This window comes from Acinonyx jubatus, chromosome D2, assembly GCF_027475565.1.
Source record: "Acinonyx jubatus isolate Ajub_Pintada_27869175 chromosome D2, VMU_Ajub_asm_v1.0, whole genome shotgun sequence".
Classification (NCBI taxonomy): Eukaryota; Metazoa; Chordata; class Mammalia; order Carnivora; family Felidae; genus Acinonyx; species Acinonyx jubatus.
The window spans coordinates 29,490,152-29,560,443 of record NC_069393.1 but is presented as its reverse complement, the minus strand read 5'-3'; the positions used below and the strand labels follow the sequence as shown (position 1 = coordinate 29,560,443).

The following is a 70,292-nucleotide window of genomic DNA, read 5'->3' as shown; positions in this document are numbered from 1 at the left end:
GAGACAGCGATTTCCTGGAAACCAAGAAGACAGTATAAAAAGGCAGGGCTTTCCACGGGATCAAATGCCACAAGATGATGAATAGGGACTAGAAATGGATAGATGGCAAAGAAATACAGGGCAAGCTCTGCCCTGACTAGCTGGTATTCTGGAGCCAGCCCCCTGGCCTCAACTACCTCCTACAGCAGGTAAATGAGCTGAGCCCTCGGAAATGCCTGGTACGTGCTGAGGAAATGCCGGTGCCTGCCTTATTGGTTATGGTTGTTCTCTTTTCACCTTCCCTGAGTTTCCTTGACTGCTTCAGCCTGTGCAAACCACCCCCATCTTGGACCTCCCTCCCTCCCTCCCTCTCCAAGCATCCCACGTGACTGGAGATCTCCTTGAAGACTTCGGGGGTGCCCCTGGGTCTCTCATTCAGACCTTATCTCCCCAGTCTCCACTCTGCCTATCATTCTGAAGGTAGAGATGGCCTAGAGGAGCAGATGGGAATAGGAAGTCGCCAAAGCCCAGAGTGCTCCCTGATTGGTCAGTGGCCAGTGGGCAGGGCCGTTGTCTAAGCCACGCCCTTAGCATGAGCTGCCCCTCCCCCAGCCTTCCCAGTTTGCCGGATTTTCCCCAGGGTCCTTGTGTTCTGAGCTCTTCTGGAGCTCTTCTGGAGCCAAAACTTTTCAAAATGCCCCCATGGATTAGGAGACGCAAACAGTGTTTCCTGTTTGGAGCAGGCATTGGCAAGGACACGTCTAAAATCCTGAATCCTGCACACTTCCGAGTCTCCGTGCCTCAGGAGACTCCGATCCACGTGTCCTGGGCAAAAGAGTTCAATTAGCCGGGAATGGGGGGAAAGTGGACAGGGGGAGAGCCACAAAGGGGCGCACTGTGTGGACTGGAGGTTGGCTGGCGTCTGCAAGCTGATTTCCTCTGGCTGGGCTAGAGGAACCAAATGCTAATGTCTTCCAGAAGAGGGTCTGCTTTCCTTTCTCCCTAGTCCAAAGGGGAGGGAGACGGGGAGGATTGTCTCCGGGAGAACTTTCTCGCTGCCCTGGGACCAACATCATCCTCCGCAACCCCAGGCTCCTCACACATTCTGAGACCCCAGTGAGCACCGAAAGCAGTTCTATCTCGTATGTAGTAGCCCCGCTTTGCCCCTATTTCCAGCTCAGCAGTTGGGCAAAGGAAGGTTCAGGGCAGCCAGGCTGAAGCCACCACAGCCTAGCCACTGGGGAGAGAGGAGTTCTTTTTCAGTCCTTTTGACCCTCCTGGATTAGGCCCAGGAGAAGTCTGGGATTGTTGCAAACACTCGCTCACACCCGCCCCAAGAGAGCCTGGGGGTTTCTAGCTCCAAAGCCCTGGGCTGCCCTAGCTGAGGTGCTAACAACATCGGGATATTTGAATGCCGTTTCTTCTTAGAATTAACTTCTTTCTCTGTTTGCAGTTAGGATATAAACTTTTCCTTTTATGTGCTTTAAGTAACATTAAAGAGAAAGGATTAAAAGTTCAGGTGGACGCGGTGAAGGCAAAAAGTGTGCAGTGGGTCCATGATAACTCCATTCGGGGAGCCCCCGGAGTGAGGGGCGGAGAATGGGGTTCAGAGAGGCTGGGGCTTCCCCGGAAGGAGCTGGGGGGGGGGGTGGTTTGCACCACCCACGCAGCTACAAAATGGAGGCCTAGCTGCGCAGTGACTCCAGGGACCTGAAGCTTCCGAGGCAGATCCCCTGGCGGATCGGAATCAATTAAAAGCCCCCAGTTCCACTTTCCTGCCTGCTCGGCCCCTATACCCCATGCCTCCTAGGGCTGAGGGCTTTGTTTCTTCCTGGCTTGGATGGGGGCCTCCCTACACACACACACACACACACACACACACACCCTCTCCCCATCTTCCCCTCCCCTTCTCTCCCTAGGCTGTGAGGCCCCTCCGGGAGCCCCTTTGTAAGGTAATTGGATTTCTCCCCTTGTTAGTTTGCAATGAAAATGTCATCTATTCCAGGCCACCGCCGCCGAGGAGGGGCCAAGCCACCATTCAGCTAGCCTGGCTGAGCTGTGAAGCTATTCAGGAACTCCCTGCCTCCCAGTCGGGCAGCTGGCTGCTTCCCTGACAATGCCCCCCTTCCCCTCCACCCCTACCAGTGTACCCAGCCCACCAGGGAGTGGCCTTGACAGGGCCAGGGCTTGGGACGCTACAGTCTGAGGTTCCTAGGTCACCACCACCCACTTCCAGCAATTAGGCGCTGGAGGAATTTGATTTTAAGAGTATTCCCCACCCTTAAGTGTGGGCACTTGGGAGGGGGCAAGAGAGAGGGAAGGGGCTAGGGGGAAAATTCCAGAAGTTCGACAGACCAGGCCAGAGCCGACCAATCCAAAGGCCACCGTGGAGCTACCTGACCTCAACTGGAAGTTCCTCGGACACAGTTCTCACTCCTCGCCCTCAGGCTTCCTAGTTGGAAACATAAGCAGGGGAAATGGCTCACACCCCATCCAGGCACCTGCCAGTCCTTCCCCCAGAGCTTGCGGACAAAGTGAAAAACCAGACAGAAATGAGATGCAAAGGCAGTCATATGAATCTGTAACCTGTTCCCCCAAAGGAAGAGAGATAAATCCCCCACCCTCACCGTCACTGCTAAGTGTGGAAACCGAGGTCCATACTGCCTGAGTAACGTGCTCAAAAGGGCACAGACGACAAATGGCAGAGAGGGGTTCAAACCTGCATCTGTCCCATTTTTAAGCCTACTGTTTAAAAAGCAAACCCAATTTTGGATGGCATTGACCTTCCCTTCCCCATCCCAGGAGCCACACTGCCCCTTTCATCAGGTCATGCCGGGACTATTGTTGGGGGGGAGGGGTGGCAACAATAGAGACCTGACTGGTCACCCTCCTGCTTCAAAAGCCATCAGTGGTTCCCATCACCCTCCGGTGCAAATTCCGAGGAGTGACCTAGCCCTGCGTCCTGCTCCAGCCTGTCCACTGTCGCCCCTTCCTTCCATCCTGTGCCTCAACCACCCACAAACTCTGAATATGTTCTAGTATTTCTTTTTTTTTTAATTTTTTTTAATGTTTATTTATTTTTGAGAGAGAGAAAGACAGAGTGCGAAAATGGGGGAGGGGCAGAGAGACAGGGAGACACAGAATCCGAAGCAGGCTCCAGGCTCCAAGCTGTTAGCACAGAGCCTGACGCGGGGCTTGAACCCACAAACCATGAGATCATGACCTGAGCTGAAGTCGGAAGCTCACCGACTGAGCCACCCAGACTCCCCTGTCCTGGCATTTCTCACTGTTTGCTGTGCTGGAGTGTTCCTTCTCTGCCCAGCCCACTCGTTCTCCTGAAAGATGCCTGCTCAGTGGTCTAGTGAAACTCTCCCAGACTCCCTTCTCTGTCTGAGCAGTGACCTTGGAAGTTATCTGCAGCTCTGACACTTGCTAACTGTGGCTCGGGCAGTTTATTTTCCCTTTCTCTATGTCTCAGTCTCCTCATCTGTAAAGTGGGGCTAACAATAGCTGTTACCTCAAAGGGATTGTTGGAGGATCCAATGAGTTGAAGGTAGCTGGTCTCCCAAGATAGCTGCCGATGATCCATGTTCTAGGCAGTCTCCCCCAACATTGAACCTGGGCTGGCCTGGGACTAACAGAACATGGAAGGAGTGTTTCTGTGCCAGTTCTGAGCCTAGTCTTCAAGGTAACTAGCAGCCCCTGCTTTTTCCTTCTTGCAAGGCGTGGCTGTGAGCTGCCACGGAAGAGGTCTAGATGTCCTGATGGAGCAGAGGCCACCTGACCAGGTCGTTGAGAAGAAGTCCTAAGACTTCATGGAGAAGGAGTGAGGACCAGCCATGCCAACATTCAAGAGCTGCACTCCAAATGACCTCAGGTCCAACTGTCACTTGATAGCACCTGCATGAGACACTCCAAGGAAGACCAGAAGGAGAACTGTCCAGCTGAGCCCGCTCATCCCATGGAACTGTGAAGGATCATTAAGCCACTAAATTCTCAGATGGTTTGTCACACAGCTGAAAAGAACCAAAGCAGAGTTAAGCAAGCAGTGTGCTGAGAACGGCATCTGGCCCACAGTAAGCACCGAACGTGTTGGTTCATTGCCACTTATCCTAGAATCCTCATGGCTGTCATCTACACCATGTGTGCTCTTGGGGACAGGTGCAAGAAGCCAAAAGAAGAGAAATGTGGAATCGGAAAATGTACCCCGATGAAGGTGGTTCTCTTGATATGGGTTTGGCTGGAGAGTGGATGCCTTGATGCTAGATGCCAAACAGCTGGAGTTATCTTCTTCCAAAGTGGAAGCTGGTTTCAAGGTCATTCCCACCCTCACTGGCTACCATGATGCCCTGAGCTTCCCATAATTTCCCTTACTGAGCCCAGTCCACCATACTCACGTAAGCTCAAGACTTTCTCCTCTGGGGACCATGTGCTGGGTATCTCTAGGCCTGTGGATCCTGTGGGACATGTGCCATGCCAGGCTCATGGGGAAAATAGAAGCCCTTACATCATACCAGATATTCTGTTTTATCGGCTGGAGTAAGTTTAGAAAGCAGTAGTTCCTTTCATTTATTATTTGGTTACTCCATGGTAGTATTCGTATAAGAAAATGCTATAAATGCTTGATTGTTTCCATTGATTGATCAGGCTTTAAGACAGTGAATTGCTTTTCTGTCATCCTTCAAAAGAAACCAATTAAGTGTGTGGGCTTTGTTGTTGTTGTTGTTGTTGTTCAGTATCATTATGAACTCATGGGTCAAACATCCAATAGATCACAACCCATTATCATTATCAACTTCATTGAAACTCAGATTGTCCCATTTTGGCCAGTGGAGGCCTCTCTCAGCTGACTCTTGGGTCCCTTTGACATAACCTTAGCAGCTTGATAAATTTCTCTCTATCTAATATAGCAAGATGTTCCAGACTCATCTGAGCCGCTTCCTGTCCCAAACTAGGAATCTTCTATTTCTCCAAAACCCTGGTTTCTTTTCACGGGAAGTAGGAAAGATAGTGTAATCTGGGCCCTAGGAATAGTCATTGCTGCTGGTTAGCCATTGTTCCCAGACGTTTTCAGTGGACAGAGATAGAAAATGTAAATGAGAAATACGTAAATACTTTAAGATCAAATACTGCAACCGTTTCGTACTGGGTCTTCCAAATCCAAATCCAATATTACAGAGCTGTTATTTTAGCCTCTACTGTATTACACCTGTGTCTCCTTTTTCCATATCAAGATTCCTAGTTCCCAGTACTTGGGAGACGAAGAATTAGAATATCCCATAAACATTTGCTTTACCACACTCTCATATACAACAGTATCAGAATAGTGATACTTATGTTACCACCACCCATATGATTATTGAAAGTGGTTTAAAATATCTCTGCATACATGCTCATATTTCTCCTCTTGCCCCATAATCTGTGGTGGACGGTGGAGACACAGGATGGAAGGGACATGCAACTTCAAGTTCCAGTGGGAGGCAGCCACCCACCAATGAGGGGCGTCTGTTGGGGTCTCTATGTGAGTAAAACATAGACTCCTATTGCGTTCAGCCCCTGGGATTTAAGGAGGGAGGTTACAACAGGTAGTATTGCTTTTAATCTTGTAATTAACAGTCAAATTATCTTTTTGTAAGTTTTACCTTTTGAAATTTATTTTTAGAGAGAGAGAGCACAAGCGAGGGAGGGGCAGAGAGAGGGGGAGAGAGAGAATCCCAAGCAGGCTGACAGTGTGGAGCCCCATGTGGTGCCCGAAGTCACGGACTGTGAGATCATGACCTGAGCCGAAATCAAGAGTTGGACACTTAATCGACTGAGCCACCCAGGAGCCCCAACGGTAAAATTATCTTGATCTGATGCATTTCTAATCATACATCTTTTAATAGCTTTTTTTAAAGTTTTTATTTTTAAGCAATCTCTACACCCAATGTGGGGCTCGAACTCACAACCCCAAAATCAAGAGTTTCATGCTCCTCCGATTGAGCCAGGCAGGTGCCCCTAAGAGCTTTATTGAGATGTAATTCACACACTATACAAATCACTCGTTTAAAGTGCACGGTTCAGTTGTTTTCTGTACAGTCACAGGGGCAACCATTATCTCAGTCAATTTAGAACATGTTTCTCACCTCATAAAGAAACCTCCTACCCCTTAGCTATCACGCCCCTAATTCCTCTGCCCTCACCCCTAATTCTCAGCAACGATTAATCTACTTTCTGTCTGTATAGATTTTCCTATTCTGGACATTCCATATTAATCAAATCACATAATTATGTGGTCTTCTGGGACCGGCTTCTTTCATTTATTTATTTATTTTTAATGTTTACTTATTTATTTTTGAGGAGGAGGAGGGGCAGAGAGCGAGGGAGAGAGAATCCCAAGCAGGCTTCGTGCTGTCAGCGCAGAGCCCGACGCAAGGCTTAAACTCACCAATCGGGAGATCGTGACCTGAGCCAAAATCAGGAGTCCGATGCTCAACCGACGGAGCCACTCAGGTGCCCCTGGCTTCTTTCATTTAATGTGATGCTTTAAAGGTTTATCCATACTGTAGCCTGCGCCAGAATTTCATTATGTTTTGTGGCCAAATAACATTCTATCGCATGGCTGTAACACATTTTATTCATCCATTCATCCACTGATGGGCATTTGGGGTGTTTCCACCTGTTGGCCATTAGGAATAGCGCTGCCGTAAATATTCGTGTACAAGTTTTTGCGTAGACATATGTTTTCATTTCTCTTGGGTTCATGCGCGGAGTAGCATTGCTGGGTCATATGGTAACTCTGTGTTTAATCATGCGAGGGGAACTGCCACACTATTTTCCAAAGTGGCCGAAGCATTTTACACCCCCACCAGGAGTGCGTACATGTTCTAGTTTCTCCATATCCTCGCCAACACTGAGCCACCCAGGTGTCCCTTGGCCATTTTTAAATTAGATGATTTATCTTTTTATTATTGAGTTGTGCTAAGTCATAGATCTTCATTACTTTTTAATCTTGCGTATTGTTATGGGTCTATTTAATTTGGGGGAGGGGATGAGTTGGGTGATTTATCTTCTAAAAAACTATGCGTTTCTCTAGTTCTTTAAATTTATTGCCATACAGTTGTGGATCATATTCATTTGTAATTCTTTTCGTCTCTTTCATGTGTGTGGTTCTATCACCTTTCTTGCTCCTAATATGCGTTTGAGCTTCTCCCCCAATCTGAGTCAGGCTTGGTAGAGGTTAGCTTTTTTATCTTTGTTAAAAGCTAAAGTTTTGTTTCATTAATTGTTTACTGTTTTTCTTCTTACTGATTTATTCCCTCTTGACTTTGTAGATATCCCCAATCCTGCCTTTCTGTTTTAGTTCTTTTATGGTTATGTATCTTGTTTTAAGTCTTTTATTCTGAAAAACAAAAATGTGAAGGCTATGCATTTTCTCTTGTGAAGAGTCTTGAATGTGTCTGGTAAGTGTTACATAATTTGTTAATAATTTAAATTTTGAGTTTTGATTTCGTCTTTGACACAGTGTTTATTTTAAAAGTGATTGGGAGCATCTAGGTGGCTTGGTCAGTTGGGCCTCTGACTCCTGATTTCAGCTCAGGTCGTGATCCCAGGGTCGTGAGACTGAGCCCCACGTCAGGGTCTGTGCTGAGCATAAAGCCTGTTTAAGATTCTCTCTCTCTCTCCCTCTCTCTCTCCCTCCCTCCCTTTCTTTCTCCCTCGCCTTCTCTCTGGGGGCGCCTGGGTGGTTCAGTCAGTTGAGCGTCTGACTTCAGCTCAGGTCATGATCTCACAGTTGGTGAGTTCGAACCCCGGATTGGGCTCGTTGCTGTCAGGCACAGCCCGCTTCGGATCCTCTGTGCCCCTCTCTCTACCCCCTGTACCCGCTCATGCTTTCTCAAAAATGAATAAACATTAAAAAAATTACAATAATCTTTCCGTTTTTGAGACACCTGGCTGACTCAGTGGAGCATATGACTCTTGATCTCAGGGTTGCGAGTTCAAGTCCCACATTGGATGTGAAAATTACTTCTTAAAAATTCTTAAAAACATTTTTTTTAATAAAAATAATCTTTTCATCGTTTAATTATCATCCAAACGAATTTAGATCACGTGAATTTGGCCTATAAAATCTCTACTTTTGGAAATTCATTGTGCATCTTTGTGACCAAGTAAGGAATACATTTTTGTTAGTGTTTCGTATAGTTTTACGCGAGGCACAATAATGCGAGATGCATATATATGTACATATAAGGTGCACTTATATATGATCTTGGTGTTTTAATTATTCAGACCCTCCACTTCCTTGCCTAGTTGTGTCTACTGAATTGTCCAATTCCAAAAGCTTTGTATTTGGATCACCAGCGTGACTGTGGGGCCTTGTCAGTTCCTTATTTTTCAGTTGTGTTTGTATCTCTAGAAGTTTTTGCTGTGCTTATTTAACTGCTTTGTGGTTCAGCCCACGAAGGTTTCCAACTGTTTTACGTTCTTCATGAGAAAGGAATTTCTCTTTTAGAAGTGCGTGTTGAATTTGATCTGCTGACACGTGGGAACAGAATCTCCTAACACCGGACCATCAAGTGAAGCCATCTTGAACCCTGATACATGAGCTTTGGTTCCTTCCTGTTGAGTGCCCTGTGGTACATATCCCACAGCAGGAAGACATCATCAGGTGTCCTCTCCCTGTCTCGTGGTGGACACCTAGGAGTTTTCCCATTTTCACTATTACAAACCGTGCTGCAAGGAATATCCTTGTAACCACTCGCAGAGCACCTATGTGAGTGTCTCCAGGGCTCGCCCGCGTGTTGTGAGCAGACCACTGGCCTTTGAGATTCTGGTGCCCGAAGCCCAGCACCTGGGTGTCCTTACTCTTTACACAGGAAACTCATAAATATTATCACTATTAATATTGAAGAAGAAACACTGAAGAGAACTGGGAAGAATTGTCATAAGGCTTACACATTTGTTTTAACTATTTATTTTCAAGAGAGAGAGAGAGAGAGAGAGAGAGCACCAGTGGGAGAAGGGCAGAGAGACGGGAAGAGAGGGGGGACAGAGAATCCCAAGCAGGCTCCGCACTGTCAGCATGGATCCTGATGAGGGGCACAAGCTCACAAACCGTGAGATGGTGACCTGAGCCGAAGTCTGGCGCTTAACTTACTGAGCCACCGAGGTGCCCCAAGGCTTACACATTTTTAACTCTATTGGATTTTTTCTTTTTTCAATCAAGAGTTTACTTCTTTCATAACTTTACTGCCTATCTCCTTTTCCCAACTGTGTGTGCGCACATGCATGTGTTATGTGTATGTGTGCGTGTGTGCATCTGGTGGAAGGCAGGGAATGCCTGTCGCACGGGTGGGCCTTCTGTGGCCCTCAGCTTGTCTGTTCTCAGTGAAGCTGCTGCCCTTACGCTTTTCCTTTGCATCCTGGAAATGTTTCTCCATTTGTATCTTTCAGTGGAAATTTACACTTTCCGTTCAACTCTCTATTGCCTCCGAGGGGAAGGTACATCAGCCACTGTATTTTTTGTTCATCGCTGTCTCTTACCATGAATTGCCCTTCTTTCATAGAAGCAATGTGTAGTAGGAACCTACTATGTGTTTGTGAGGTGCTACAGCGATGGTGATCATGAGACGCGGCCCTCGCCCTCGTGTCCTCCTTCCCCCTTTGCTGCACTGTTCCCCACTGGCCCATACTTTTCTCCCGAGGACCCCTCCTCTCATGAAGAGTTCCTTCTCTGGCCCTTTGATGCACGGATTGCCACAGCGTCCGCATAGAACCCTCAGCTCCGATGGAATCTTCCTCACGGACCTAAGGTGGAAGAAGTTGGGGTATGTGGTACTCGGCCAGGCCCTGGCCAGTATTCTTCACATGCTGGCTCCCCTTCCGGGTGTGAGACCCTGTGCTAATCCTCCAGGCAGATACTGTTCTTATTTGCGGCAAACCCAGGTTTTTCATGAGATATGGGGAAGGGGAGAGGCAGCCATGACACGTTTACTTTAGAGACGGAGGAAGGGATACAGGAGCGGGGAGGGTCTGGGGACAGCGCGGCCATTGGCAGGGTGACCGGTGGTGTTAAAGAGCATGCTTACATCTGGCATGGCTGCTCCCCGAGCCACCACATGTGGAAACCCTTAGGATGTTCCCTCTGGAGAGGAGAGAGAAGCCCTAAGGGGGACATGGCTTTGACCAAGCTGACAGCCCTTGGCCCTTTGGGGCTCGCGGGTGGAGTGCCATGCGCCCACTGAGTCCCAGGGGAGCTCCTGGCCATTTCCATCCCCTCAGTCAGCACCTCCTAAGGAGCACCCACCAGGACCAGGCACCATTAGCTTAGCACTGGGGGCGACAGAAGCGCATGAAGCCAAGTCAGACGAGGAGACTGAAAACACTCAGATCCGTAAAAGAGGCAATACGCTCAGTGACCGCTATGCTCCGATCGTTGCTTGTTAGCATGGCCTGCTAGGTGCAAGGGGCAGGGGGTGGGGTGGGATGGGGTGGCGTGTGGAGCCCTCACAGGACCATGGCTCTACACAGTGGTCTCAGTCACCCCCCCCCCCAACCCAGTGACCTGGCCAGCTGAGGGTGCTTGTCCTTTTTTCACAGACCAAGAAACTGCCCTCCAGAGCCCAGGTGCCAGCACAGTCTCATTCTGACAGGTAAGTCCCCGCCACCCTCCCCTGGCACATTCCAGGCCCCTCCGTGGCCGTGGAAAGGTGGAGGCTTTGCAGTTGCTGGATGCCGTGGGTGCTAAGACCGCGCCGCCCGAGCGGGGGAGGGGCTCTTCACCCGGGGTCCTGTTTGGGGTGGGGGAGGGGAGGCACCGGAACTAACTGGCGACCCTGTTCAGATGCAGGCCGCTCCAAGCCCCGGTACTTCCCTTCATTCCTCTAACTGGCCTCTCCAAGCCCCGGGGTCCTCACCTGCAAAACGCGCATAAGGGAGCACCTGCCTCATTGCTCAAGCGACAGCTAAACAGGATGGAGAAGAAAATACACTAAGCACGGTGGATAGCAATAGTGTTGGCATCTGGCCTCAGCTTCCTAGTCTATAAAGTCGGGTCGGAAAGTCTCGTCTACGCCAGCTTCATAGAATGATCACTGGTTTAACGACCATTTATTGAGCGCCTACATATGCAGGCATTTATGGTGTTTTGGGCTCCCTCACCCTGTGTCTCACTCCTAGGGGGTAGGGGATGGGAAGCTCACTGCAACTGCAGCCCCAGCACCCCAGACGCGGGGGGGGGGGGGGGGGGGCAGGCTCGGAGAGGGTGGAGGTGGCGTGCTGGACTCCAATCAGCGGTCCACAGCGTCACCTAGTGGCGACATGCAGCCATGCCAGAAGACTTGTGCCTTCTGTCTTTCCGGGCTCTCAAAGACGACAACCAGGCTCCTTTCAAGGGCTCACAGGCTGTGGGGAGCCAGGACTTGGTGCCAGAGCCAGCGACCCCATAATATTTCTGGGCGCTTCCCAGGCTCCAGGAGGGTGGCAGGCAGAGCAGGGGCTTGGAAGGAGCCAGGCTCTGGGGTTGCTGGCAGGGCTTCTTGGCATACAACTTACTAACTAGTCTGGTCTTGGTTTCCTTCCTCTGCGAAATGCGTGATAGTAAAATACGTCCCTCCACACCCAGAATGGAAGCGAGGCCAGGAGGAGATGGGAAAGGGAAACGTGGAAGAGTTGGCTACATCTTTCTCATGAGATGATGGGTAGTACCGTGTGAGCTAGGAATGAACTGGGTAAGTCCAGGGACCTACTGACTGAGCCAGGGTCCAGGGGTGAGGTTGGAGCCGTCGATAGGCCTTCCAGGGCCAGGCTGGCACAATGTGTGGGAGCAGGGGCTGCTTGGGGCTGATTTCCCCACAGAGCGTATCTCCCCAGCTCATCCTTTCTTGCCCTTCATTCAACCAGTCTGAGCTGCTCCTGTGTGTCAGGCACTGGGCTGGGTGCTGGGAACACAGAGGGGACCAGACACCTCTATGCTGCATTCTGTCCAGGACTGCCTTACCTCCAGCCTGCCCTGGGCTCCTCTGAGGCCGAGGGTCTGAAATGCCTGTTTTTGAAACAGCCATAAAAAGCAGTGGTGGGGGGGGGGGGCACCTGTCTGGCTCATTCAGTAGAGCGTTGCAACTCTTGATTTAGAGTTGTGAGTTTGAGCCCCACATTGGGTGGGGTTTTTTATTAAAAAAATAAAATAAAAACTTTAGAAAAGGGGGCATGCATCTGGGTGGCTCAGTCGGTTAAGCGTTCAACTTTTGATTTGGGTTCAGGTCAGGATCTCATGGTTGGGATCTCAATGTGGGATTGAGCCCCACATTGGGCTTCTCGCCGAGTGTGGAGCCTGCTTGAGATTCTCTCTCTCCTTCCTTCTCTCTCCTCCTCCCCCGCTCATAATAATGTCTCTCAATAAATAGATAAACATTTTTTAAAAAGACACAGAGAACAGATTGGTGGTTGGCCAAGAGGAAGGTGGGAGTGGGCAAAATGAGTGCAGAGGATCAAAAGGTATAAACTCCAGTTAAAACGAGTAAGTCCTAGGGACGTCCTGTAGAGCACAGTGACGACAGTTAGCGGTACTGTATTGTATATTTGAAAGTTGCTAAAAGAGTAGATCTTAAAAGTTCTCATTACAAGAAAAAAAAATGTAACTACGTGTTGTGATGGATGTTAACTGGACTTACTGAGGTGATCATTTTGAGATATGTACAAATAGCGAATCGTCTTGTACCTCTGAAAATAATGTTGTGTACTGCTATTTGTATACATGGAATAAATGTTATGTGCCAATTATATCTCATTTTCGAAAAAGATAAGTAAGTGGTGATGGACGTGTTAATGAACTCAACGGTGGGGATCCTTTCAGTGTGTATCATCACATTGTACACTTCAAACACATAATTTTGTCAGTAAAGTTGGGAAGTGAAGTTATTAATAGAATGAAAAAATAATTAAGTGAATCTGAAAAGAAAGAGTGAATCAGAGGAGAGGAATCAGAGACAGAGTATGGACACTCTTTCAAAATGGTTGCAGTGGAAGGAAGGCAAGATATCGGGTGGGGGGCAGGAGGCTATGGAGAAAGTAGGATCAAGAGAGGAGCGCTTGTTTGTTTCCAGATAGGAATAGCAAAGCTTGTTTGTATCCTCATGAGAATGACCCAGCTGGTTCTTTGAAGGGATCAATACAATTGCTAACCCCCTGGCCAGACTCAGTAGCAAAAGTAGAGAAAAGTCAAATTACCAATATCAGGAATAAGAAAAATGTGATCAGTACACATTCTGCAGATATTAAAAGGATTATAAGAGAAAGTTCTGAGCAATTTTGTGCCCATAAATTTGACATCTTACATGAAATGGGCAAATGCCTTGTAGGATTAAGCTGCCAAGCTCTCAAGAAGAAAGAGCCTGATTAGCCTAATATTCAGTAAAGAAATTGGACTTATTGTGCAAAATCTTCCTACAAAGAAACCTCCAAGTCCAAGTAGCTCCACTGGTGAATCCTATCAAACTTTTAGGGAAGAAATTACAACTCCACACAAACTCTCCCAGAAAATTGAAAAGGAAGGAATACTTCCCAATGAATTCTATGAAGCCATTACAAGAAAACTACAGCCCCAAATCCCTCCTGAACATTAGTGCAAACATTCTAAACAAAATTCTAGCAAATCAAACCCAACAAATTATTGTTAAAAAAAAAAAAAGTGAGGGGCACCTGGATGGCTCTGTCAGTTGAATGTCCGACTCTTGATTTCAGCTCAGGTCATGGTCCCAGGGCTGTGAGGTGGAGCCCCATGTCAGGCACCATGTCAGGCTTGAGATTCTCCCTCCCTCTCCTCCCGTCCCTCTGCCCCTCTCCCCTGCTACACGCATGCTCTCTCTCTCTCAAAAATAAAAACAAAATGAGTGGAGCTTACTTGAGGAACGTGAGGTTGACTTAACACTTGAAAATCAATCAATGTAATTAGCCATGTTTAGAAATTTTAAAAGATGTAGAGAAAGCATTTAACAAAACCCAACATCCATTCTTGATAAAATTCTCAGTTAAGTAGAAACACAACAGAACTTCCTCAAACTGATAAAGGACATCAATGAAAAATGCACATCTAACATTATATTTAAGGATGAAAGACTGAATGCTTTCCACACGAGATCAGAAGTAAGCTAAGGACAAGGTGCCTGGGTGGCTCAGTCAGTTAGGCATCCAACTTCAGCTCAGGTCATGATCTCGCGGTTTGTGAGTTCGAGCCCCACATCGGGCTCTGTGCTGACAGCCCAGAGTCTGGAGCCTACTTTGGAATCTGTGTCTCCCTCTCTCTGTCTGCCCCTCCCCTGCTCATGCTCTGTCTCTCTCTTTCTCTCAATAATAAATAAATGTTAAAAAAATTTTTTTAAAAAGAAGTAAGCCAAAGACATCTATTCTCACACTTTCTGTTCAACATTGAATGAAACAGAATAGAAAATCCAGAATAAACTCACACGTATGTGAACTGATTTTCAGCAAAGGCACAAAGGCAAGTTGGTGGAGAAAGAGCTGTCTCTCAACAAATGACGCAAGTGCAACCGGATATTCATTTACAAAATAACCGAATTTCGATCCCTACCTCACACCATACAAAAAAAAATTAACTCAAAATGGGCCATTGCCCTAAATGGAAAAGCCTTACATCATTATAAAGCTTCAAAAAGAAAATAAAAGAGAAAACCTTGCAGCCCAAGGGTTTCTTAAATGGGATACCAAAAACACAACGCACAAAAGAAAAAAAGTGATAAACCGGCTTTTGAGTTAAAATCTTCTGCTTTGTGAAAAACACCAGTGAGAGAATGGAAAGACAAGCCATAGATGGGGAGAAAAGACTTGGAAATCCGATATGTGATAAAGGACGTATATCTAGACTATGGGAAGAATTCTCAAGCCTCAGTAAGAAAATGAGCAAGACAATTTTTTGAGAAAGATTTGAACAGATACTTCACAGAAATTAGTGTGTGGTGAACACAGCCGTGAAAAGGTATCCAACATAGTTAATTATTGAGGAAGTGCAAAGTAAAGCCACAATGAGGTATCACCACACACCCACACCAAATCCTGGCAAGGACATGGAAGAACGTGGGGGACCCTACATGGCTGGTGGAGGTGTAGAATCATGCAACCACTTGGGAAAATACGCTGGCAGTTTCTTATAAAGCTGAACATACACTTACAGCTTTCCACCCCCGAGTATTTGCCCAGGAGAAATGCAAGTGTGTGTCCATATGAAGGCATGTACATGAATGTTCATAGCGGCTTTGTTTGTAATAACAACAGAAACCTGGAAGTAAGACGAGCGCCCATCAGTAGGTGAATGGATAAGTAAGCTATGGTATATCCATTCAGAGGAATATCGCTGAGCAGTAAAAAGGAACGTGCTACTGATACATGCTACAAAATGAGCAAACCTCAAATTAATCATGTTGAATGAAAGCAGCCCAACAAAAAGAAGAGTACATGCTGTATAAACCCACAGATATAAAATGTTAGAAAATACAAAGTCATGTATAGAAATGGACAGCAGATTCACGGTTGCCTGGAGATGGAGCAGGGGTGTGGTGGGGAGGCCGGTAAAGAAGGGATTCCCAAGGCAGGGTGCCTGGGTGGCTCAGTGGGTTAAGCGGCTGACTTCAGCTCAGGTCATGATCTCGCGGTTCACGGGTCTGAGCCCTGCGTTGGGCTCTGTGCTGATGGCTCAGAGCCTGGAGTCTGCTTCAGATTCTGTGTCTCTGTCTCTCTCTCTGCCCCTCCCCTGTTCACACTCTGTCTCTGTCTCTCTCTCTCAAAAATACATTTTAAAAAAACATTAAGGAGGGATTCCCAAGGGGCAAGAGGAAATTTTTTCTTAGCATGATGGAAATGTTCATTATCCTGATTGTGGTGATGGTTTCCTTAGTGATGTTTGTCACTTTAAATAGGTGTGAGCCCCCCACCCCCACCCCGGGTGGCTCAGTCTGTTAAGCGTCTGACTCTTGATTTCCACCCAGGTCCTGACCTCACAGTTCATGAAACTGAGCCCTATGTCAGGCTCTGCCCTGACAGCACGGAGCCTGCTTGGGACTCTCTCTCCCCCTCTCTCTCTGCCCCTTCCTCTCCCTCTCAAAATAAACAAATAAACTTAAAAAACACGTGGTTTATTTTACCTCAAGTACACCTCAATAAACTGTTAAAAAATAAGTTTGGCGAATATCGTATTTGGAATTTGTATTCCAAGTCAGTCTTCTGGGACACGTGATTGTTTTGTTTCTCTTGGAATTATACAACAACAAAAAAGCCCAACATTAAAGCCTACACACCTCTCCCCGTTCCGCAGCTATTGCGGGCTGCAATAACAAGGTCATTTTCTGTATGTGCCACGGTGAGGCAACAGGATTAGTCTTGAAGGTCATGCTTCCATTCTTGTGAGATGAGGGGCCGAGAGGATGTTGTCGCTTTGAGCACCAAAAGAGGGCAAGAGCAGAAGCATCCCAACCTCAGGACTGAAAAAGTCCCCTCCTTGTGTCCCGTTTTGCTTTCTAGAGAGGTGAGTGGCTGCGGTTTGGAAGGAAAAGAAGAGTGAAGTGTCAGCTGGAGCTCAGCCCTCTGTGGCCACCCACCCCGCCCCCTGGTCCCCGTAAGCGGCAGTGTCACGTAGAGGGGCGTCTTTGCGCCTGCGCGTGGTGGCAGAGAGAAGGAAGACAAGGTGACCAGAGGTTTTCAGGTTACAGGGTACTATGACTTTGGATAGACACACTCAGGGGGAGTCCCAAACTCGCTCAGTGCCTCTGCCGTCTTGCTGCCCCAAAGACAGCTGCCTCCCACTCAGCACAGGGAGAATCCTCAGAGAATAGCCAGAGCCAGGAGGCCACCAGCCAGATGCAGGGGGTGACCTGGCCTTGCACGCGTAGGTCAAGATGGGGACCGGGTGGAGGTTCCAGCAACAGCTGCTGTGACCACCCCTTGGGGACAGCTGCAGTATCGGCCATCCGTGCTTTGCACACCCAGGACCATGCATGCGTCCACACCGCGGGGGAGATTGTACCTGGCCTCACATCACGGCTTGGTCACTTACCAGCCCTGTGCTTTGGGCAAGTTACTTGACATGCCCCAGTCTCTCCATCAATAAAATGGAGACAACACAGTTGCAAGACTTAAAGGAGCTAGTAGCTGCCCAAGATCTAGAGGGGCTCCCGACACAGGGCATGCTTGCTGACGCGTTTGCTATTGTTGCGTTATTCTATCTTTTTACACACCCCTCTCCTGCCCTTTTCTACACCCATCGGAACTCAGGCCTGTGTACCTGGCCGACCAAACATCCGACCGCTTCATTCCTGGGTGTGGCGGGCAGTTCCCTAACACAGACCGAGTTCTTCAGGTCTGGGGCTCTTGCTGTTTATATCTACCGCTCTAGCTACTAAGAATGGCACAGGAAACCCGGAACCCACGTCTTGGGGCAGGGAGGCCTGGGCGGGCTGATCCGTGCAGGTCCTGCCATCTCCAGCAGGGGGCGATCGGCACCAAGCTTTGCTGGGCATCGAGCGTTGTTCCTCCCGACGGGGGTGGGGGTGGGGGGGTACCGGGAACCAATCGCTGCTTTCTGTTGGAGGGAGAGCGGCTCAGGTTCGAAAGCTGCGGGTGGATTTGAGGGCACAGCACCTCCCCAGACCCCTGGCTTTCCTAGTTCCCATCTGTCCCCGCTTTCTGGAGGAGGAGCCTCTTGCCATAGGTGGCTTTGCCTCAGTTTCCCAGTGTGTAAAACAGGGGTTGTCATCTCTGCCTCCTCCGAGGTTTCCCGCAGGTGAATGAATCGCTAGCAGGAAGGGCAGGTCCGGGAGGCTCCGGGGGCAGTCCACAAACACAGCTGGGAAAAGCCATTTCCGTAAGAAGCAACACCAGAGAATGGGAGAGGCTGTCCCAAACCCGGAGCAGGCGGCCTCCAGCCAGCTGCTGATGCACCAGCTGCAGTGTCCCCAACTGTCCCAGATCTTGGCCCCATAGTGCCCTGCCCTTCCCTGCGCGCCCCACCCCACCCCCTTCCCCCGCGTCAATCCTTGCACCAAGGAGGGGCTTTTAAGCCCGAGTTGAGGACTTCCCCACCCCCTCCTGATCCAAACAGCACAAATGAAACACCAAAAAAAAAAAAAAAAAAAAAAAATCAAATTTTTATTGTTTGATTAATAAACTGGATTGGAGGGGCAAAAGTGGGGTGTGTGGGGACACACCCAGCTTTGATTAGTCAGAAACTCCTGTTAACTGTGTACAAAATGTTACAAAAATCACGTAAAAAAGAGGGTCAGCAAAGCAGCAGCCTTAGGGAGGGCTCAAGGTTCCTGGGAGGCTGAGAAATGGGCCCAGCCTGGCCTCCGGGGTGTGGCTGTGGGGCTGGGGGCGCCTGGGGGCCACCCGCCCTCTCCACCACCAGGCACCCATGCTCTCCTCCCTCCTCGCATACAAATTGCTACGAAATCGCCTTCAAATGGGCATAAACACCACAGGCCAAGGCACTGCCAGAAATGCCACGGGCCCTGAGCTGGGCGCTGGGCACCACCTTGCCCGGTGGCCCAGGCCTGGAGAAGGGACGCTCTTGTTGTCCGCCCCTAGAGTGCGGGCAGGCACAGGACCCCGGCGCTGGGGAGGGCCTCCGCTCCCCAGAGAGGCAGCGGCCGTGGGAGGTCCGAGCAGGCCGCCAGAGCAAAACACAGCCGGGGCTTTGGACAGTGCCAAGTCTGCGGAGAGGACCCACGGTCCTGTCCGGCCACTGCAGTGTGGCCTGAGTGGTGCTGTCGCAGCACGGTCCTGCGGGAGCTGCTGCCCCAGGCTGGGGCGCTAGTTGGGGTAGCACATGCAGCATCCTGTGCCTGCCGCCTCCACGCTGGCCTTGGCACCAGGTCCCAAGAGCCCGTCGGTGACAGAGTGCTCCATGATGATGTCCTCTACCCGGGTGATGTACAGGACTGTCAGCAGCACCCCCAGGAACTGAAGAGAAAGGGCAGGGTGGGCGAGAGCATGCGGGGGATCTGTATGGCCCTCTCTGGCAGCCCCCAACCCGGACCCTCCTCTCCCCTTCCCAGGAAATCCCAGAGACCCTCCGTGCGCCCCATCAGTAGAGGCCCCTCCGCTCTGGGACCCCTGTCTCCACCCCGGCCATGCCCCTCACTATCCAGGGGACCTCGGGCAAGTCACTCAACCTTGCCAAGCCTCAGTTTCCTCCTCTGTAAAGTGGGCATGGTAACAGCATCTACCTCACAGAATTGCAGAAGGCAGTGTCGGCGAAGCACTTGGAAGAGCTTTATAAGCAGAGCTACTGCCATTCGCCCTCCCTTCCAGCCCTTTCCGCCCTCCAGGTGAGCCCAGACTGATGGTACAAGAGCGTTCTTCACCCCACCCTGTTGTACCTTTTCTGCTCTCTGTCACCACCAAGCCATACTTTCTCCGAACCGACACCTTGCCCGCCACCCTACTTCCAGCTCCCCTCCCTGGGTGGAGGGGGGACCAGCCCACCTGGGGGAGCAGGATGCCCAGCAGGAGGCCCGCCATGATGGTGTAGTTGTCCATGAACCAGATGATCACGGCGTTGGTGCAGCCTCGCACGTAGATGACATCCTGCACGCTGAGGCGCTGCACAGGGAGGAGCCTGGCTGACACCTGACTCGGCAGAGCCCCAGCCCCCACTCTGCTGCTCACTTGACGTCCAGGCAAGTCCCTCCACCTCGGTGAGCCTCAGTTTCTCACATGCACTACGAGCAGGTGGCTCTAACCAGCGGGTCTCAGTGGGCAGCAGTGTTCCTTAGAGAGCACCAAGGACATTCTGGTGGCACTTCTGGGTGTCACGGCAGCTGGGGTTGGGGGCTGAGGGACTACGGAGCTAAGGGCGATCCTATCCCACAAACAACGGCCCTGTCTACCTGCCTCTCAGAAGTCCCCCAGGGGCATCTAGATGGCTGGAAACCCATCCATAATTATCTGAGCCAAAAGCCCAACTTCAGGTACTTATAAAAACCACAGTGTTTTCTGTGTGGTTTTACTGTGCCCAAGTACATAGTATACATACACACACACACACACCCACACGTATGCTATATATAACTTTGCAGAAATACTACTATGTAGATTACAGAATGATTATACGGTATTTTGTCTGGAATCTTGTCAAGAATTGTTCGCCATATTGGAAAAATAATGCCTGTGGTATACACGTTGCCACTCGCCCTGCTGGGGGTGTACTGTGGTACAAACCCGTGACTGCTTTTTTTGCGTCTTCTGTTGTATCTAATGCCTGAGCATTTCCATGTGAAGTATGCTATAGGATTGTAAGTTGTTCTATTTCTCCTTTTATCTCGGATCCATCCCTCGTTCTGAAATTGGGTGTGTCGGTAGATTATATTATCTGTGGATTTCACTTCGAGATAATAACCAGGGCATTCCCACATGATTTTATGATACCTGGGCATCGGGTCTGATGGCTTGAGAACCTCTGCTAGTCTATGCCTCTCCAGCTGAAATGTGTGTCAAGCACCTGCTGGGCTCTGCCCCAGGAATGTGTGTTTCTGGCAAGTTCCCAAGGCTGCTGTCACTGCTGGCCCAGGGAACTCACTCCTCACAGGCACCTCAAGCCATAATGATTTTTAGCTCCCTCCCAACACCACCCCAGTGTCTCTCTTAGTCCCCGGAGTTGCAAGGCAGACCGGTGCTGAGCACGGCTGGGCACACGGGCGTGCGGGGGGCACTGGCAAAGGCATGCTGACCTCACACCAAAAACCCACAGTAGGTGCTCAGTAAACACAGGCAGGCAGCCCCTCCCAGCCTGGGGGGTTCTTGGCTCCCTGAGTTCTTCTGTATCTGTGCACAGGTGGAAAATCCTGGCAGCACCTGACTCCTATTCACAGCCAGGAGCCCCACCCCAAGGAACCCTTCCAGTCACCCCGCGGAGGGGACAGGGAGAGCAACCTTTCTCAAGGAAAGAGATCCCAAAGACATTACCTCCTTGTCAATAGTTCTGTAGCCGCACATGGTGTTGACAACTTCTGTCTGAAACAGAAATGTGTATTAGCTGACACATAATGGTTACTGTACAAGACGCTACCATTCTCCCCTTTTACTGATGAAAGGACGGAGGCACAGAGTCCGTATGAATGGAGCTGAGATTCCCTCCCAGGCCATGTGGCTAGAGTCTGCATCCTAGCCTCCCCACCCCCCCGCGCCCGCCAAGAGATGCCCAGGAGGAGGGACAGGAAGGTTAGTTCTGCGGCATGTGGGGAAGAGGACGACTCCTCCACCAGGGGCAGCCCAGGAACCTGGAGAAAAGCGTGCCGTCCCAGGCTCCCTTGCCGCCCTAGGGCCACGGCTTTGCGACATGGCCATACTCGGTCTCAGAGATGAGGGCTGGGCTGTTCTTGCTCCGCGGACTCTTACGAGGCAAAACCTCAGATGGCAGCCAGGACCCTGGCCAGCTGTGGTTTACCTGAGGACAAGGCTGAGGCCGCTGACCACACTTCCCTGCCCCTGCAGACCACCAACCCACCAGCCAAGGCACCACCCGGGTGTTCTTCTGGGAAGAGAGTTGCTCTCAGGACAGGGAAAGCTGGGGTCGGCCCTGGACCCCCTCAAGCCCCTTCTCAGAGTCAGGACTGGCAGGGGCACATTCCAGCACTGTCTATGCCCCGTGCGGCCTCCTTCTCATTCTACAAAGTGACAGAAAGCTAGATGCCCCGGCCCCACCCTGTGACATCCAACTGAGAGCTGCTGTCGCTCAGGGCACTGCAGGTGGCAGCAGTGAGAGCAGGAGAGTGGCCTGGGCAGCCTCTGGCATCATGCTACCTGGTCCGGGTCTTACTCTGCTACTTATGAGCTCTGTGACCCGTCTTAGATGGTGCTCAATCAGTATTTGTTGAATGAATGAATGAATGAATGAATGAGATTCCTTGGTGTCTTCGATGAAGCAATGGTGATCAGTAAACCCACCTCATGGGGCTGTTTTGACCATAAAGTGAGGTACACCCGTCAACGGCTTATCTCAGGGCCAGCCACGTGGAAGAACAAAAGGGATGCTGGCTGGAGTGACTTTGGACATGATCCCAGCCCCTGGAAGGCAAGGAAGGCTGTCAACTCCCCTTCCAAAAGAGCAGGTTGGACCGCAGGCCTCATCTCAGATGTCAGGACCTGGTTTGTGGGCAAAATAACCTCCCTCAGTCTAGACTGTACCCCAGGCGCCCTCTGATCCCAAACTGGCCAGCATCCACTTAACACAGGTCAGCATTTGTGGCTCCTCCAGGGGGTGAACATGACCCCCATGGAGAGGGTCAGGCCTGGGAAGCAGGTGCATGATAGAATGACGGGAATGATAGAAAATGGTAGAAAACACCTTACTTGTTCATTCATTCACTGAACAAATATTAACTGAGCACCTATTATGTACCAATCAATGGTCTAGGTGTTGGGAATGTAGAAGAACAAAGGAAAGTCCTTGCCTTCATGGAACTTATATTCTAGAAAGGGGGACCCCCAATGAACATAAGAAGTAGGTCATCTGCATGGTATATGGAAGGCAACAAGATTAACCACTTTGCACGGTGCTCCCAGCCCTGGAGGCATCGCCCCTGCCCTCAGGGAGCAGACATGCACCTGGCAAGGCCTCCTTTGCACCCACAGCCCCGACCCCTCCTCTGGACACGCCTCCCCTGCCAGGAGAGCCCCCTCCCCCGAGGGGTGGGGGGTAAGAGGCTTCCATGGCTCTTTCCAAAGGTAAAGCCTGCCTAGGTTTGAGCACAGAACCAGTATTCTCCAGAGCCTCTGCTGAAGGTTCACAGGCCCTGAGACCAGTACTTGGTGGCCTTTTCCATCTGGCACAGGGCCACAGACAGGAGGTCACGAAGGGGGCTTCTGAACAGCCCAAAAATGAACGCAGCAAAGTTCACAAGGGTTCTCCCCAAGTGCTGCCTCTCACTCTGGCACAGGGCTGATGAGCTGGGGTACCTGGGGTCTGAGAGGCCAGGGGGAAGGGGGAGAGCGGCCTTGGGGGACAGGCCCCCTAAGGGTAGCCAAAACTGAGAGGGCGGACATCTATAAACATGGGCCCAAGAGCTCAACAGGCACGGCAGTCTGAGGCCATTTAACGTAGAGGCAGAGTGCCCTCTACGCCAACCCAGGCCTTGGGGACATCACAGCATTACCAAATTTTACCCAAGTGATCCCTGTTGCTGTTTCCAGTCTCCTGTAGGAAGCCTTGTAGAAGACATTTCTTTTAATGCTGAGAGCTAGGGGGAGAAAGTGACCTTCCCTGAGGAAGCAGCTTGCTTTCCTCCGTTGAACAGAACAATGCATATTACGTTCACGTCTCCCCTTTTCTTTTGGCTGCCAGGAAGCTCTCAACCACCAAGCATAAGGCTCTGGCTTCTGATCATTTTCAATTTGAGTTCTTTTCTGTGTATTTCCTGTGTGTCCGTTCAGACCCGTGGCTAAATGAAATAGGGTAAAATCAAAAGATCCATACACGAGTTCACACGCAGATTCTAGGAAGGAAGGAAACACCCTCTTTTCTATCGCGACAGGAAAATCACGTGGGAGACACAAGGTGAGCCCACCAGTGGTTCTGTAATGCAGGACAGAGATAGCCCAGCTGGGTGAGTGTCACCTCCCCACCTCACTGTTCCCGTCCAGAGGCGGACTTGACACTTCGCTTCTCTGCAGGGTCCGTGTTGATATGGCCAGCCTGGACTTTTCCCCACACTCCAGACGCCTATATCCACCTGCCTCTTGGACATTCCTGCTGGAATGTCACCCAGCTCCCAAGCTCCGCCTGTCACACTGAACCCCTGATCCCCCAAACCTGCCTCACTGCTGTCCTCCCCTCTCAGGCAACAGTAGCCCCATCTTTCGTGTGGCTCAAGCCAAAATAAGGAGTCCTCCTTGTTTCTCCCTTTCCCCCACCTCCCATATCTGAACTGTCGGCAAGTCTTGTGCAATTACGTGCAAAGCAAAGCCAGAAGCTGACCAGGTTTTATCACCTCCGCTGTCATCGCCTGACTCTGAGCCTCTGTCTTCTCCCACCTGGTGGGGTGGGTGCTTCCCGGAACCCCTGAAACACTGCGAGCACAATCGGCAGGAGCCTTAGCTGTCAGCCCTTGTGATGATTGTTACGTGTCGTTAATTTTATGTGTCAACTTGACCGGGCCCGGGGTGGGGTGCCCAGATATTTAGTCAAACATTATGCTGGGTGTTTCTCTGAGGGTGTTTTTCAGTGAGATTAATATTTAAATCAGTACATGGAGTAAGGCAGATTGCTCTCCCTAATGTGGGTGGGCCTCATCCGATCAGTGGAAGGCCTGCACAGAACAAAAAGGCTGCCCTCCCCCAAGTCACCGAGAATTCTTCCTGCCCGACGAACTGCCCACCTGAACTGAGACACTGGCTCTTCCTGGCTCTTGAGCCTCCAGCCCTCGGACAGGAACTACCCTGTCAGCTCTCCTGCTTCTCAGGCTGTTGGACTCAGACTGGAGCTAAACCCTTGGCTCTCCTGGATACTCAGCTTGCTGACTCGTCCTGCAGACCTTGCTCTCGCTAACCAGCAATGCAGAGCCTGCTTCCCGGACAGCCTGACCTGTGACACACGGACCGCCCCTAATCAGACTCCCCATGTTCACCTCTGCCCTCCCAGCAGTCAGCGTGATCCTAGTAAACCTGAAGTCAGATCTGCCACTTAGCCACTCAAGCCCTCCGTTTGACTCCTTGTCCCTCCAGGGAAAACCAAAGTCCTGACCATGGTCTTCAGGGCACCCATGACCTCCCCAACTTGATCTGCTACTGTTCTCCCCCACACTCACTCTGCTTCAGCCACAGTGGTTTCTGTGCTGGTTCTCAAATGCACCGGGGCAATTCCCACCCCAGGGCCTTTGCATGTGCACTTCTCTGCCAGGAAGTGCATCCTCCAGATATGCATGGCTTACTCCTTCACTTCCTTCAGGGTGTTATGAGAACTACCTTCGCAATATCTAAAATCACAATCTTTCACGCCCCTGCTTTATTTTTCTCCTTAGCATTTACCACCTTTGAGGGTACAATCTGGCCCATACTTTGTTGGTCCAGAACGTCAGTACCGTGCAGGCAGAGTTCTCCATGTGTCTACAGACCCCCAGGACCTCGAATCACATCTGGCACATAGCAGGTCCTCAACAAATATACGCTGAATGAATGAACACACGTAGGGCTTCCAGAGCTTGACGTGGACATTCAGGTGCCACTGCCCTATGTGACGAAGTTCAGGATCACCGCCCCCCCCCCTCCCACATACACACACAAACACAGGCTTCTCTGAAAATGCTGGGCTCTTCTCCAGTGCTCCCCCTTCCCAGAAAGCTACCCTAAAACGGCAGCTAAAATTTCCAAACAAACCTTCTCTCCTGGTCCAGGCTCTTTTTAGGGCCGATGCACTTGGCGCTGACTCCCTGACTCAAGGGTGAGGCCCCCCCCCACTCCCCCCGCCACGCCCACCGGCAGCTGCTTGGTTTACAGAATCCAGCAGTGGGCACAGAATGGTAGAGATGTTCGAAAAGACATTTTCCATGACTGTTCAGGCATGAGTAATTGCAAAGCTCTCCACCTCGTTCCAATCCAGAAACCGAGCAGTTGGGGGACACGTTAGTCAAACACAGGATTGAAGAAGCCCTTCGTTTGTAAGTGGCGACTACACAGGACAGCCTCCCACGAAGGCAGGCCTCTGATGTTTGGGTGCCTCAATTTCTTCATCTGTACAGTGGGTAAAATAACAGGACCCACCCCCAAGTTGTTGTGGAAAGGGCTGAATAATCCAAGAGAGCCTAGGACGGGCCTGCACGTGAGAAGTGTTCACTAGCTGCTCACGACCACTGCTCTTAAAGACCAGCCTTCCACGCCCCCACCCCCAGATGCACCCCTGTCAGTGGCCCTGGGGACTCGGGAAGCCGTGGCAACGACCACCACCTCCTGCCCCACCCCCACCCCCTTCCTGAAAGACGAGAGGCGCCTGGCCAGCCCGGGAGGCCAGGAGCAGCGGGTACCGTGTTTCTGACGCAGCAGGTGTAAGGCACCCCGCAGGCCAGGGGTCCGGGGGCGTCGCAGGCGTGGTACTGGTTTTTGCTCCAATCCCGGTAGTCTTCCCCGCCGCAGCACTTAAACTGAGAGAGAGGCCAGCAGAGGGGTGCCGTGTCACCGCCGAGGCCCCAGGCACGGACCAGGAAGGGGCCCTGCCGGGAGACCCTGCGGCTTATGATGGGTCTCCTGGTAGGGGGAGCACCCGGGGCCGCGGTCGGCAGGTTGTCCTGTGCTCTCCCGGGAGGCAGTGAGCACCCCATCGCCGGAGGGGCACGCAGGCCAAGGCTGGGCAGCCTCCCAGGGTGGGTATGGGGAGGGTACCAAACACTGGAGGGAAAGTTCTCTTCGACCCCCATCTTCACGTCCCCAGTGCAGCAGCTCAACCCTGAAGGTCCCAGAGACTAGGGCTCCATGGACGCCCCCACAGCCCAGTGGCGTTATGCCACAGCCACCCCAGCTCGGCCTGGGGGTGTTCCTCAACAAAGGGACACACACACGGCCTGCCATGTGGGCTCGGGACAGAGGGTGGGGACAGGGCGGGCCTCCTTTCCCCCTGGCTTAGCTTCTCTGGGCACCAGCCCCTGCACTGGCACAGATCCGAGGAGGCAGTGGCTCCCTGGAGGAGGAGGAGGAGGAGTGAGTGGAGGAGGGGGAGCGGGGGAGGAGCGGCCGTACGTTGGGAGGTCAGGGAGGCCCCTCTGAAGACGTGACATTTAATCTGAAACACGAACAGCAGGGAAGAGCCAGTCACCAGTGCATAGGCCCCACAGAATGAGCCAGTGGTATGTGGGCAGCGGGCACAGAGGCCTGTCAGGAGCAGGGGAAGTGAGAGGGGAGGGACGAAGGGGAGAGGCCGGCCTGGGCCGCACCACGCAGAGCCTACTGAGCCAGAATGAGTAGGGAGCTGAGATCATATTCTGAGTGATGGGGAGTCGCTGCAGGGTTGACTAGGGGAGTGATGATGCCAGAGAGACACAAAGCAGACACCCTTCCGCAGCCCCCCAGGGAGCCCTTCCGGCAGTTTTTAGGACCTGGAAGTGCCTCCCCAGGGTGCAGTTAAAGGGCATTTGCTTTGCAGCCCAAGAGACCAGAGTTCAAATCCTCAGGCTACCCCTCCTAGCTGTGTGACTTTGGGCAAGCTGACCAGCCTCTCTGGGCCTCGGATCCTCATCCGCAAAGCAGGAAGAGCAATGCCAGCTTTGCACAGCTGAGCTGAGGGTGACAGAGCCAGGCTATACACGAAGCACTCAGCATGGGGCCTGGCACCGAGCATAAGTCACCCCCACCCCGCCCCACCCGGGGAGAAATGAAATCCCCAAGCCAGTTGAAGGCTGGTTCCAATAAAAACATCATGCTTCACCCGACGGTCAGAGCTGGCCGCCACACCCCTGGCAGAGAGGGGCCTCCCGGAGGCTGCACCTGTTGTGACCACAGTGAAGGCCTGAGCCAAGGGAGTGGCCACTGCAGGTGGCCCTGGGTGCGGTGAGATTTGGTTCTCACTGACGGCTAGCACGGGAACCAGGTCCCAAGGCCATGTCCCCAGAAGTGCAACGTCAAGGCACAATGACATCAGGACATCAAGAGCGAGGGGCCGTCCGTATTCCCCCCCCTCCCCGATGCAGATGAGGAACCTGAGGCTCAGGACTAAATGAGACCGAGGTGTAGAAGCCACTGAGGGCTTATCATTGCATCGACAGACTTGGGTAGACGTTGTGGGGAGAAGGACAGTGTCCCAAAATAACAATCGTCGCGTTCACAGAAGTGCTGTGGGGGAAAAGGGGATGTCGTGTTCTGTTCCCCAATGCAGGAGGATGTGGGATCAGGGACGAGCTCTTTCCACATCAGGGCTGTCCCTGACTTGACAGGGAGTGAGCTCCCCGTCACTGAACGGACTCTGAACTGGGTGGCTTGGAGGTCACTCCCACCTCAAGGAAGGATGGTCTTTGCCCATCAGAGAAGGGTACCCTGGGACCCTGAAAGGTGGCTTGTAGTTTTACCTGGCCTTATTCTTTTGAGGGGGAGGGGAGGGTGGTAACTAGGAGAGACAAGAAGAGTAAGGACATTCTGGGCCAGGCACGTGGGCAGAGGACTGGTTGAGAAGGTCAGGCCCTACACTTGGTGGCTGTCCATGGCACACCATTGCCTTCCAACGTGGCCAGCTACTTGCTTTGGGAGCGGACAAGCCCCTGCTCCGTCACCCTCACCCTCTTGAGCAGGGTCCCGAGTCGGGGGGGCAAAGGGCATGGCAGGTGTGTCTGACCACGGCGCCTGGCTCACCTCCTTCTGAACAAAGTCCATGATGTTTTTGAAGTCCAGATCGTCATAGTAGTTCTCGATTCCTCTTCGAATGTTGTCATTCAGAAAGTCGATGGTCTATTTAGATGGAGACAGTATGAAAGAAACAGACCTCCCCTCCTTGAGCCCAACCCAAGGTGTCCCAGGACTCGGGATTGGAACAGAGTGCCCACGTGCCCAAGGAGCTCCCACCCCGCCTGCACGAACGCCCCACCACATCCCTGCCCACACCCTCTCCATGCCCCCCGTGCCCATCTGATGCCTTAGTCCCTCTGCCATGTCTAAGCAGGAGTGATTCACACGCTTTCCCATACAGATCAGATAGGCCAGGACCCAAGAGATGGGGCCCTTCCCCAGGGAAGCAGCCACGCCACGCTGGGACTGGGCTGGCTCTGGTGCCTGCCTGGTGCTCCTTCCACTGTCCAAACACAGGCCTGAAGTGAGTCTTCCTTTTGTCCTCCAGACCTCCTCTCCACTCTCGGCTGCTATCCAAGCTCTTGCGTTATAGATAAGGAAACTGAGGCCCAAAGAGGGGCCTGACTCTGCCAGGGCACAGAGCAGGCAGGCTAGGGGCCTGGCCAGGACTGGAAATCAGCTCTCCTCACTTCCCCAGCCGTTCATCGCTGCGGGGCTCTGGCCTGAACAAAGGGCCCACCCCCTAGCTCGGACCGGGAGGGGTGCTGGCACATCGCCCTCTCCCGGTCACACTGGGCCTTCTGGATCAACAGCTCGGCTGTTGTGCTGAAATCCAGGAGCACAAAAGGCCCCACAGCGGGCAGGGGTGGGGGCAGGAGTGTGGGCAGCCCAACCCCAAGCTCAGAGCAACAATCAGGGCTTTCAGAGCGGGGAGGCCCGCATATCACCAGAGATCGTGCTGGCACAAAGGGGGCATTCTTGGCTCTGGAGCCAGACGATCCCCAGGGGAGGCGCCTGTGGGTGCCCCTGGGAAAACCGGGCCCTGGGTCCCAGGCCTGGTCCTGGGCTGCAGGCCCCACCACAGCCACTTCTCCTCTCTGAGCCTGAGTTACCCACTGGTGAACCAAACCTGCAGGCCCGTCTTTAAGGTAACTTCCAGTTCCGAGGCCCAAAGACTAAGCTGAGAGATGCTGTCGAGGCTCAGAGTCAAGAACAGGCCCCCGCAGCCAGCCAGGCCGCGGACGCTGCATTTAATACCCGAGCCTCCAGTTCCTTACCTGCAAAATGGGGAGGACGGTCCTCAGCCTGACGACACTAAGAAGCCAAAATAAGAACTCAAGGTTCAGTTTGGGGTCATCTCCCCACATCATCTCCAGTATCAGGAAGAGAGGAACAAAGGGTACATCAGCCACGTGCTTCCCGACACTCACTGCTCAAAGCCAAGACAATAAAGGAGACCGGCTCGGGGAAGCCTATCTCTGTGGCCAGAAGGAAAACCCTCTGCTGATGAAGGCCAGCTGCTCAGAGGCAGACCTAGGAGCCGACAACCTTGACGGTGGCCTGCGGGGGACGTGGGGCAAGTCCACTCACGGGCACGCCAACGACCGTGCTCTCACCAGCCCTCAGCCCCTGCGCTGATCCCGGGGCAGGGGCCGGCTGGCCACACAACCCGCGCAGAGCAGGGACCCGCCTGGCCTCAGGCCCACGCTTCTCAGAGGCCCCAGGCCATGAAACCTTTCCAACCTTGGGTGCCCGCCCCTCTGGGTGATGAAGGGACAGGCCAGCCAGCTGGGACACTGTTGGGGGCACCTAAGAAACAGGACACTAGGGTGGGGCCGGTCTGCCACCCAGGGTAGGGCAAGGGAATGAGCTCATGGCATTGAACGGCACGCTGCAGGGGGCCCCTGGGTGAGCGGAGATGCAGGGGTGATGCCAGGGTCAGGGCCTGTTTCAGTCAACTCTCGAGGCATTGCAGACACAGTCCCCCATGTCCCCCTGGACCTACCCCAGTCCAGTGGCCACCTCCTCGCCCCTCTACTGGGTCACATACTGTTGGGACTCCCCCGGGGCTAGAGCTGGGGGGCAGGGGATGAGGGCAGGAGGCCCGGGGCAGGGTCAGCCGAGGGGAGAAGCCTCTCCCTCCCTCTTTGGTGAGCCGCTCTGACCTTTCTCTCCAAACCATCTCAGTCTCTGGGCACTTTCCAAACATGCTGACTCCGAAAAAGGCCTCTGTGAAAATCAGGCCTCCCATCTGGTAAGCTGAGCCGGGCCCCTGCAGGGAAGGGAGGCCCCGCCAGAGGTCCTTGGAATGGGCAGGAGGAACAGATGTCCCAGGCTGCGTGGACCGTCCCCAGTTCCTCAGGGACCTCTTCGGATCACACTTGCTCTTGTGCTCTTGTGTGCATGCGCTGCCTGTGGCACCGTGAATATGTGGCCTCAGGGGCCACGTGGCCCGGGCTAAACTAAGCAAAGAGTAAGCAAACATCAAAGGCCACAAGATTTTCAGAGCACAGTGTTTAAACCACCAGAGGCAAGCTACAAAGAACTGTCCTTTCTAGTTCTTTCTTTTAAATCTAGTGTTAAAGTTATCCAAAGCCTCCACAGCAGCTTTCCCAGTAGAGGTGCTTTCTGCTTTTAAATGGAACTGGGGAGCCCGAGGAATCGGGGAGCCTGGGCCGCTCAGTTGGTTAAGCGACCGACTCTTGGTCTTAGCTCAAGTCACGATCTCCGCTCAGGTCATGAGCTCATGGTTCGTGAGTTCCAGCCCCACATCAGGCTCTGCACTGACAGCGTGGAGCCTGCTTGGGGTTCTGTCTCTCCTTCTTTCTGCCCCTCCCCTGCTTGTGCTTTCTCTCTCTCTCTCTCTCTCTCTCTCAAAATAAATAAATAAACTTTAAAAAACCGAATGAGGAATCAAGGGAGTGGGACCCGTGGCAGCCGCAACCCGGGGCTGGGAGGCTGGGAGGCTGGGAGGCTGGGAGCAGGCGGAGAAGGGAGGAGGGGCAGGACATTGGCAGGAGCCTCCTGCCTGGCCTCTGGGGATGGAGCTTCCGCTGCCTTCTCCTCAGCTCCCGAGACCCCAGGCTGCGGCCCCACTGCCACCAGTACCAGCCCGGTTCCCACAGTGTGGAAGGGGGTGCTTGGCCTAGGACTTCCTTCCCTTGCACCTGGGCTGAGCCGGCACCTCCGGGTTTCCCTCAGTGCCCCAGACTGTGGGGACTTGTCCTCTTGCCTCCAGTCCTGAGAGGGGGCCCAAATCTAACAAGCGAGACCAGAAGAGAACCCAGGAAACAAGAAAAAAGGAGCAGAGAAAGCTACAAGTTTCTCCGGAACGTGCTAGACCCTTCCTCAGACCTGGCCGGACGTCACGGGTTTAATCCCAAGGGAGAGGAGGCCATGCTTCAGCTTCGCAGGTGTTTGGGGCTCCAGCTGTCCCTCCCACACTCTGTCCACAGTGGGGCACTCCGGCTGTGAGGGTCTGGCCAGAGCTCAGCAGAACCTTCTCTACTTGGCTCCAGATGGGAAAGTTATATACGTTTGCGTGCTCAGCCAAGCGGGCCACCGTGCCTTCTCCTTTCTCCCTGCCCCTGAACTTCAAGGGCATGTCCAGAACCAGCTAGTGCCAGGGCCGTGATAAAAAAAAAAAAACAGGCTGGGTGCTGTCCACCGTTCCCTGGCCCGGTGTTGGGTGTGACCACAGCACCCTCTGGTCAAGGCCAGGAAAGAGGCCACTCTTCACCCCTGCCTTGGTAGCAGAAGGAAGGTAGAGGCAAGGAGGCCTGCGACGGGCATACAGGTGTACCAGCTACAGCCCGGCACCCTCTGGGTGTCCCACTCAGCTCTGCCTGACTGGGAACACATGGGCAGGAGCTGCCCTCCTTCCACACCCCTACACCCTTGGGAGAGGTCCTGGAACAAGCTGGAGTACTAGGAGGTCAAGGTGAGACGGGAACCATTGTGGAGGTCACTCAGACTCTCCTCCCATTGGCTGCGGTCAGGACACTGCACTTCAGATGCCCAGGCCCTCGGGTCTCGGTGCCACTAGGCTCTGTACAAACAGAGAAGCCACTTCAGCCTGACCACCAGGTCATGCCTGACAGTAGAAACCCCACCCAGGGTCAGGGATGGAGACTTTCTTCCTTATATTCAGGAGCATGTTTATATATTGCTGCCTGGCTGGGGCCATGGCCCGTGCACCTTCCTGGGAACCCAGCGTGAGGTCGTTAGCCTAATTTGTCCTCATTTGTCACCAAGAGCGACTTAGACTTGACTGGTAGCCCGTGGGGCCAGACTTGTTAACAGTGTGTCTCAGAGAAATATGTCTTCTCCTCTTGGTGAGGAGAAATGGAATCGCGAACTCACCTCCTCCTGGAAGAGGACCTTCATGGCTCCTCACCTTTTTCTCCACCTTACACCGCCCCTTCCTACTGCCATCAACAGCCAGGCTGTTTCCCTATCCTCACCATCGGCCAGTCTCATATTTTACATTCGGGTTGGAAGGGACATTGTTTTTTTTTAGGTGGTATTTTCCCCATGATTTTAAGAAAAAGAATATTTGGGAGCTAGGGAAAAAATACAAAGAAGAAATAGAAATCACCCTAGCCCTACCCCTCAGAGGATATAAAAGTTAATATGATAATATTTCTATTATCTTCCAGATTTTTCCAGGCCTAGTTTTTTCATGGTGGAGATCTGACCGCATTTATAATTTCCTGTCTCATTTTTCAATGATTTTGAATTCTGCATCACAGGCATATGAGAACGTGGCCCACGATGAGCCTCCAAAGAGCTGAGAGCCCTGACGGTGAGGGTCCTTCCTGGGTTGCACACAGAGACCCTCCCCTGACAGGCCCCATGAAGGGACACACAATCCAATCCTCAGGGTTTGGGGATAATGAGATAATGAGAAACTCTCAGCCCTGACCTTGACCCACGGCGTCCTCAGCTGTGAGGTCTAGGGGGTGGAGGTCCTTCGGTGGAAGAAGGAGTGGTGGGTGTCATGGCCCCTGCTGAGCTACAGGGCACTGGGAAGATGGCTGATCGGGCCGCCTTTGTGAGAGTGCTTTGGAAACCAGAACTGCTGCTCACTTAGGGTACCGTTTATGAAAACAGTCGATGCTGCTGACCACAACCTGGACCTGGCTCTAGCCAGGAAAGCACTATTCCGTAACCTCTGGAAAGCCACAGGCTGGCTGGGAGCCCAGCGGCTGCACAAAAACACATCCCCACGGACGAATGGAATAAACCTCTCTCCCCTCAGGCTGCTGAGAAATGAACCAACACCCCGATCTTCCAGCTCTGAGCAGACAGTCTGAAAAGCAGAAAAGGGGGAAAGGGAGGAGCAGGTAGTGACACCAGATCGAAAAGATAACTGATGAGGCAAAGAAAAAGGGAAATAAAAGAATATTTTGAGACAAACGAAAATGGAAACGCAACATACCAAGACTTTGGGGATGCAGCGGAAACAGTCACAAGAAGGAAGTTTATAGTGATAAACATCTACCTTAAGAAAAAAAGAGAACAATGTCAAATAAAAAATCTAACTTTACGCCTCCAGGACGCAGAAGGAGAGGAGCGAACCAAGCCCCAAGTTAGTAGAGAGGGAAGGTAGTAACGAAGATCTGAGCAGAAATAAATGAAGTAGAGACTAGAAAGTCAATTAAAAAAATATCTACAGGGGCACCTGGGGGCTCAGTCAGTTAAGCATCTGACTTCGGCTCAGGTCATGATCTCACAGCTAGTGGGTTCAAACCTTGCATCGGGCTCCGTGCTGACAGCTCAGGGCCTGGAGCCTGCTCTGGATTCTGTATCTCCCTCTCCCTCTCTGCTCTCTCTCCCTTTCCCAAAAATAAAATAAACGTTAGAAAAATTAATAAAAAGGGGCGCCTGGGTGGCACAGTCGGTTAAGCGTCTGACTTCAGCCAGGTCACGATCTTGCGGTCCGTGAGTTCGAGCCCCGCGTCAGGCTCTGGGCTGATGACTCAGAGCCTGGAGCCTGTTTCCAATTCTGTGTCTCCCTCTCTCTCTGCCCCTCCCCCGTTCATGCTCTGTCTCTCTCTGTCCCAAAAATAAATAAACGTTGAAAAAAAAAATTAAAAAAAAAAAAATAAAAAGACAAAAAATGAAAAAATAAAATTAAAAGTTAAAAAAGAAATAGAAAATCTGAACAGACCAATCACGGGTCAGGAACTAGTAAACTAGTAAATGTCCAAGGCCAGACGCTTCACTGGTGAACTCTACCAAACACTTAAGGAATAATTAATACTAATGTTTCTCAAATTCTTCCAAGATATTGAAGAGGAGGAAACACTTTGAAGTCACTACGAGGCCAGCGTTCCTCTGATACCAATGCCAAGCAAGTAGACTATAGGAAAAGACAAATATGGGCTAATATCTCTGATGAACATAGCTGCAAAAATCCTCAGAAAAATACCAGCAAACCAAATTCAACAGTACATTAAAAGGATCATACACCATGATCAAATGGGATTCATCCCTGGGAAGCAAGGATGGTTCAACATCTGCAAATCAATCCATGTGATAACCACATTAACAATGAAGGATAAAAGTCACAAGATCATTTTAACAGATGCAGAAAAAGTATTTGACAAAATTTGACATCCTTTTCTGATCAAAAAAACACTCGACAAATTAGGTATAGAAAGAATGTACCTCAACATGACAAACACCATACATAATAAGCCCACAGCTGACATCATACTCAATGGTGAAAAGTAAAAGCTTCTCCTCTAAGATCAGGAAGAGACAAATGTCCACTCTCACTACTTCTATTCAACATAGTCCTGGAAGTCCTAAGCCAGAGCAAAGAAATTAGGCAAGAAAAAGAAATAAAAGTCATCTAAACCAGAAACGAAGAAGTAAAATTTTCTGTTTGCACACGACATGATCTTACATATACAAATCTTCAAGACTCCAGCAAAGATCTGTCAAAATTAATAAATGAATCCAGTAAAGTTGCAAGATACAAAAATCAACATACAAAAATCATTTGCATTTCTATACACTAACAATGAACTATCCAAAAAAAAAAAAAAAGAAAGAAATTAACAAACCCATTTACAATAGCATCAAGTTGAATAAACTATTTAGGGAGAAATTTAACCAAGGAAGTGGAAGATCTGTATACTGAAAATCATAAAACACTGATGAAAGAAATTGAAGACAACACAAATAAATGGAAAGTTATCCCTTGTTCACGGATTGGGAGAATTAATATTACTAAACTATTCACACTACCCAAGGTGATCTACAGATTTAATGCAATACCTATCAAAATTCCAATGGCCTTTTTTCACAGAAATAGAAAAAATAATCTTAAAATTTGTATGGAACCATAACAGACCTCAAACAGCTAAAGCAACCTTGAGCACAAAAAGTAAGCTGGAGGCATCACACTTTCTGATTTCAAACTATATTACAAAGCTATAGGTATCAAAATAGTATGGTATTGGCAAAAAAAAAAAAAAAAAGACAAGACATACAGATCGACAAAACAGGATAGAGAGCCTAGAAATAAACCCAGTCATACCCACTAACTTTTGATAAAAGCACCAAGAATACACAACGGGAAAAAGATAGTCTCTTAAATGGTGCTGAGAAAACTAGATATCCACATGCAAAAGAATGAATTTGACCATCAGCTTACATCATACACAAAAGTCAACTCAAAATGGACAAAAGACCTAAACATAAGACCCGAAATTACAAGACTCTTAAAAGAAAACATAGGGGAAAAAGTCCTGCACATTGGTCCTGACAATGATTTTTTGGATCTGACATCAAATGCATAAGCAACAAAGGCAAAAATAAAGAAGTGGGACTACATTACACTAAAAGGTTTCAGGGCGCCTGGGTGGCTCCGTCGGTTAAAATCTGAATCTTGATTTCAGCTCAGGTCATGATCTCACGGCTTGTGGGTTCAACCTCTACATCAGGCTCTGCACTGACAGCATGGAGCCTGCTTGGGATTCTCTCTGTCTCCCCCCCTCTCTGTCCCTCCCCTGCTCACACTCTCTCTCTTTCAAAATCAATAACCTTTTTTTTTAAGTTTCAACAAAAGAAATAATCAAAAAAAACGCAAAGACAACCAACAGAATGGGAGAAAATATTTGTAAACCATATATCTGATAAGAAGTTAATATCCAAAATGTATAAGGAAACCTTACAACTAAATAGCAAACAACAATGACAACAATTATGATCTGATTAAAAATGGGCAGAGGAACTAAATAGATGTTTTCATAAAGAAGACATCCAGATGGCCAACGGGTATATGAAGAGACGCTCAACATCACTCATCATCAGGGAAATGCAAACTGAAACCTCAATGAGATACCACCTCATGCCTATTTGAATGGCTGTTATCAAAAAGACAGGACGTAACAAATATTGGAGGGGAGAAAAGGAAACCTTTGTACGCTGTAGGTGGAGATGTAAACTGGCACAACCATTATGGAAAACAGTATGAAAGTTCCTCCAAAAATTAAAAATAATGGTGCAATATATCCTTTGGCTATATATAGTACAGCATTGTTCACAATAGCCAAACTATGGAAACAACCTAAGTACCCATTGACGGATGATGGAGATATATATGTATACATTTTTTAATTCATATATTTTTATTTTATTTTTTTACAGTTTATTTATTGATTTTTGAGAGAGAGACAGTGAACAAGCATGAGTCGGGGGAGGGCAGAGAGAGAAGGAGACAGAGAATCCGAAGCAAGCTCCCAGCTGTCAGTGCAGAGCCTGACACGGGGCTTGATCTCACAAACTGTGAGATCATGACCTGAGCTGAAATCAAGAGTCAGATGCTTAACCAACTGAGCCACCCAAGAGCCCCTATATATTTTTATTTTTATATTGTATCGTACGTATATTCGTCCATTGCATATACACACAATGAAATATTCTTTAGCCATAAAAAAAAAGAAGGAAATCTTCCATTTGTAACAACACGGATGGACCTAGAGAGCATTATGCCGAGTGAAATAAGCCAGACAGAGAAAGACAAATACTGTATGGTATCACTTATACGTGGAATCTACAAAAAAGTTGGGCGGGGGGCGGGGGGGATAGTGGAGCCTGGGTGGCTCAGTCGGTGAAGAGTCTGACTTCAGCTCAGGTCATGATCTTATGGTTCGTGAGTTCGAGCTCCGTGTTGGGCTCCGTGCTGGCAGTGCAAAGCCTGCTTAGGATTCTTGCTCTCTCCTCTCTCTCTTCCCCTTCCCTGCTCATGCTTTCTTTCTCTCTTCCCCTTCCCTGCTCATGCTCTCTCTCTCTCTCTCTCAAAATAAGCAAATAAACAAACAAATAAATAAATAATTTTTTTAAGAAAGGGAAACCCATAGAACCAGGGAGCAGAAAAGGAGTTACCAAGGCCTATGTAGGAGTGGTGGAAGAGGGAGACGTTGGTCAGGGGTACGAACTCTGAGTTATATGACGAATAAGTTCTCGGGATCTAATGCATGTCGTGGCGACTATAGTTAACAACAGCATATTCTATACTGAGATCTGCTGAGAATAGGTCTTGAGTATTCTCACTAAAGAAGAAAAAAATTACTGTCTGAGGTGATGGATGTGTTATTTAACTGGATTGTGGTAATCACTTCACATTGCACAGTTTGAATATATTACAATTTTACTTGTCCCCTATACCTCGGTGAAGCTGGGGTCGGGGAGGAACAAAGAACTGAAAAAGAAGACTGAGCCGACTCGATCTTGCTGTGTGCTCTGAGTTTTCCCAACCTCTCTGTGCCTCACTGACTCCACTGAGATGGGAATCTCCCCTCCCCTCTCCTGGAGTCCATAAAATGGAAAGAAGGCCCCTGGATTCCGGGGGTCAAGCCTGTGATTAAGGCCCATCCCTGCTCCCACCCGGGCCAGGATCCAGCTGCGCGCATGAGGAGCTTGGTAGGAGTCAAACACCGGGTCATTTGAGGGATCCGGGATAGTGATGCTGCCTTGGGCTCAACTTCTGATAAGAGCGACAACCTGACCGCAGTCCTGATGCAACTGCCCCGCAGCAATGCCCAGGAGCGCCAGGGCCCAAGCTGTCTGGGTGGGGAGGGTGGAGGCAGGGGGTGGACAGACAGGGCAGAGGTTGTGCAAACTTGCCCTGCTCCTCAAGTCCCACCTCCGACACCAAGGCCAGGATGAAGACAAAGGAATGGGCTATGGGAGAAATGACAGAGCCTTGAGTTGGAAATCAGCCCTGCACAGCCACCAGCTTCTTGCAGGACCGTGGGCCAGTCCCTTCTCTTCTCCAGGCTTCAGGACAGAGGAGCTAATGTGTAGCAAGAGTCCAACCAGGGGTGGGGGGGTCATTGCCACGCCAGGTTCTCACATGCATTCTCTCATCAACTCCTCACCCCACATGCCAAGAGCTAGCAATGATAACGCCTTGAGATCCTGAGGATCTGAGAGGCTAAGTGACTTGCCCAAGGTCACACAGCCCGTGTAAAGTGGCCCCTAAACCATGGCCTACGAGGACCTAGGGGGTCTGTCTTGGTGGCCCTTGCGACTTTTCCTTCCATGCCTCCCCATCAGTTACCCACTTCAGCCCAGTGGCCCGCACACTGGTCCACAAACCTGCCAAGCTCCTTTCTGCTTCAGTGGTTCCCTCTGTCTGGACTTCTGTTCCCCCTGCGCCTTGCCTACCCCAGGCACTCACCTGTCACCTTTTCTGTTTTCTTGTTCTCTGGTTTACTTGTTCAGCGCCCATCTCCCCGGCAGAATGGACGCTCCACAAGGAATGATCTACCCTACTCTCTGCACACTCCTAGTTTACAGCCCAGGGCACGCACGGTGGGAGCTCAGCATACACATGGCTGATACATGCACCAGAGACCCACCTGGTTCCGGAAGATCAAGGCCACCACACCACCAATGAGCTCAATTATGAGGCAAATCCCAAGGATATACATAAACTGAAAAACAAAATTCAGAGATTCACTTAGAGGGACAAGAGAAGCATCCTTTGCCCCAAGGTCAAGTGCGATAAGGAGAATCCTCTCTGTTGGAGCTCCTCTGGCTCCTGGGCCTTTTCCTCCTTCCTCCTATGAGGGCACGGGATGTGGACAGATATTCCCCGGGAAAACCCATCTCTGGGGCCAGTCAGTGGTCAGGAAGTGTGACTCAGCTGTCCAAGCCAGATGGTTATTGAGGTTTATCCCACGGTCCTCAGCAGAGTCCAGGCAGAAAAACACCCCTCCTACTGCCACCGCCACCAGGAGAGCTGACCCAGAGTGGGCAGGCCTGGCTAGATGGGCAGCCGCCACAGCATTTCCAGCTCTGCCTGCAGAGCCCCTCAGAAGTGGCTTCCCAGCCCACCCCCCACCCCGCCCAGAGTGGGTGAGAGAATGTCTGAGGCTTGAAGGATATATCCCCCCACCCCTGCCCCATCACAAAGCAGGTATTGTCCAAACTGATGCCAGCAACTTCCAGCCTCAGGCAGCACCAACACACTGCTTATCAGGGCTTTTCGGACCTTCCCACGTGAGAGGTGACAGTGAGGTCAGACACACACGTGGGTACAGAGTGAATGGATCTGCCTACCCAGTACCCCCAGCTTTGGGGAGCCATCCCTCACTGTGCAGAAAGGGGGGCAGGTAAGGCTGGCGCCATGGCAGGCACTTACTTGGCCCGGGCAGGCCCATCAGAGTCCTGGGACTTCGGCCATAGGTTACCAGGAAACGCTCTCTGGGATCAAGGGCCATAAACCCTCTATTGGCGTGAGGTGCCTAGTGACAATTGCAAAGAGAGCCTGAGGACCCAGCCTGGCATCCAGCTGGGAGGTGGCGAAAGAGCAGGAGCCCAGGGGTACCATCTAAAGCCCTGGTCTCAGTGTGGGCTTGCTGATTACGTGAGCCAAGGACTCACCACCAACATCTTTGGGGTTTGCTTGCTCTCGTTTGAGTATGGTTTCTCCCACTCGCAGCAGAGAGTCTAGACCAATACAGGGTTTAAGTAAGAAGAATATTCAAGTCAGCCCTTATATACAAAAGTGGAGGTGGCCTGGTGTCTCTTGGGCCAACGTAACAGAGAGGTTGATCCAGGAAACCCTCTAGAAGGTGTGGTTTGAGGCAAGGACTAAAAAAAAAAAAAAAAAACCGGGCTGCCCAAAGGCCCAAGGGCAGTCTCCCCAGTTCTCTAGGGACTCCAAGGACCGCCCCCCACCCACCGGCTGAGGGGTGCGTGGGGCCAACTCACCGCTTGGAGAAGGCACAGGTTGTCGCGGAGGGAAGCCAACACTCCAATGAAGGACACGATGAACATGATGACCCCCAGGAGGATGAGGATAATGGCTGGGGCCAGAAAGGCACTTTCAAGGGTTTTATATTTCTGCCGCTCAACTTCTGCGTAGATCCCCACCGACAGGATCAGGCCCCCGATCAGCTGCAGCAAGAAAGCAAGGAGTGAGAGCGGAGGACTGGCAGTCACTTGATTTTCCTACAAAGAGTTCGTCTGGGGGTTATGGTGCCCATCACTGGGGGGCTCACCCCGGATGACCACAGATGAGGGAACGCGCTATGGGCTGAACCGTATTCCCCCAAAGTTCATATGGGGCACTGCTAACCCCCAGGGCCTCAGAATGTGACTATATTTGGAGACAGAGCCTTGAAAGAGGTAATTAAGTTAAAATGGGGTTATACAGGTGGGTCTTAATCCAGTATGACTGTTGTCCTTGTAAAAAGAAGAGATGAGGGACAGACACACACAGAGGGAAGACCACGTGAGGCCACAGGGAGAAGGCAGCCACTTACAAACCAGGGAGACAGGCCTCAGAGGAAACCAACCCTGTGAAACCTTCACCTTGGACTTCTAGCCTCCAGAGACGTGAGGAAGTAGACTCCTGTGGTTGAAGCCACACGGTCTGTGGCGTTTTGTTACAGCAGCCGTAGCACACTGATACAGGCTCTGTTTGGAAATGCCGCATTAGAGGCAAATACTGCTAGCCGTGGGCCTTAGACAGGTATTTGAGCCTACGGTTCCTTGTTGCCTCTGAAAAGGGGCAGGATGACGCTTGTTTCTGCCCTGCTCCCGCCCGAAGTTTCCTCAAGGCTTTCTTGAGATAAGGAAAGTGGAGAAACAGAAACCTAAACGCTCGGGGCCGCTGTAAGGACTACTACCCGGGCAGGTCACCCCGAGGACATTTCAGAGCTGCTCAGGGGGACGGGCACCGCGCAAGCCCCGTAAATATGGACTGTATTTGCAGAAGGACCGTCAGGAAGGCCGAAGGTTGGAGCAGGAGGAGTTTTGAGAGGATCTTTAAGTCAAATTCCTTGTTATCAACTTTCCCAACAGTGGAAAGACGAAAATTCAGGTGACAAAGCCCCCTTGGAGGGCTCCTCCTTTCTCTCAGCCCAAAAACTCGCATACTAAATTTTCAGGGTTTTTTTTTTTTTTTTTTACTTATTTTGAAAGAGAGAGAAAGCACGAGTGGGGGAGGGACAGAGAGAGAGAGAGAGAGAGAGAATACCAGGCAGGCTCCACGTGGTCAGCACAGCACCCGATGCAGGGCTTGAACGCTGGAACCGTGAGATCGTGACCTGAGCCGAAACCGAGAGTCGGGCACTTAACCGACTTGAGTCACCTGGGCACCCCTAAATTGTCAGGGAGTTTTATCAGCTGACACCACTCCCAACCCTCAGACAAGTCTGGGGCTCCCTCGCCCGGGATCCCGTAGCAGTGTCCTGACTGACCCCCTCCAGCCCATTCTCCACACCAGAGTGACCAGGCAAACCCTCATCAGAGCAGGCTGGTTCTCTGTAAGAATAAAAACATCAACCTCGATCACAGACGATAGGCCCACATGACCTGTCTGAGCTCACCACTCCCTCTCCTCCTTCTTCTCTCTGCTTTAGCAGCACTGGGTAAAACACGCTAGTGTATAATCCCAGGGCCTTTGCCCAGGCTGTTCCCCCTCCCCAGAATGCTCTGCCTCCTGACATCCACATGGCTCACTCCCTCACCTCCCTCTTGTCTTTGCTCAATTGTCAGCTGCTTTGTGAGGCCTTTCCGGGCCATCTGATCTAGAAGGAGAAAATCCCTCCCCCTGAAAGTCCTGACACCATTCTCCCTTTTATTTTCCTCCTTTGCACTTACCAGTATGTAACAGGCAACTTTTTTCTGTTACCTTTTAATTGCTTGTCTTCCCCCGTAAGACTATAAGCTCCAGGTCAGGAGGGATTTTCCAACTCTTTTGGGCATCCCCAGCACCCAGAACAATCCTGACATTTAGGTACCACCAGTGTTTACAATCCACGTGCATTGAATGGATGCGAACCGGACTTTCCAACCAACCCCCTTGGGTTTGAGGCCAACGCTGTCTACCCAGTCTCCTGTCTGTCCAAGGACCCTGACATTCCATGCTACACACTGCTGGGGGCAAGGACACATCATTAGCTATGCTGCACTTCCCCTCCAAGGAGAAGGTGGTGTGAGAGAGTAACCAGAGCTGAGGTGCAGCCAGCTAAGGTGCCCGGAAAGGAAGTGAGGGATCATACAGACGGGATGTTGGCGAGATATGCCACGAACATAGCTACCCTAGAGTCACATCCAGAACACTGAGGAGGCCGCCCCTCCAGTTACTCACCGGTCTTAAATTGGCTCAATGTGCCTTCAAAATAGATCTCCGTGACTTCCTTCTAAAGAGCACTAAGACTGCATCCTGGGTAAAGGGAGGTGCCTGTTTTCCCCTCACTTTTGACAAGTAGTGAGGATGCCAAAAGTCAAACAGACCAAGCTTATTTAGAACCACCCCCCCCCCATCACAGAGGATTGCCAGGAAGCCATCTCCCCCTGGGGGTCCACTGTATTTGAAAAGATAATCCGGGATTACTGAGACCCACTTCCCCCCAGCCTGAAAGGAAGAACTTTCCAGCACAGGAGGTGCTAACCCAGCTGACAGACTCAGCCAGGAGTCACTTATTAACAAGTTGACCATATCAGGAAAACCATGAGTGAAACGATGTCATCGAAAGTACCCACTTGGGTAAATGTTTACATTTATAAGGCAGAACACACACACACACACACACACACACACACACACGGAAAAACTTCTATAGGAAATAAAATCTACCTTTAACAGAGCAAGGTTATCTGGTCAGTTCACGCTCCAAAAGCCAGAACAAGGTAAAATGATTGTTCAAGGCCGTCCTGAGCCCTGTGGGTCCTCTGGGAACAAGAACAATCATTTTAAAAAGCCCAGTCTCCCCCTTCTGAATTACTGGACTGCTAAGGAATCGCCCACTGAACCCTAACCCTGAATCAGACCCAGAGCCCGGAGATCCCTCCACCCCAAAGCTGAAGATCGTGCTTAAAGAAGACTGCACAGGATGGAAGTCTTCACAGCCCAGGCAGGGAGTGAATTAAATATGCAAGGACACAGTGTACTTGAGGGCTTCAGAGGTGGGGTTTTATCCTCTGTCTTGATGAAAAGTGAAATTCTTCTACTGTGGCTGACCCAACAAGATAACATCTAAGTATTTTCAGAATTGCTTCCATATACTTCTGCGAATTTTGTGTTTCCTGTTTTAAAGATTTTTTTAAGTTTATTTATTTATTTTGAGAGAGAGGGAGAGAGCACACGAGCAGGGGAGGGAGAGAGACAGAGAGAGAGAATCCCAAGCAGGCTCTGCGCAGACCCCGATGTGGGGCTTGAACTCATGAACCGCAAGATCGTTTCCGGAACTGAAACCAAGTGTCGGACACCTAACCAACTGAGCCACCCAGACATGCCACTGTTTCCTGTTTTAAAGGAAAACAGGCTCTTCTGGGCTGGGGGGACCCAGGCCCTAACATCTAGGCTGTCCCTCATTCCTGCCTAAGGCCATGCTTCTGGGTTAAGGTAGCCTGCTTTGGAAACCATCTCCAAAACAGCAGAGCAGAACTGACCCCAGCCCTCTCCATAAAGGCAGTCAGTGGCTTCTTCTATTTTTACAAGCTCCCTAGAGCCCCGGGACCCACTCCAGAACAGCCTTGCCGGCAGGAAACAAAACTTCCTTTGGTCTGAGCTCCCTCCTGTTGCAAAGCATCGCATTTTCCCTGCCGGTCAGCCTTACAACATTTCCAGACCACCAAAGCCCTAGGAAAAACTCCTGTGGCAAACTTAACCCAAGCCTCCTGGCTCCACGAGCACTGTGCTCTGAGTCGTCACACGCATACTTCTCCTGGCCCACCCGCTTCTCCTGCCACCCCAGCCCCCCTAGCGGCCTGGCAGACAACCCCTGAGGCGGCTCCCAACTCAGCACAGGCCGCTCAGGTTTCCTCATTCAAGTGATCAAGGGGCAGTGGGCCTGGGGAGAGGCAGCCATACCCCCTTTCCAGGAACTTTAAGATTTCCAGTGATATTTACATATCCAATGACATCGGTTTATGTTTGCATCTGAGTATAAAACTAACTGTCATTGTAAGCATGCGATCCCATCCAGTCCTCTCTGCTAATTATAGCCTTTCCCCCAAGGCTGCTGGGGGACCATTCCAGCTCCAGCCAGAAGCAAATGGCCCATCTGTCATGCAGGACATCTTCAGCTACAGACAGCTGGGGGGGGGGGGGGGCAGGGGGTGACCACATGGCCATGCCCATGTGGGGCCCAAAGCGGGGGGGGGGGGGGGGGGGGGGGGAAGGGGGAGATGCTGCTGGCAGCCACAGGCCAGGCCCAACGCCCCAGGCTTTGCAAGCCCTGTGGCATCATCAACAGGCTGTGCAGGAGCCCCGTGGTCCAGCATCAACTGGGCCTGAAGGTTCCCACTGAGCCCTGCAGCTTGGAACCAGTTTCCTTCTCGGCAGGGAGAAACCCAGCTTCACACAGCTGCCGGGAAGCAGGAGGCCCTGTGACATTCCAGCCCCGGCGTCTCCTCCTTCAGGAAGCATCTGGTCACCAGTCTGCCAGCTCACTCCCAGCTGACGCATGTCTGCACTTACAGACCCGTTTCACCCCCAAAGGCACATACCAGGCACCTAGTATGTCCCAGGTCCTGAGGTCACAGGGGTCACAAGACCAGATAGGGGTCAGATAGGGGTCAGAGAGGTGGAATTGACCTCTACAGTCCACTGGATGGAATTCAGCGGGTCTTTGAACTGGGGTTGGAGAAAAGGTCATACCTTTACTTTTGTTAACCTCTAGCTGAAATGTTTCTGGCACAAGAAAAGTTGACGATTCCCTGGTCCATGGGAAGCGAGCTGCGATTCTTACCATGGAGAGGCACAGGGGGCTCTGGGAATTCCATAGAAAGTAATGGGGAGAAACAGAATGTCAGGAAATCAGGATGGGCTTCCTGGAAGAGTCAGTGAGTGTTTCCTGGAAGATCCCAAGAACGGCTCCATTCTGGAACTGTTTCATGAGGCCACTCAAGGCTCCAGAGTTCTCTGTTGGGCCCAAACAAAGCACTTTTCTGCGTTTCTGGCTTTGAAAGGATGTGAAGGGTAGCTAAACCCCAAGGCCCAAGAGAGATTTTTGATAAGATGGGGTGAGCAGGGCCCCTGCATCCGGCCAAGCAACCCTGAACCTCACATGTACCAGCCCTTCTGCCCCGGGTCAATCCTGCCTGGCCCTTCCTCCACAGGCTTCGTACCAGCTTCTCTCCCGTACAGACAGACGGCGGTGCCGGAAGGAGCGACAGAGGGGAGACGAGAGGTGGGAGCTGGCGTTCTGGGCCTCCGTTACCAGCTCAGTGCTCCTGGCCACGTCACGTCTCCTCTTTAAGCCTCATTTTCCACGGGTAAAATAGTGAAGCCCGCTGCCGCTTACAGAGCGGTTACGCTTACCAGCAGCCTGCGTGCGCTATACCAGGTCAAGAAGGCTGGTCTGAGATGTCCTTGCAAAATACACCGGCGCCCATAGCGGGACAGCGCTGCGTTCTAGGATGACGCTACCGTCCAAGATCGTAGCCACTTGTCACGCTCTCGAAGTGTGCGTGGAACACTTTTGTTAAGGAACAAATTTTTCCTTTTATTTCATTGGGCTTAATTTGAATTTGACCACGTGAAGCTCGTGGCCACCATAGTGGACAGCACAGCCCTAGAGTGTGCCCCTCACCACTCCCCCGCAGTGGTCATTTCTGAAGTCACAGAGGCCAGCCTTATTTAAAAACCATGTGCCCTAACCATCCAGCCACTAGCTAGAGAAGGTTCAATTAATATTCACTGACCTCACTCAGCAGAAAACAGTCTCTTTGCCCAGTTGCCTCAAGAAAGCTCAGCTCGTGCTGGCCCACTCCTCCTGCCCCTAAGGAAAGCAGGACAAGCAGGATCCAGAAGGTCCTGGCAGCGTCCCCAACCCAAGCTGACATAGGGCCCATTCTGTCTCCTCCGGAAGACTGGCAGCCCCACCCCAGGACCACTGAACAGTATTCCCCGCCCTTGGGTGCTCGACCCGGTGTCCCGCCCTGGCCCCAGCCCTACCCACAGTCAGCCCGTGCTTGGGGAAACCAAACCAAAGCCAGCCCTTGGGGAAGCAGCAGTGGCTGTCCCCTCCTGCCGGCGAAGGATCCAGTCTCTGGCCTTCATCACCGGACTTGGCTGACAACTCTGCCTTGACCCTGGACAGGACTTCTTTAAAACAAAAAAACTAGACATCAAGTGCAGAGAACCTGGTTAATTGCAATCCTTGGTCCATGACATTCTCTGACACAGCCCGCTTTTGCTTGCAATGTAATAAGCACCACTTATTATCCAGTTCTCCTGTCCCCGCTGATTTGGCACGACCCTGTTGTCACACATTAAGGTTCCACATATGCTTAGGTCTGTTTCTGGCTCCTTATCCGGTCCATCGGTCAACCTGCCTATCCACAAACAAACCTCCCCATCCCAGCGACTCCCGATTGGTAACACATCTGGGCGTCTGGTAGGCCAATTGCCTCCTTTATGTCTTCTTCCCAAGTGGCCAGATATCTTTGGACATTAATTCTTCCATACACGTTTGAGAATCACTTTGTCAAATTCCACACACAAAAAAACAAACCTGCTGAGGTTTGACTGGACCACATTGACTCCATAGATCTCTTTGGGGAGGATTGACATCTTTACTCTGTCAGGGCTTCTGGCCCATGGGCATGGTGTATTCCTTCTTTGTGTCTTCTTTATTATGACTTCTCTATAAACAGTGCTCTCCATCCTCCTCCAGGCAGAAATGGGGAAAGGCCTCTAGAAGGCTGGAGGGCCCGCCAGCTAGGTCCAGGGGTGGAAAACACAGAAAACAAACCTCTGGGAAGCAAGGTGGGCACCTCAGTCTGTTTTGTGCCCCCTCCCGTCCCTAGCAGTCAGGTAGAGGCTCGATTTAGAAGACCCCTCCATGGACACAGAAAGTTCCAGGCTACGAGGGAGCTAAGCTGGGAGGTCTGGCAGCCCCAGCTACTAGAGCCAGCCATGGCTGAGAGCGGAATTTCTAATTAAGAACCCCCACATGTACTGAGCACTGTGGGTAAGAGCTGACCCAGCTGGGCCTCTCCTTAGGAAAAGTTGGGGGGCAGACATGTGGGGAGTGGCAAAACAGATAACCAATAAGGATGTTCTGAGACAAGAGGCACAGCAATCAGGTCCTCCTGGGAAATCAGGAAAGGCCCATTGGGGGTTCCCACTACTGGACCCTCCACGAGGGCAGGGACCACCGGCCCAATGCACCTGTCGGAGGGATGAATCTGAGAAATGACCTTGCTTCGGATGCCCAGAAACCCAAAGAAGAAACCCTGGGGATCCCATTCTAGAACAGAACGTTCCACGGCTTATGGATCAGAGTGATTTATGGTTAATCTGAAACCCGGGGAAAGAGCCAAGGCAAAAAAGGAGAGTCCAGGGCAGATCCCCTCCACCCAACACACTCCTCTCCCTGGTTTCCTTTTCCCTCCCTCTCCAGACCTCTCTCTCCCCACCCCCCCACGCCTTCACTGTGTCAGAACCAAGAGAGCCAGAAGCCACATCCTCCCGGGGCTGTGTTCCCATGACATCTGAGTGATTATCTCAGCCCCAGGTGGGTCCCAGCCAGGCGGGCTCATTAGCAGAAGCCAATCTGAACAGAAGCCACTGAGCCCTGGAATGCACCCTGGACAGGTGGGCCTGGCAGTGGGGACAGGAAGCCCCCCAGCTCTGGCCTCTGCAAGCAGCACCCTGGGCTCAGGGCTGTGGCTGTTGGCGGGAGTGGGTCAGGTGGCCCAGGCCGCCCCACCTCTCAGACCTTTTAAAAGGACACACAGGCTCACAGAGGTGATGAAGGGGCTTTGTCCCAGACAACAGGCCCCAGCAGCCTTTCAGAGCATACACATGTCTGCCAGATACTGGGCCAGACATCCCCGATTCTTCCACTGGCCTGGGGCTTTTCCCAGAGACAGCATGGGAATCATCCCTCAGAACCCGAAGCGAAGGCAAGAGGAACTTCAGGGATGGGGTCGGGGAGTAGGCGGGGGTCTCCTGTGACCTCACTTCTCCCTGACTGTCCGGGCTGCTGGAAGGAGAAGCTCCAGTAAAGGAGGCAGCTGCCTGGAAAGGACTGGGCAGGGCAGGGCAGGGCAGTGGTAGGGGAAGGAAGAGAAGAAGGGCTTCCCAGCATCAGCGCAGAGGGCATTGAGGCCCCACAGCCAGGCTACCGCCTCCCAAGGGTCACGTGGCTGGGTTGGGCATATACAAATTCGGCGTTGTCTCTAGGCTAAGTGTTTCATGCTTCTTATTTTTAACGTGAGGTATAGTTTTATATCGAAGAAAAAAAATGAATCAAATTGCTTTTTATATATACGTGGCCCTCGGCTCGTTCTTTCCCCCTCTGCCCCTGAACTAGAGTTGGAAGGCGGAGGAGGCATTCAGAACACAAGTGTCAGTGCTGGGTGTGTGCTGGGCCTTCAGAACTGCCTCCACGCCAAGGGCTCGTGACTCCAGAGACACGAGGAGAAAAGGGGAGAGCGTCACACACTGAAAGGAGCACTGGGGGTAAGGGGAGACTATAATCCCAGCTCTGCCGCTGACTCCCATGTGACTTTGGGCAAGCCCCTTCCTATCTCTGGGCCTCAGTTTCCCTGCTCCAAAAGGGAGGGCGTTGGCTACAAGCTCTAGAATCCCTTCACTGCTCTAGAAGTCCAAGAAAACTCACAAGAGAATAGCCCCGCCTAGAATCCCGTCCACTAGCAGACAGAATGTGGCCCGAAGTCTCCTCTCCTGGGGTCCCCTGCTCTCCTACCTGGTCCAGGATGTTACATTCGGCATGAGAAAAAGCCCTGCAGGGGACAGAGGTCCCCCCACCCCAGCCTCCACCAAGGCACGCACCCCAGGGCTGTCTCCTACAGCAGCAATGGAAAGGAGATGAAGAGTTGTTTGGAAATAGTAAAGGTGTAAGGGGCTAATTAACACCCATCCTCCAAAACTCAGCTCAAAGCCCTCCTCCCCTGGGAAGCCTTTCTGGATCACCCCAGCAACAGGGATCTCTCTCCACTCCCGATCCCCTGTGAAACCAACAATGGGAAGCCCTCACTAGTCCTGATATTTACAGTATGAATGATGCCCATTGAACAAATAATTCCAGGTGTTTATTCCCTACTGCACACAGGCCACGATGGCAGGACCCCGCAGCACCCATGCCGTCTTTGACCTCGACAACTTCAGAGTCTTCACACACTACGCCGAATCAGTTCCACAGGTTCGCAGGACGTGTGGCGGCTTAGCTCCCAGACCACACCCTCCCCACAGAAGCCACATGACAAGCGGGTAGGGCCCACACCGGCTCACAGTGGCCTGATGAGCCACAATGTCCCTGAAGCTCCTGACACCCAGCAGGTGTTCAATCAATGTTATTTCTCCTTCCACACTAAAGATATAGGACTGTTCTTTGGTTGCTGTGTTTTTTTTTAAGTTCATTTATTTTGAGAGAGAGAGAGAAAGAGAGAATGTGCCAGCTGGGGAGGGGCAGAAAGAGGGAGAGAGAGAGAATCCCAAGCAGGCTCCTGGCTGTTAAAGCCCAGTCCAAGGCAAGGGGAGGGGCTCAATCCCACCAACCGTGAGATCATAACCTGAGCTGAAATCGAGTCAGCCTCTTAACCGGCTGAGCCACCCAGGCTCCCCAAAGGTATAGTACTCGCCTAACACTGACATTTCAAAACTCAAATCAGATGCCAGAAACCATTTCCCCTTTTAGAGACACTTTGGTTCACGGATAATTCGGGGAAAGGGGTGTCCCTATTCTGAATTCCAAGGCAGCATTCACTGATTCAACATACATTTCTTAAGTACCTATTATGTACCAAGCCCTGGGAATAAAAAGAGAAGACGTAGTTCCTGCCCTCAAGACACCTGCTCACCAATAAATGTAGCAGAGTTAGGGAAATACAATGCGGGAGTCGAGTGTGCAGAGGGGCCAGGGAGGAGCAGATGCTAAATCACAGGCAAGACCGGTGAAATCTAGGAAGGCTTCCCGGAGAAGGTGACGTTAATGGACTGAGTCCACGTAAGGCGTGTAATAGACAAGCAAAGATTTCTGAAGTGGATGAGGGGTTTCAGATACCCATGAAGGTGCCATGGAAACAGCAGGTCGGCACAGCTGGAGTCAAGCACGGGTAGATGGACGAACAGAGGAGGCCAGGCAAGCCCGCAGCCGCCAGGCCACCAAGGCCAGCCCTCTCGGATTAAACCCAAATGTCCATTCACTCAACATCTCTTCACTGAGAGGATTTGTAAGCCATTGGTTCTCAACATTTTTCATCTCAGGACTCCTTTTCACTCTTTTGGAGTGGAGGCTCCCAGGGCTTTTATTTTTATGTCCATAAAAATCTATCAATCAGTTACTACCTAAGAAATTAAAACACATATTTTAAATATGTATTAACTCGTTTAGAAATACCAATAGATTTACGTATTAACATACATAGCATGCTTTTTATAAAAGATTTTCCAAAAACAACGGAGGGAGAAGAGGGGCACGGGCTTTACATTTTTGCAAACAACGGGGGCTGATGGGAAGACGGCGGCTCCCCACTCAGTCCGCCGCCACGTCACCACGCTGTGCCCTGAAACGCTCCGCGGAACACCCCCCAGGATGAGGGTGTGGGAGGCCAGCAACATCTCAGCGTCACTATAAAAATGGTTCTGACTTCGCGGACCCCTAGAAAGGGTCCCCGCAAGGATCGCTGGAGGCGCACACTCTGAGAGCAGCTATTTGGGGAACGAGAGGCGGTGGGGGACACAGCTATAGCAGCGACCCAAACACGAAAGTCCCCGCTCTTGGGGGCGGGGGTTCACATTCTAGCTGGGGAGAGACAAATAAGAAAAACGCAGTATGCCATGGTTATAAGTGCTATGGAGAAGAAAACAGGAAAGGCCAGGGAGGCTGGGGGGGGGGGGGGAGGAGAGGGGGAGGGAGAGACTGCCAGTTTAAATAGCTTAGTCAGGGAAAGTGACATTTGAGCAAAGACTTGATATAGGTGGAGGGCTCTCTACCACGGGGATGTATGGATGAACGGTCAAGCGGCTACCAACACCTGGGAATGTGCTCCCATACTCACAGAAGAGCAGCCACGGGGTGACAGAGGGGGAGAGTGTGGGAGAGGAGGTCAGAGGGCAGGGGTGGGGCAAAGCAGCTGCGGGGAGCCTTTGAAGCCCCTAAGAGGACTCTGACTTCTGCTCTGAGTAGGTGGGAGGCACACAGGTTTCTAGAGGAAGGTCTGCCTGACTTTGATTTTTTTTGAATGATTATTTATTTTTGAGATGGGGGGGGGGCGAGGGGGAGGAGGGGCAGAGAGAGGTAGGGACAGAAGATCCAAAGCTGACCCTGTGCTGACAGGAGAGAGCCGGATGTGGGGCTCTGAGTCTGAGCCACGCAGGCACTCCCTGACTTTGATTTTTAAATGAGTTACTCTAACTGACTGCTGGGCTGGGAAGAGACAGGGTAGGTAGGGGTGGGGGTTGGGGGGCGTGGGGGGAGGGGTGGAGGTGCAGAGGGAGAACAGTCAGGAATCTCCTGCAGTCACCCAGATGCCAGGCGGGAGTGGCCGGGACCACGGTGGGCAGGGGGAGGTGGCGAGAAGCAGGCAGACTCAAGATAGATTTTGAAGTTGCAATAGGGAAATAGCTGAAATAACTTAAGCAAGGAGTCACATGCTCAGATTTGCTTTCAGAAGTTCTTTCACCGAACAGAACATTCACATGGCCCGAAGAGCCACCTCACAGCCCATTTGCCATCGAGGGGGAAATGCGCGTTAGCAATAGAGGGGGGCTGGCCATCTAGCTTGGCACGGCTGGCGGTGCGGCGGCCAGACATCATATGCCTCTGAACGCAGCATCCCAGACCTTCTGCCACATCCCCTGTGCGGCGCTTATACGGGAAATGTGTGTGGCCTGAGCCCAACGACAAGGAACCTGTGAAACGAATCCAGAACGCTGGTGTTCTGCAAATCACCAGCCTGGAAGGCATCAAAAAGTCAAAAGCAGTGGGGTTGAACTAGATTGGGGGATTCCAGAGACACGCCACAGCCAAGATAATGTGTGAACCTTGAGTGCGTCCTGGTCGAGTCAAATATCTGTCCCAAAGGATATCTGAGGAACAACTGGGACATTTGTGGATATGACCTGCAGATTAGATGAGGTTTTATTTTACAGTGATTTTTTTTTTTTCAGATGGAGAGTAGCAGCGTGTGGGAGAATGCCTTTTTTGGAAAGCTGAACGCTGGAGTATCTAAGAGTGAGGTCACAAGGCTGCAGCTTCCTTTCAGCTGGGTTGGCAAAAAAGCATTGCACGGAGAGAGAGAGAGAGAGAGAGAGATGAGGGAGAGAGAGAAATGTTAAGACAAGATGTTAACAATTGGTAACCAAAGGCATGCAGGTGTTCTTGAAACTCTTTCAACTTTTCTGTGGGTTTAAAAAAATTGGGGCGGGGGGGGGGGCGGCCCTGGGTGGCTCAGTCGGTTGAGCATCCGCCTTCGTCCAGGTCAAGGTCTCGCAGTTTTTGAGTTCCAGCCCTGCGTTCTGAGAGCTCAGAGCCTGGAGCCTGCTTCAGATTCTGTGTCTCCCTCTCTCTGCCCCTCCCCGGCTCATGCTCACTCTCTCTCTCTCTCTCTCGCTCTCTCGCTCGCTTTCTCTCAAAAATAAATAAGTAAACTTCAAAATAAATAAATAAATTTTTAAGTTCATTTCCCCTTTCACAATTCGATTGTGGGACTACTGATTTGAGGCTTCTCTAGCAACCAGGGTTCTCCAGCTTGCAAGGGACAAAGGGCCTCTCCTGACCCCACCCAACCACGCCCCAGGCATCAGAACCAGGGAACAAAAGAGTGCGCCCTACATGCCCCTGGGCACGTGGACTTCCTGAAAACCTGCTGTACGCACTGGTTGTTTGCGGAGTGCCCCGTGATGTAGCAACGCCAGGGCATGTCGGGTCTGCCCAAGGGGAATGTGGACAGCCAGCCCCGGGGGTTTGCAGCAACTTGGAGCCCCTCCCCCAGTGCCTGGCGCAGGGCCCAGCATGTGCAGCTGGTGATTAAGGGTGAACGCTCAGGGAGTCCCCAGCACAGCTTCCAACAGGAAGAGGGCTCACGCAGGCCCCCTCCACCCCTGCATTCCACATCACTACCCAGGCCCAGCAAGCCTTGCCCTAGCTGCGTTGTGAATTTCCCTAAACAAGCAGAGAGCAAGGCCCCAGTGGGTCTTGGTGGATGGGGCAGGCAAGTAACTCACGATCGTCCTGCCGGGATTCCAGAACATACAACCTTCAGGGATTCAGAGGTACTTACCCTCATGTTTCAGGTGCACCGGGAAACTTTTTTTTTTTTTTTTTCCCTCCAAAATGAGATTTGATGCAATGCCCGAACTGTGGTGCTGTAGCCTGATTATTGTTAATGCAGTTCTTTGTATCGTCCTTTCACCATCTCTAATGTTTTAATCTTTTCGCTATAAACCATTGAGAAAGCGGGCAAGAGCCTTCTCTGGCCTGGAATGAATGCCCTAACCAAATGTATCAGTAACTGCTAACCAGAGCTAAATATAGGCTATGACAGGAACCTACCTATTATCCCTCCAAGAAAGCTGACTAGAAAACAGGCCCCCGTGGGCTCCGGGACAAGCTCCTGCCTATGTAGGAAGAGAGGCCTGGAGGAAGGGAGAAGGGGTCACTCTTCACCTTCAGTTCCTCCTCCCCTGCTTGAAAAAAATTAGGACCAGAGAACACACACAACGAACCATCACAACACAATCCTGGCGCTCCAATGGCCAGCTGAGGGAGGAGGGGAAGGTCGCTCACCACTCGATGAGGCTGGCCTGGGGCCACCTGGCAAAGAGTGCAGCCAGCCGGAGGCCCTCGGCCACTCAGGAGCTGTGTGACCTTGGGCAGGCCACTTCCCTCTCTGAGCGCTAAACAGGAATGCTAACACCAACGGTCACTCAGAGGACCCCAGGAGAAAGAGAAACTCCTTTGTAAACTGTAAGGTGCTATAACACATCATGAGAACCCCCATTTTTTCTTTAAAAGTCAGCAGATACAAAGGCCGTGTTAATTAAGTGCCTTCACCTGACCAGGAGGTACCGACTATATTTCTTTCAAACAACTGCCGTTTCTAATTAAAATAAACACGATCCTGACCTAACCTACCGATGTGCATGAAATCATAGACTTGAGATACAAATTCTTTTCTTACACACATATTACACTTCAAAATGTTCCCCCAGGGACCACCTAAAAACCTCTTGTGAACCACCAGGAATAAGCAGATGGACGCTGTTCTGGCCGAACCGCCTTATTTTGCAGATGGGAATCTGAGGCCCACAGAGAGGTTATCACTCCCATGAGGTCGCACAGCATATTAGCCGCTGGACGGCAGCTGTGACCCGGGTCCCCAGACTCCCAAGCCAGTGCTCTCACCACCACAAGCTGGCCTCTCTTGTCAGGAAAGAGTTCTCACGCCCTGGCCTACCCTCTCCCGATGGAAAAGTTAAAAGGACAGGGATGGACACTGAAGGATAGTGACGCCAGCTCCATTTCTGCCTTCCTGCACTTCCGTAACCAATCATGACCTGAGCCTAAATCAAGAGTGGGACACTCAACCGAGCCACCCAGGAGCCCCGATTGTTAGCTTTAAAAAGACAAAACAGTAGGATCCAGAAGAGATGACCAGATTAGACAGCGGGCAGCATGGGGGGACTTCCCGACTGCAAAAAGGAAAGTTCAGTTCTAAGAGAGGCCAGCACCAGAGGAGACCACAGTGGAGACAGAAGACAGAAACAGGCCCTACTCCTACCACAGGGACTGTAGGTCGCTGAACAACCCCTGTCTTCATCCTCTTTCTGCCCTGATCATGAGTCCCCCACTCTTGGGATGGAAAGAGTCAAGTGGCCACTGCCACCCCTTTGGGAGCCCAACTGTTTGTCCACCGCTAAGTGTCCCCGCCAGAGCCTCCTGGGAGCCGCTGGCCGGCCCCGCCCCCATCACAGGCTGTCTGCAGCTGCCCTGAGCTCTCTGCTAGGACTCCGTGAGTGACAGCCTCTCAAGGGACACGGACAGTGCTGGCTCATCTCTCCCCCCAGCCCAGCGCAGGGCCAGCCAAACAGTGAGCCTGGGCCAGAGGCTGGGCAGAACCAAAGTCAGAGGCCTGAGTTCCAGGCGGCTGCCTGAGTCCTCTCTGGCCCTGCAGGGACCAGCCTTCCCTGCTGCACACAAGGCCACACATCAGGCCTCTGTCCCCGGGCACAGCAGCAGTCCCGTTTACGGTGTGGACACCGGTACCCCAGATGGAAAGGGTAATACCGAGTGAAATCACCGACTGGTGCCCATCGTCCCCTCTGAATGCTCAATGGAGGTTGTCCCATTGGCTGAAGAGTTTTAGCACCAGAAGCCGTTGCTGTGTGGTCTGGTGTATTTCCTCCCCTTTGAAAAGAGCAGGTCGCACCAGATGTCCTCTCTGGCCTGGGCCCCGAGGGGGGAAACAGAGAAGACTAAGGTGTCATTTTTCCACCTAGAGGGTCAGCCCTTGACAGAGATGGAGCTGACCTCCGGCAGACACAGCCAGAAGTGATGTGTGGTTTCCTGTCCCACCGGATGAACTGGGTTGTAGAGGAGCTTCGGGGATAACCTTGAGGAGGTAGGAAAGGGGCCTGAAGGACCAGGAGGGGGCCGGGCAGAGAGGAGTGCAGAAGGGAGCCTGCAGGAGGGAGGGCGGGACCCTGCAGAGGGTGACTGCTGGGCCTGGACGTGGAGGTCAGACACCCCCTCTGCAAAGGCTGGGCCTGGAGGCAGCACGTTGGGGGAAGAGCGCTTCTCGATGGATGGGAGAGGAGAGAGTCTGATTGGCTGCATGACCACGGACACGTCACCCTCGACTCTCTGTGCTTCAGATTCCTTGTCGGTGGGAAGCGGACACCGTTGTACCTCCCACAGGGGCCTGGCAGGTGGGGCGGTGCCCACTGGGCTCCGAGAGGAGCATCTCATGCACCGGGCATCAGCACAGGTGCCCGGAGCAGGCGTCCCTGGGCAGGAGCCCTGCGCTCACAGGGTGTGGCCCAGAGGGAGGGGTGCCATCGTGCGCCCTGCCTCACCAACACTGTTTCACCTCTTTGGATCCTCAGAACAACCGCTGTGAGCCTGGCAGACAGGGGCACTTGTCCAGTTCTAGAGCTGAGGAGACTCAGGCCCCCATGAGGGGAAGTGACTGGCACAACCTACCATTTGCAAATCGCCCCCCTTCCCCACCAGACTATTTCACTGTGGAAAAGTGCCTGCTGTGTCTTCTTTCGTTTTTCCCAAAGGGGACTTTCTCATCAAAGCAGGCATTTGCATCTTGGCCTGCAGGAAATAAACATTTGCTTGGAGGGTAGAAGGGAAACCGCTTTGGCCTGGTCAGGACTCCGGGGGGCTCAGAGCCCTCCTCCTTCCTGCTGGGAGAGCCGGAACCACCTACTCTCCCCACTGCTGGAAGCCCCTCCCAGGATGCCATGTGTGACCTTGGACAAGTCACATCGGCTTTCTGTGCTCCTTCCTGTCCCTTACCAAGGGATGGGCTGTGCTGGTTGCAGCACAGTGGGGCCACGGAGGTGCTTGGGGTCCCGCAGTCAGTTCCTGCACACCCACAGTGAGCTGGGTGCTGTGCTGAGTGCAGTGTGCTTGGCAGAGGGCAGAGGCCAGCCCCCAGGCCCTCCCACTGCAGACGGGGGCCAAGTCCCCTGCTCGAGTGGAGTCGGGTGCTGGCTTCTGGGGCTGGTGCCAAATTCTGAGCCTGGGTCACTTCCTGAGGTCCAAAGGACCTTGTCGATCAGTGGGCCTCATTGACTGTGTCTGGAGGCTTCTGATCCTGGAGGATTTTACAAGTACACACCAGGCCCCATCTTCAGAGTTGATGCAGTGCGTAGTACGGGGGGGACCCAGGCACCTATCCTTTTTAAACCTACCCAGGTGATTTGAGCATGCAGGTCGGCGTGGAAGATGCCGCTCTGATGGTGCCCGTGAGGGAATTCTGATGAAACCAGCCAGGTTTCCAAGCCAACACTCTCTCCGTGTGAATCCAGAGTGATGCGCTGAGCCTTCCCCAGCCTCCTGGACCATCTGGACAGCGTCTGGGAAGTTAGCGCACCACACGGGAGAGGCTTGCTGCTTCAAATGGTGAAGGGAGAGCTAGGGGATGTGGGAGATCACCTGGGAGGCCAGGCTTCTCCAGGGGACTGGGATGTGCCCAGGGAGCGGGGGGGTGGTCGCTGAGCTCTAGAATTTTGTTTTCCTTTTGGTTATCTTTACAACGTTCTTTTATCTGTTCTAAAGGTAACCCTTCTCTGTAGTTAACTTTGTAACTTAAAGAAGTTTCTATAGAACCAGACTTGGGGGGTCTTTCTGAGTCGGGAATTCACACTTGGGGAGTCGAGCTATGATTTTTTCCCCCCCTTAAATTATGTCCTCAGCTTGAGAACTACTGACACCCGGGCATCATGTTGGGACACTGGTTGTGATCTCGCTGACCTGCAGCTCTGTCCCCTGGAGGAGAGATGTGGCAGGGGGTGGCCTAGCCCCATTTTCCAGATGGGGAAACAATTCCAGATAGGCGAGATGTACTTGTTTGGGGTCATGGTGATTTTAGTTAGTGAAAGGATGGGGACTCCATTTCTGACTCTGACCACTGAGCTCTGCTGTGGATTGAATGCCCCCTCCCCAAACAAGATAGGTTCATGTTTGTGAACGTGACCTTATTTGGAAAAGGAGTCCTGGCAGGTATAATTAGGTTCTGAGTCTTGAGATGAAACCATCCTGATCACCTGGGTGTGCCTCAAGTCGAATGACAAGCGTCCTTACAAGAAAAGGCAGAGGGAGCTTCGAGACAGAAGAAAGACACAGGCACAGAGGGAAAGACCACGTAAAAGTGGAGGCAGAGGCAGGCAAGCCACCAGAAGCCTGTAGAGGCGGGGAAGGAGTTCCCCCACAGCCTCTGGAGGTAGACGAGCCTTGTGACACACTGGATTTAGACTTCAGACCTCCAGGATGGCGAGAGCACATATTTCCGTTGCCGTAAGCCACCCAGTTGTTACGGCAGTCCCGGGGAACTTGTGATTTGTGGAAACAAAACACAAGCCCCTTCTTTCGGCTGCACCAGGCGGTCTCACTAGGGAGAGTCCCAACTGAGCAGACAAAATCTCTTTCCCTTCTAGTGGGCTGTGCTGAAGCCTGAGAAGACCCCGATAGGGTTTGGGGGAGAAGCAAGGCCGGCTTGGGGTGAGGCCTTTGGCCCTGCCCCTCCCTCGGCCCCGCCCCCTCCAGGTCCCTGCCTGCCCCACAGGCCAATGGCTGGGCTCTACATCTGCTTTCTTAGGGGATTCCGGTCTTCAAGGAAAGCCCGGATGGAAGGAGGGGAAAACAGGGGAAAGGAATGTGAGTTAGCTCTCAGGAAGGACTTCCTGGTTGTAAAAGCAGTTTAATCGAAATTGCTTGCCAAGCGGGGCTGTAAAACATTTAGGATTCTCTTACAGACTTTCAGAACAGGAGTGTCACCTGTTACTTGGCAGTTAGAAGGTGACTTGGACTGCCATTTGGGCCAAACTTCCAAGGACCGTGGAGGGCATCTGATGCAACCCCTGCCTTTCAAAGGAGGAGGAAATACACCAGACCACACAGCAACGGCTTCTGGTGCTAAAACTCTTCAGCCAATGGGACAACCTCCATTGAGCATTCAGAGGGGACGATGGGCACCAGTCGGTGATTTCACTCGGTATTACCCTTTCCATCTGGGGTACCGGTGTCCACACCGTAAACGGGACTGCTGCTGTGCCCGGGGACAGAGGCCTGATGTGTGGCCTTGTGTGCAGCAGGGAAGGCTGGTCCCTGCAGGGCCAGAGAGGACTCAGGCAGCCGCCTGGAACTCAGGCCTCTGACTTTGGTTCTGCCCAGCCTCTGGCCCAGGCTCACTGTTTGGCTGGCCCTGCGCTGGGCTGGGGGGAGAGATGAGCCAGCACTGTCCGTGTCCCTTGAGAGGCTGTCACTCACGGAGTCCTAGCAGAGAGCTCAGGGCAGCTGCAGACAGCCTGTGATGGGGGCGGGGCCGGCCAGCGGCTCCCAGGAGGCTCTGGCGGGGACACTTAGCGGTGGACAAACAGTTGGGCTCCCAAAGGGGTGGCAGTGGCCACTTGACTCTTTCCATCCCCAAGAGTGGGGGACTCATGATCAGGGCAGAAAGAAGATGAAGACAGGAGTTGTTGAGGGACTTTATTAAATCCTAGCTGGGTAGTGTAGTTTATATAGGCTGTGAACCTGAGTTCTATCTGCCACCTGCCTGACATTCCCGGGCCGAGGAACGCCCTGCGCCTGGGCTCCTGGAAGTGCTTCTCCCAGCCCCACTTGTCCAGCTCTCAGCCTTGCGGGACACTTCTATGACGGCCTGCCTGGATCCACGTGCCCATCAGGTGGCACACGGCTTCTGCCGATAGGTACACCACTACAGCCCAAGAACTAAGGGGTGGGAAGGACCGGGTTCCTGTAAAAGGCCATCTGCACTCCCAAGGGGTCAGACTTCTCCACCTAAGAGTATGGCCACGTCCATCTGCTCTAAGCAGACAGCGCATCACCAGCAGGAAGTGGCCTCCTCTAATAAGACAGACTCCGGAAGTTCTCACATCTTCTATCCCAGCCCCCCTGAGCTCTGCAAGGCCCCAGTGGACACCAGGCCCTACAGTGTGCATGGTGCCTTGGCATCTCTCCTCTTGCAGAAGCCTCCCCAAGGCCTCTCGGGTATCCACAGATGAGAAGTCTAGAGGCTCAGAGAGTCAGTCCTCTCTAGCTAGGGTCACACAGCAGAACGAGCACTTGATCTGTCTCCAACTGGCCCTGCCATTGGTCCTGACAATGAAACCTCCCTTTCAGTCACTCAGACCCCATACTCCTTAGAGAACAAGGAGCCACCCTCTCCACTCACAACATGGCCCTTCTTAAGCTTCCCCATCTGCTTCAGCCATACTTGCCTACCTCAGGGCCTTTGTACATACTACTCCCTCTGTCAGCGATGTTCTCTATAGGCCTTTTCTATGGCTGGCTCCATCTCATTCCTTGGGCGTCAGCTGAAATGTCAGCTCCTCACAAAGGCCTTCCTTGACCATACCATCCCAAGTAGGAACTCCCATCTCCCCCCACTTGCTCCCTAATTTCCTTTTTAGTACCAGTCACAAGCTACACTTATTTACTGGTTTGTCTGTCTTCCAAGGCCTGGACTAAGTCTGTCTTGTTCATAGATGTTTTCCAGTAAACATCACAGTGCCTGGCATAGACACTAGGCATCAAGTAACTATTTGTTGACTGAATAAGCAAAGAACCTTCTTCACCCTGGAGAGAATGGCAGGTCAGGACCAGACTCTCCCACCTTCCACTAAGATGGAGGTTCAAACCCACTCACAGCCACAGGTTCTCTCTGGAAAAGGTTAATCTTCTCAATCTTGTGTGTCCTGGGCTAACCCAGAAGACATCTTTCCCCTGTCTGTGGAGCCAGTTGGGTACAGAAATTTCATTATCAGTCTCTTATCTGGTTTACTCTGAGCCCCACCCCAGGTTGGCATTGTGAGTCACCTGGAGAGAAGAGGCGCCAGGCAGGGGCACGAAGGAGGGCGGGTGGTTACTCCTGCTTCTCAGCTTCTCAGGAACAAACAACCAAAGATGGCGAGGTCCCAATCCAGTCCCACAATTTAAAACAATGCCTCTCCTACAGCGAGAGAAGGGCTGGTGCACCGAAGCCTAAGCTATGAGCAAAGGAACTTTCTCGAGGCCTTAGTTTGCTCATCGGTAAAAGGAGTGCATTGGAAGGCTCTCCAAATCCCTTCCAGGTCTGCCTTCTTGATTCTCTGGATTTTTAAGGCCCCTCGGCCAGGCTGGGGGAGGGGACCCCAGTCCCATTGCTTCCAGGTCTTCTCTGACAGCCTCTTAGGCATGGTGGCTGCTTCTCCAGGGTGAAGTCACTTTCTGCTTGAATTTCACTATTTTCTCTTTGAAATGCTTGCCTAGAACAAGAGGAAAATGGACCTGCCTGAGGATTCAAGCACAATGATAAGTAATAATTCAGGAAATAAAGTAGGTACACATGCGTACAAGGAGATGTCCAAATGAGTGTTTGCCAGCACGTAACAGTGGTTCTCTCCCAGTGACAGAACAAAGGTGACTTTTACTGTCTTCGGTGTACTTACCTGAATTGCCTGAAAGGTTTTTAACTATATGCACATATTATTTTCACAAAAACAATAAGGCTCTTTTCCAAAGTTGGAAATTCCTGCTGGAAACTAAATCTACTTTCTTTTTCGTCTGGCTTCATCTAGTGCATAACTGGGAGGCCAGGTACACGGCTCCTTCCAGAAATGCTACCCTCCACCCACACCCCGAGCCCCGACAGCAGGGGGAGACCACGGGTGTGGGGGGAAGGGGGGCGGCTGGTGAAGGTCATGGTGACCCAATGAAGAAACTTCAATCAGGCAACTCCGGTCCTGTTCTTGGTCTGTCACGAACTTGCTATGGGGTCTAAAGCAACCTACTTCCTCTCTCCATGCCCCTGTTTTCCTCAGTAAGGTGAAAAGCTCACTCTAGAGGTGCCTTTAAGGACCCTTCTATGCTCAGTCTTTGGCTTTTGAGTACCTAAGAAAACAGAGATGGGAAAAGATTGGCTAATCCTTAAGTAGTTGACGTCATGTTTATCACGTGCCAGGCATTGTTCTAAGCTCTTCCTACATATTCATCCATTTCATGGTCCCAGCAACTCTCTACTATCACCCATTTTACAGATAAAGCAATTGAGGCACATAGAAATTAGTGCCCAAGTCACTCAAATTATAAATGCTAGAATTGGGATTTGAACCCATGCAGCCTGATATAGAGTCCACACTCTTAAACATTAAACTATAGGAAATACAGGGGCGCCTGGGTGGCTCAGTCAGCTGAGCATCCGACTTCGGCTCAGGTCATGATCTCGCGGTTTGTGAGCTCGAGCCCCGCAACAGGCTCTGTGCTGACAGCTTGGAGCCTGCTTCGGATTCTGTGTCTCCCTCTCTCTCTCTCTGCCCTTCCCCCGCCCATGCTCTGTCTCTCTCTCTCTCTCTCTCTCTATCTCTCTCTCTCTTCCCCTCCCCTGCTCATGCTCTGTCTCTGTCTCTGTCTCTCTCTCTCTCTCTTTCTCTGTCAAAAATAAATAAACATTAAAAAACGGGAAAAAAATTAAAAAAAAAACCATAGGAAATATAAAGAATCACAAGCCAAGCTATGATAACGGCGTCCATCCTTGGAGAAGGCAAAGAATTAATACTTCCCGTGGCACTTCTTACCTCCCCCACTTAGCCATGCCCACTTCCTTCCCACTCACCCCCCAAGTCCTTTTCTTCCTGGTTAGTCAACATTCCCCAGCCCTGACACCCTTTTGTACCCGACTGGAAATTCTACCGCATTGTCAAGGCAACAGGCTCATGCTTTCTAGATGGTCCGTGTCTCCATGATCAGCCCAGCCCACTCTGCAAATTCAAAGCCTCAGCAAATCTGACCACCGCTGGCTACACACCCAGCTCAGCCCCTGATCCAGGTGCCCCCACCTCAGGTCCTTACAAGACACAAGTTCGGACCTGACCACCTTAATGCAACAAGCTTTCCCCGAGCACTTCCTGTGTCCCCAGCCCCAAGACCAGCATACGGAAAAGGATATGAATGAGCTGCGCCCCTGACTTCTACGAGCCCACAGTCCAACAGGGAAAAACAGTCGTGTAAATGGATCTCTAGGATACCCTGTGGTCAACGCTAAAATTAGAGATGTGTCCCCAGTGGGTTGAGGGCACATGTGTCAGAATGATTCACACTGCATGGTCGGAAGAGGAGGCTCCAAAGTGCCTCTGGGTGAGCTCATTCCTCATGGAGACATGCTCAGAGACCTACCGGAAGGAGCACTGAACTAGGGATATGGAGATGTGGGGACTCACACCAGCTTTGCGGAGGGACCCTGAAACATGCCCTGGGCCCCGAGGTCCCCATCTGAAAACAAGGAGGACCCCAGGTGTGGGACAGGGGCTCCTGTAAGTGATCAAGGTCATATTCACCTTGACTCATAGGCTGAGAAACGTCTTCCTGGCTCACTGCCCTTCCCATCCTGCCCGCCGCATCTGGGAGCAAATCTGTCTTGGTGTCAGTTTGTCTTTCCGCCTCTCAAACACTTGCCAGCCTGCCTTTTGAACACAGAACTCAGGTCCACAGCCTACATCACCCGAAATATCCGGCCAGGATTTAATAACGTTTTGTTTTCCCTGCACTATTTACCATTACAGTTACATGCTACTTTTGATGATGCATTTTGGTTTCCCATTGGCAGTGATGACATACATAAAGCCTCCTTTGGAAAAAATTTTAACATTAAAAAGTGAGTCAGTTTAAAGTAATATCGTAGATAACCCCATAATTGCTATGAACTCTATGTAGGGCAATTTAACAAACATCAAAATTTTAAACACACATACAAAAACAGGCAAAGCGGTTCTAGGCTATTTGATATTCTGACTGTGATTACCGCCGGAGGGAAGGGGTGGTGACGGGGGTGGGAGCAAGTGGGGGGCTTCTGGCTTCTGCTTCCCGTTCTAGCGGTTGACCTGGGGGCTGATGATACATGTGTGTTCACTTAGTAAAAATCCATCAGGCTGTGTCCACTTATCATCGGTGCATTTCTGTACGTCGATTGTACGTTCACATATACCTCAGGCCAGTTCTCCTTCTAGAAACTACCCTGCAGATAGACACACACGGGTGCAAAATGACACATTCAAAGCTGCTCATTGCACTGCTGTTTGCAGTAACCAAAGATTGGAAACACCCCGAGTTCCCCAGCTGAGGACTGATTGAATGAGTTTGGGCACAGCCTACAGTGAATTCTATCTCGTCATCAGACTGAATGAGGCAACCACTCCCGGATTCGCTCCCGAATTCGCATAGACTTCAATTTAAGTGAGAAGGGAAGGGCAAAACTGTGTATAATGTGCTACCTTGTATGGGGAAAAAAAGAATATATAATACATGCACATGTTCATGCCTAGGGCATCCCATGGCTAGAGTATTATCTTAGAAGAAAGTGACAGGAAACTGACCAGGGCAGAACAGGGGAGAGGGGCGGGAGAGAGGCTTATCACCAATGACTGCTCTTTGATAGTATAAAATTTTGCACAGTGTCCTCACATTTCCTATCTGATAATAAGTTCAAAGCAAAAAGTCTTACAGAAGGTGCCTGCCTCTGGTGAAACTTATGGTCCCTTCCAGACCTAAAGACTGAGTTGAAAGTGTTACTACTTTGAGCTTATAAAACAAGTAACCCCTGACCCCACCCACATCCCAAGGGATGGTACCAGAGCTAATGGGCCTTCCTAAATGGGTCTCCGATTAACAGCAAGGCCAGTCTAGGACAAATTACTCACTCACACTGGCCTCCGCCCTGCAGAGAAAATCTGGCACCTGGAGCTGCCCTGGCACAGCCGGCAGGTGGCTGACCTCTTGGCATGGGTGGGGGAGGTTTTTAAGCAGAAACACTTCCAGGAATGGGAAGTCAAGGATTTAGTAAGGCAATCTCAGTTGACTAGAGAGGAAAGATTCTGAGTTCTGAGTCCCAGCTGGCCCCAAGAGAAGCAAAGCAAGGGCCATTGAGTGGTCTTCTCTCCAGGCTACAGGGACAGAGACAGAACAAGGCCTTGAAAATTCGAGTTCTGGAGCGCCTGGGTGGCTCAGTTGATTAAACATCTGACTTTGGTCCAGGTCATGAGCTTGCAGTTTGTTGAGTTCCAGCCCCGCGTTGGGCTCTGTGCTGACAGCTCAGAGCCTGGAGCCTGCTTGGGATTCTGTGTCTCCCTCTCTCTCTGCCCCTCCCCTGCTTGCACTCTCTCTCTGTCTCTCTCTCAAAAATAAACATTAAAAAAAATTTTTTAAAGAAAATTCGAGTTCAGTTGTACCTGTGTAACTTTCTTTTGTACAGCACTAGTCACACCCACATGTCACTATCTCCCCATATCATGAGTCCTAAAAACAATCCAATGAGGTGTGGGGCAGGGTATCAATTGCCCATTTTATAGATAGGAACATGGAGGTGCAAAGGAGGTTAAGAGTAAGAGACTGGTCAATGATTACATCTGGAGGGTGGCAGTGAAGCCAGAAACACAGCCCCCACCTTCTGGCTTCTGATCTTCCCACCTCCCCCCCACCATCAACCTTAGCCTTCTCTCAACTGTGACCTTCAGAGAGTAGAGCTCCTGTGGCCTGACAAGCAAGGAGCAGGCAAAGAATCCAAGAATCAGAACCAAGGGGCCTACGAGACCATCTGACCCCGCAGTTTATAACCCTGACTACAAATCAGAATTACCTGGGGAGCTTAAATAGTTTAAATAAATATCTGTGCCATGGCCCAGGTATCCGTAGAGTTTTTAAAAATCTCTGGTTGGTGCTGATGCACCTTTGGGAGAGAATGACCCCCACCCCAATCCCGCATACAACCTTCTGCCTCCCTGGAGCTTCCACCTTCCTCTGCTCCATCCTCTGGCCCCCAAATGTACTGCTCATCTCTCTTCCACATTACCTAGAACCAGGGAACCGGATTGGGAATTGGGCTGAGCCTCGTCCTCCAGACAGGCAAGTATTGAACAGCTGAGACCCCAAACGAGGAAGTGACTTGCCTAAGATCTCCCAGTGAGTCAATAACAGAACAAGACTAGAATCTGGATCTCTTGACCACAGGCATCATCATATCCAGTGAGGGGTCAAGTGGAAAGCCAGACCTGTTTGCTATCAGGCAGATCTAGCTGTTCCTGCTAGGTGAATAGATCCAGCGAGGGGCCCCAAGAAGAGAATGGGGTGTGCATATATTTCAGGAGGGATGGGAGTGAGCGATATCCCCTGCAGTCCCTGTAGCATAGTGTAGGGGGGTGGGGGGCAGGAGACTATCCTAGAAAGGCAAGGTTCAAGCTGGCCTCTAGAAAGAGGTCCTCATTTCTAGGTGAGGGTCCAGCCTAGTCTGAAATCTTCATGAAGAAATCAGTCTCTGGGGACAACTTACCAGGAGGGCCCAGCTTCCCAGGCCACAAGAGTAATAATGGCTCACACTTGAGCTTTTCACTGGTCCCTGGGCTCAGCACTATAACTTGGCCTATTTCATTTAATCTCCACGCCCATCCTAAAAGTTAAATATAATTACTGTGTCTGTTTGCAGATGAAGAAACCATGGCCTAGGGAGTTTAAGTAACTTCCCCAAGATCACTCAGCCAGAAAGTGATAGTGGCAGGGTTTGAAGCCTGATTCATGTCCGACCACTAACACCCTGCCTCCCAGCAATACACAAGAGGAGGTAAAACTCAGTGGCTGCGGGAAGTTACCCAGCATCCAGGAGCTGCTGGAGACCTCCCCGGACGTGGTCTGGTGGAATCCTCCTAACCACTCCTCACCAAGGACAAGTCACTCCCATTCTACTTCCACCGAAAAAGGAAACCGAGGCACAGTGGGGAAACATCTCGCTCTGGGGCATCTGCAAGAAGCTAGTGCGGACAGGACCGGGAGTCCAGGTTTCCCGCCCAGTCCGGACCACAAGCTGATCGGGAGGCAAAGCCTAACACTGGCCGGGCAGGTGGGCGCGGCCAACCAGCTAACCGAGGCCTAGCGCACCCCATGCGCAACAGACGCGGAAAACCAACGCTCTGGGCAGGTGCACACAGGTGAGCCAGGTAGCGCTCCTTCGTTGTAGTCAACTGTCTCTATCGCTCTGGTCCCACCGGCTGCTGAAATTCAGGCTGAGCCGGGTGCCAGAATTTCCTGGTTCCCAGCGAAAGTGAGACGAGAAACTAGGCGTGCCCTCCCCGCGCCCTCCCTGGAGCAGCCAGGTCTGGACCCAACCCCGATTCGGCGTGGGAGCGATCCAGGGAGTGTCGGCAACCCCTCCTCCATCTCAGGACCCCTGTGGGGTCACTCACCCAGAACACCGTGGAGTAGATGACCAGCGAGAACTTGAGCCAGAGGTAGGAAAGGCGCGCGCAGTAGCGCACCTGCTCCGAGTCCCCGCGGGGCATCCTGGATACTGTCCGCGGGGCTGCGGGGCTCCGGGGCTCCCGAGTTAGGTCCCTCGCCGTGAGCAGCCCCACCTGCGGCTGCTAGCCGGGCCGCGCGCCCCGCCACCGGCGCTCGCTCGGGGACTGACATCTGCTAGCCGCAATCACAGCCCCGGCTGGGACCAGCCGGCCCAGCGGCCAATGGGCGCGAGGCCCCGGCCCCGCCCTCTGGAAGGGGGCGGGCAGGGGGCGGGGCTGAGGCCGGGGCCCACCCGAGGCAAAGGGAGCGGAGGGGACGAGGGTTAGGCCAACCGGGTCCCGTGCAACTCGGGTGAAGCCTGTGCGAAGTGAGCGGAGGGGGCCGTAGGAGAGCGTGCACGGTTGGACGCTGGGGAGAGACCAGGCGTACCTAATTCGGGGTACAAAGAAATGCATGCTTCCCACTGTTGTCAGGAGAGAAGACTGTACGGAGAGGGCAGGAACTAACCGCGAAGGTGTTAAAAGTGTGCAAATGAATGTGCAAAACGTGAATGGAATAACAGTGGAGGCACTCAGCCTGAGTGGGGCGGAGGACAGAAATTAGTTGGGAAGGTGCGGCAAACCAGGGTGGGACTGAGGGGTCCTCTTGGAGCTGGGGCCACGAGTTCACCTTTGTCACAGATCCCCGACCAGCCTTTTTCCAGCAAACCTCCGGGAATCACCTTCTCTGAGGCCGGTGGAGTTCCCAACCTTGCCCCGAGGGCCCCCCTCCTCTGGGAAGAGCTCCCCCATCCATCCTCAGGCCAGGTCCGAGACCCCTAGCGCACGCTTGGCCCCGATCTGACCCAGCCTCTTCCCTCCCTGCGTTTCCTCTGCCTGGGGTCAGAATCTGTCTCCCATGGCCCCATCTTGTCTCATCGCTGTTTCATTGCCAAGCTCAGCCTGGGGCTCGGGAGTCAGACAACCGTTTGTGGCATTCGGTAATTAAATGTGTGGCCCAGAGGTCAGGAGCTCAAGGCAGTGCTGGATGGGGTCCCTGGTGGTGACTGAAGGAATGGCACCCTAGTCCAGGTCCCTTTCTTACACCCCACCCAGAGAGAGACACCAAGCCAGAGTCAGCCCCAGCCCCAGCTCCCAGGCTCTGCCCTAGAAGGAAGAAAGTAAGATTGGGGTGCAAAAGTGTTGGGGAGCAGGAAGGTCCTGTCCCCTTCAAGGTCCTGCCAGCCAGACTAAGAATCAAACTGACATGACACAGATGGACAGGTGAAAATCACATTCGTATAGAGAACCCACATAGACATGAAAATTCCAAAGACAGGCAAAATGAGATATAGGTGTCGTTCTGAACTAAGGGGAAGGGGGCAGGGGTCTGGGACTTCAAAGAGAAGAAATGCAATTCACAGGAAGATGAAAAAGAGTAAATGTTTGATAAATGTTTTCAGGGTGCCTCAGGGACAAAGAGGACTTGGATCAAACAGGCCTTGCTAGGTTCCTCCCTGTCTGCCATACCTAGTTTATGTCATAGTGTAGTTACCTGTGTCTTCCTGGAGCCGATTCTCCATCCACATTCTTTTTAGGCAGTTGAGGGGGAGGTAAAGAGCTTTTCCTGAACCTGCTGGGCTGCAATGCTTTTTAATTCGAAATAATTTTCATGCCAAAGTGGCCTATCTTGGGGCAACCAGCCCTTGGCCCCTACAGGTGGAAGGCACTGCCTTGCCCAGGGAAGTAAAAGGAATTCAGTTTCCTGGTACAATGGGAGCGAGTCAGTCAAGGGTGTTTGTGATGGGTAGGGACGTGGAACCAGGAAGGAATAGCCAGGGGCTACAAAGACGTCTTTTAAAAAGTTGTCCTTTAAGGAAAAGGAAACTAACTCTTTACCCTTCTTTGGGGGAACCAGCCTCCCCCACCCAGCCCTGGAGAGCTAGCCTTATACCCTCTCTTTCAGGTCCTGGTCTCATTCCCTGCCCCCCTGAGGGATTGTCTGTCTCTCTCTCCCAGAGGGTTAGCCTCCCCACTGGGGTGTTCTTTCCGGTTGCCCCTGGCCTCTGTCCTGGCATCTAGCTAGCTGCACTTTGTCTCCTATTTTAAGTCTTCCTTCGGGACATGCATGTCTGCAGCCCCTCTGGGCTCTCCCTGAGCCCCTATAAGTAGCGCCCTCAGTGATGAGACTATGACAACACCACCCAGGGAGCCTGGAGCTCTTTGGGACTAACACACCCTTTCCTGGGCTCCTAAGCTCTTTCGTTGTCCTTCCCCACCCCTAAGCTGCCCCAAGTACTGTGGGCTGCCCGCAGCCACATTTGCGAACACTGAGACCCTCGAAGAAGTGACCCCTTATTTTTTAACTTTTCCATCCTTTTGCCAGGAGCTCTGGGCTGGGGGGTCAGCAGGCCTAGGGCTCATCCTGGTTTTGCCGTGAACTTTTTGCAAAACTGTTAGAATGTGGGGTGTAGATTGTGTAACGTACAAGTGTGAGTGTGGCCCTGGCTGCAGTTTACAACCCCCTGGTGAGGTTTAAATGTATGCTTATATCCAGGCCTCACCCTGGTTCAGTTAAGTCAGAATCTCCACCAACATCAACCCAGGAATCGGTACTATCTTTAAA

The 70,292-nt window shown here is 51.8% G+C and overlaps 1 protein-coding gene and 2 long non-coding RNA genes across 4 annotated transcripts; all 3 read right to left on the bottom strand.

The window, feature by feature from the left end:
• Positions 1-16,161: 16,161 nt before the first annotated feature.
• LOC113600100 (uncharacterized) lies at positions 16,162-17,948 on the bottom strand. Its single transcript, XR_003421055.2, has 2 exons — positions 17,024-17,948; positions 16,162-16,503 (listed from the first exon to the last, which is right to left on the bottom strand). It is a non-coding gene; the product is annotated as an uncharacterized LOC113600100 (long non-coding RNA).
• Positions 17,949-18,093: 145 nt separating this feature from the next.
• Positions 18,094-67,889, bottom strand: TSPAN15 (tetraspanin 15). Of its 2 annotated transcripts, none has more exons than XM_053206855.1 (8): positions 67,634-67,889; positions 40,462-40,647; positions 39,105-39,179; positions 28,294-28,389; positions 25,983-26,099; positions 20,932-20,979; positions 19,453-19,596; positions 18,094-18,927 (listed from the first exon to the last, which is right to left on the bottom strand). In XM_053206855.1, the coding sequence occupies exons 1-8, from the start codon at positions 67,727-67,729 to the stop codon at positions 18,778-18,780; spliced, it is 912 nt and encodes a 303-aa protein (XP_053062830.1). In that variant the 5' UTR covers positions 67,730-67,889; the 3' UTR covers positions 18,094-18,777. The 2 variants fall into 2 exon arrangements, with proteins under 2 accessions (XP_053062830.1, XP_026917967.1); XM_027062166.2 differs by having other exon boundaries at positions 19,453-19,569; positions 67,634-67,886.
• Positions 21,848-25,971, bottom strand: LOC128312557 (uncharacterized). The gene is made up of 2 exons (XR_008291990.1): positions 23,441-25,971; positions 21,848-22,032 (listed from the first exon to the last, which is right to left on the bottom strand). It is a non-coding gene; the product is annotated as an uncharacterized LOC128312557 (long non-coding RNA).
• Positions 67,890-70,292: the final 2,403 nt, after the last annotated feature.

What these genes read in the sequence shown, in the direction of transcription:
- TSPAN15 (XM_053206855.1), bottom strand. Translation starts at nt 67,729, where the DNA reads ATGCCCCGCGGGGACTCGGAGCAGGTGCGCTACTGCGCGCGCCTTTCC. An exon ending in CCTGCTGCGTCAGAAACACG is followed by an intron (nt 20,980 to 25,982) that starts GTACCCGCTGCT and finishes TTTCTGTTTCAG; the next exon opens with ACAGAAGTTGTCAACACCAT. An exon ending in TGGGCATCCTGCTCCCCCAG is followed by an intron (nt 18,928 to 19,452) that starts GTGGGCTGGTCC and finishes CTTTCTCTTCAG; the next exon opens with TTCCTGGGGGTGCTGCTGAC.